The 71,700-nt window shown below is 41.7% G+C and overlaps 5 protein-coding genes across 5 annotated transcripts; 4 read left to right on the forward strand and 1 right to left on the reverse strand.

The window, feature by feature from the left end:
* Positions 1–15,520: 15,520 nt before the first annotated feature.
* LOC128715048 (uncharacterized) lies at positions 15,521–17,648 on the reverse strand. Its single transcript, XM_053809929.1, has 2 exons — positions 17,290–17,648; positions 15,521–17,219 (listed from the first exon to the last, which is right to left on the reverse strand). The coding sequence occupies exons 1-2, from the start codon at positions 17,646–17,648 to the stop codon at positions 15,521–15,523; spliced, it is 2,058 nt and encodes a 685-aa protein (XP_053665904.1).
* A 1,936-nt stretch (positions 17,649–19,584) lies between these two features.
* On the forward strand, positions 19,585–20,392 carry LOC128711084 (dynein axonemal light chain 1-like). Its single transcript, XM_053805947.1, has 3 exons — positions 19,585–19,739; positions 19,879–19,990; positions 20,093–20,392. Exons 1-3 carry the CDS (start codon positions 19,585–19,587, stop codon positions 20,390–20,392), a joined length of 567 nt encoding a protein of 188 aa, XP_053661922.1.
* Positions 20,393–41,070: 20,678 nt separating this feature from the next.
* LOC128711418 (CD63 antigen) lies at positions 41,071–50,323 on the forward strand. Its single transcript, XM_053806290.1, has 5 exons — positions 41,071–41,133; positions 48,623–48,695; positions 48,815–48,930; positions 49,019–49,405; positions 50,258–50,323. Exons 1-5 carry the CDS (start codon positions 41,071–41,073, stop codon positions 50,321–50,323), a joined length of 705 nt encoding a protein of 234 aa, XP_053662265.1.
* A 2,618-nt stretch (positions 50,324–52,941) lies between these two features.
* On the forward strand, positions 52,942–56,617 carry LOC128713920 (pre-mRNA-splicing factor ATP-dependent RNA helicase PRP16). Its single transcript, XM_053808792.1, has 4 exons — positions 52,942–53,516; positions 53,584–55,739; positions 55,814–55,955; positions 56,026–56,617. Exons 1-4 carry the CDS (start codon positions 52,942–52,944, stop codon positions 56,615–56,617), a joined length of 3,465 nt encoding a protein of 1,154 aa, XP_053664767.1.
* A 10,043-nt stretch (positions 56,618–66,660) lies between these two features.
* On the forward strand, positions 66,661–69,990 carry LOC128713787 (ubiquitin carboxyl-terminal hydrolase 7). The gene has a single exon (XM_053808655.1). It carries the CDS (start codon positions 66,661–66,663, stop codon positions 69,988–69,990), a length of 3,330 nt encoding a protein of 1,109 aa, XP_053664630.1.
* Positions 69,991–71,700: the final 1,710 nt, after the last annotated feature.

Here is a 71,700-nt window from a genome sequence, read left to right on the forward strand (position 1 = left end):
CAGACATATTAGCGCGATGTAATGCAGCTGATCGTATGGAATAATTGTTGAAAGAATGAGGTTATGCATGCAAATTGAGGTTTTTGTTTTAAATAATACAATGCTTGAAAAGTTGTGATTAAAGTTTTGTTGAGGTTGGGATTTTTCCCCAAAGAAAATAATTTAGAAGATTTTTTTTCGTTAAAAGAAGACGGGAGATCCAGATGGGAGATATCCAAGTTAGAAGATTATATGACTTCATTTATATCTGATCAACAAAATCTAGACAAATCCAACATTATTGAAGTTAATTTAATTAAAATAGTGAATAATTTTGATGCTGGTTTCTAAACTTTACCGATCGGGTTCTGAAGGATTCTCGTTCAAATTTTAGATCCTATCAGCGGAATATCCGATCATGACATTTTCTTGATTCTTCTTGACATTTTTTGATTCTTTTTTCGAATTCGAATTCATGTTTTCGATCCGAATCCTGCTTCCGGACTTGGGATCCAAACGGTCCCGAAATTTAAGATTCTACCCGAATTGCTTCGCTCGAAGTCGAATCCCAATCCAAACCTAATCAAGGCGAAGTCGCATCCAAAGTCCAAACTCGGGACTTTTGTTTTGGATCTCAATTCAGAATCTGAACTCGGATTTCTTGGATCCTTGGATTTAAGATAGAATCCGGAATACTCCGACCAAGAATTGATTCCCAAAATTTGATCAGGATCCCATTACCCATTACTCGACGTCCGTCAGTGGGGCAGATCATACTAAAAGTTAGAAAGCTTAAGCTTTTAGCATGTATATGCCAAATAATACAGGTACCGGGCTGTATCACTCTGTACAGATTCGTAAAGGACTTAGCATTTTGACATAAAGAATGACACAAAGGATTATTTTTGAAAAATTACAATTTGAGAAAAATGAACTAAAGTTTTGAAATTTAATTTTAATTTAAATTCATTTGAAACAAAATATAAGTCTGATTGTTAAAATAATCCTTTTTCAGTTATTTTCATAAAAAAAATTATTCGCATTTTTCGCACAAGGGAAACATGACCTAACCTGGCTCAGACCAGCTAGCAAAATTCTTTGGTTTGACATTTGTCGAGCTTCGGTTAGCTGCTTTCATTGGGAAACCAATCTAATCCTTCTTTCCTAGGCTTAACTTGGATTGTCATTTGTATGACAAGCTGTAAGCGGATAAGCCTGGAAACGTCAAAACGCATAAAAAAACTGGCTTAGAGTATGATTCCGGTTAGTATTAGACACTGGAGTAATAAAATGGAATAAATGCAGAGTAGTTAATATATGTAATATTAATTTAAACGAAATTTTAAAAAATACTAATGAAAACATAGACAAAAACGCTTTTCTCTTATTACATTCACTTAACGTTTTATGGTATCCATCTATAACTTACCTTAGGAATTGGATAGCATTTATAACAAACAAAAATGAACCCACTGCTACAACGTGTTTCGACTAATTTTAGCTATAAATTTATTTTCCATCTGATGCCAGATTGGCGATGAATGTAATATTTATTCTGCAACACCACTCTTCTCATTTCACTTAAATTCATCATAAATAAAGCATGAAATTTGAGCCTGGTTTGTGTAACCGGCCGGAAGTGAATGTTGCTTATTTATTTGGTTTGTTTTTTTTTTGTGTATTACAGTTACAGACTCTTTTCATCCCCGTGTTTGGCAGCACGACCAGTGCGCTTTCCGTTGTTTTACGCTCGAAAAAATGCAACCAACAACTGGGAGGCATATTTTCATCTAGTTTCGGCCTGTTGCAGGGTGCAATTGCACTACGCCCGGACAAAACTTTCCCAATTTCGTTCAGATGGAGTTTTTTTTTTAGTTTTGGTTTTGTTTTTACTGTGAGCACTCCCTGTCCATCCGGTTGTGAAGGATTTGGACGGAAGTTGGCTATTTTAGAAGCCGTACGAATGCTTCATCTGCTTGCTCTGTAGTCTGGCTTTCAATGCGAGTGCTTCGTGTAGGTAGTAAGTGGGGAAATTGCATGTTTTTTTTTCTTTTATCTGGTTGAAAGCCTAGCAGTGATTTTTGATGGGGTTTGGTGAGTTTTTGGCAGACTCCAGCTTTAACTTTAACCAGAAGAGAAGCGTTCGATAGTAGATAACTAATTTTAATTTTCGTGCCAATATGCTTTAAGTTATTTTTTCGCGGAATTTGTTTTCATGGTGTTTTAATTTAATTCCACAAATCTTAATCGAATTCTAAATTAATAAGCCAGTTTATTTTACGTTAGTTAACAGTTCTGATCATACCCTTTTAATACGACAACTGTGGAATTGTGTTATCATTTTCTACTTAGTCAAATCTTAACTTCTTTTTAATAATTTCACTTATTTGAAAGTAAAATTATTTTTTCATTTGTACGGCAATATCATTAATTTACAGCTTCAGAACAAAGCACATTACACGAAGGTTGTGTTTTCTTTTTGCAGTCGTTGGGGTTTGCCTTTCTTAAAATAAAAATCATTTTAAGAATGTAAGCGATAAAATAAAAAAGCGATGAGATCTCCCGGTCAACATCTGCTTTCCGTTGCTAATGTCACCATAATCTGTTATTAATTTTAAAGTTTGCCTGTCGTTAGTGTGCAAAGTAAAAATTCTCCCCCTCAACGGTTGAGGACACAGATGTGAAACATGGCCAAAATACACAGAGTGGTTCCGGAGTTAATTGAAATGAGTGTTGCTCATCGCGCACATGCAGGTGAATTGGTGTATGGGGTGTCTGTCATTTCCCGTTGTGTACTTTATCCACGTTTCCATTGTATTTCCACGTCCGGCAAATGGCTTCCGGGGGGTTTTATCCCGTTTTTATTTCGCTGGGTTCGTTGGGTTCGGGGGGTCAGTGTCGTGTGTGATCCATTAATTGCTGTGAGGGGTGTGTGTGTATGTGAGTGCGATGGCCATCGGGTAGCATTCAAACAAACCATTACCAACCATTTATAGTGACGCATTTAGGCACGAAGCGGAGGAATCGTTCCGAATTTTGTCAGACTAAAACACATTGCTCCACGTACCATCATGCAAAGTACGTTCGATGGTATGTTCATTTGCCTGGTGTAATGCCTTTGGCTGTAGGAAGTTTGCCAGGGGCAATTGTGTGGATCAAAGTATGGGACAATTTCCCAACAAAAAAAGAAAAACCACACGGTTACGCACCCGCACATTCGTTCGATGGTACGTGACATGTGTGTGGAAAATGGTTTTGAACACAGGTGCCATTAATGTTGGCCTGCTGCGCAGTCCTCTCCAATCACTGCGCTATTCGAAGCTATTTTTTGTGTTTACTGGCAAGTTGTGCAATGTGTGAAATGTTAAAAATGGTTGAGGATAGCATTCTTTACACTGTACACGGTATGTTTAAAGTATTAACTATCCAACTACTATTTATTGAAGGAATGTATCGAGCAGATATTAAGGTATTATTAGCTTGGACACAACTTAACTGAAGAGTTCCTCAGTTCTAGTTCTTATTCTTATTCTTATATGAGTTCTGTTAAACATTATTTTAGTTACTTTAAAAGGATATTCCAATAAGATTGGACAAGCTTCGTACTACAACAAAAAAATAAATAACACTGCTCTACATGTACCAATCGAATTGAAAGCTAGAATTATGGAAACAAAATGACCTCTCCCCTCCTCCCCCCCATCCCCCCACCCATTGGTCTTGTTTCCTTGGTCGGTGACATTCAAAGGAGATTTGCGTACGGTGCACTTTTGCCACTTTTGCAAAATGTCACGCAGAGTGTAACCATCTTCATCCTTTTTACATTGTTTCATGATTGAAAGTTATCGGAATGAGGGGGGACCTCTACATTGTGTCCACCGGGAAAATGTTTCGCACGGACTTTTTTTTTCCCACCGGAGAGTTTTAGGTTATTGAACCATGCAAGACAAGTTGACGGTTCCGTTTGGCTTTTTCCCCAGCCATGAAAAACAATTAATTCCCTTTCCCCTTGTGGCTTCCTTCACGCCCCCTCCGTCGAGCATATCCCTTTTTTATGTTACATCCTAAACGTTGCATTGTTTCGATCGATGTCGCCGTACAAAGTGTCTCGTCTTCGCGGCAGCGAGACGCGTTCGATTGTTGTTGTTTCCGCGTAATTTCTAACTTTAATGATGGTAATTTATTCCCGTGCCCGTGTTCCCTTTGACGGTACTTTGCGTGATTGGTTGGGTGGTTTGTAGTCTGGGGGTTTATTTTTTATTTCGTCACGCGCCACCACCAACTCGGGACATAACTTTGTACGCCAGCTTTTGTGCGGTAATGTAATGTTCGTTTGCTCGCCAAATCGAAGGAGTAATTGTGCCAGAATTTCCCACTTAAATTGACATCACACCCTCATACGGTGAAGGAGTTTTTTTTACAAGCTGATCTCTATTGTGTCAATTACACGTTATCAAATTACCCACGTTAAGCGATTCCTTAAACACCCAACGGAACTTCCCATCTTTGCGGTCACATAGTTAGATGAGCTTATTCAGAGTTACGCCACCCAACAATTGTCTGCGTAATTTGTTTATGCATATTTCATTCGGTTAATTTCCACCCCGTCCGCGCACCGCCAAACTCTCCGGAACATTATTTTGTCCATTGTTTAGATTATCCGATTTGCTCTTTTCCTCCTGAGACTATGCGCGCATTTTATGTATTTTTTTTTCCTTGCCTGTGCTGTGAGGGATCCTTTACCCAGCAAGCAACAGGCAAGGAATCTAATCACCAATGCAGCACAATCATCGTAACGTAATCAGTAACATCATAACCATCAAACCGAGAGAGTGAGGGATATCATTATTTACGTCGGTGACTGGCGCTCGGTATGCCGGCCCACCGTATAGCCGCCGTACGGATCGATTCGAATGAGTTTTTCTGCTGCCACACCGTAATTATGTCTCTTTGGGGAGACTTCACTGCGTCCGCATCAGTGTGCTTTCGGACATTAGTGTAATTTAGCCATAGCGTCCCCATAACCGACGAACGTCTGAGACAAAAGGTGGACAGCTTTAGATAAGAACGGTAAACATCACTAATCTGGGTAATGATTTTTGTTCTTCTGTCTAACATTGTCGCTGTGTTTGCCTTCATTGTTGCAAGATAATTACAGCTTTTAAACGCAAACTTTGGTGGGTTGGTTATGATAAATGGCAGTTTTTTTTTTGTAAATTTCTTCAGAACTTGTTTTCCTCACTTTCTTGTTACAACAACCCTTCCGGGGGAGGTAACTTATGCTTGGTGGTTCATCTTGATAACAAAAAAGTTTATTAATTAGAATAAATCGGGATTGTTGCAGACGGTGACGAGGTTTTAAAAACAAATGATGTCAAATGAGGTGACATGTCACGTCATTATTATTGCCCTTTTGGTGTTAGAACTTCCCCAAAAACGGTGCTCCATCACTTTCAGCTTGTTCCGGATGATTGAAAAGATTCGCCAAAAGTTTCCAAATTTCTTATGGCTGGAATGTTAACACCAGTGATGTCGGCTAAAGTAAATTCACATTTTCTTGGGAAATAATATTTTGCTGGTTTGAAAAGATGCTAATAAATTGCGTCACAAGAAACCCCTTATTCAAGCACTTGTCGCACAAAATGGGCAATGCAGCCACCCACTCGAGACAACTTTCTTAAGCGTCTGCAGTGGTTCGTTCCAGCATGCATTGCCGCATAAGAGTGTGCGAACGGAATGATAACGATCGTAGAGTAAGGAATTTTCCCCGTCAGCTAGGATATTTTTGGGAACCGAAAAGAATGCACACATCTTGGCGTCCTGTCCTCGTTATACCAATTTATTGTTCGTCTACACATTTTCTCGTTAAAAGTAGTCAAAAGCGAGCAGATAGGAAGGTGGCAACTGGAAAGCCGGTGCATAAAATGCGCGCGCTTGGCCCATAAATTTCGTCTCCCATTAGCGACAGTAACTGGGTTAAAATGGGTGTGTGCTTCCTGTTGTTTTTTTTGCTGTTTGCTATCAACAGCAAGATCCTCTGATTCTACCGTACCATTGTACATGTATGCACTTAAGAATTTGTAGGATTAATGGCACAAAATGTTTATCTACTTGTGGCATCTTTCATGCCTCCTCGTGAATTCTTATCCAGTTTGGACGGAATGGATTTCATCGATTACTTTCCTTTTTCGTGCAACCAGCTTGTTAATGACACTTTCGGAAGTCATTAAGTCGCCCTCTTGAAAATGATTTGTGAGAGAGCATTTAGTTGAAAGATTACGTTTCTATTAAATACTGCAGCGGTTTGCGTTATTGGGCAACTAAATTTAAAGTATTTCAATGCTATGGCTGTCATGGCTGTTAGACAAAAAAAAATATCACAAATTACCAGAAGTAAAAAAAAATCATTATTATAATATCTTACCAAAATGTTTGTTCTTCTTTAAGGATACTGATATTCATAAAAGGATCTCTTATTTATTTGTAAGTATTTTCAAACTCGGTAGAGTTTTGGTAGTGGTGCGGGTCTTCCGGTCATCCGGACCAATCCTCCGTAGCAAGGAGTATCGTACCAACTCCCGTGTATGACTAGCCAGGCAGGCATGACCTAGTAGATCGTTAGGTCAAAAGGAGGAAGAATATTCAAACTATAACAAACTCATGATAGGCGAATCGTGATTCATTATGTTTTTCGTGTTTTCTGCAAAGCTTTTGTATGAAGTTGTCGGATAATTTACTATCTCTAAGCTACTTCAAACATTAACATCTGTTTTCTCGCTCCCAATGTGGCGAGCACTGTAAAGCGATGAAATTCCATAGAATTAATTTCAATTTCCGTTGTCATCTTCTTGTCAGAAGAGGATCCGACTAGCTTTGAACGTGTCACCGGTAGAACAGCTATTTTAACCATTTCGTTTTAGAAACCTACGACAACAGCTGTGTTTCCCGTCAGTTTTGGCAAAAAGGAGGAACGTAATTTTAATTTGTTCAACCAAATCTTCATTGGCGTTTCCGGATGCTGGGGAACTTTCTGTTGAACATCCGTTGAGCATTTGGAAGAAATTGGAGTTAAACTACTTAGCGAAGGATGGTGTAAGGTATTAGGAATGCAACGCCACAAGATACAACTTTTCTTTGCAAAAAGGTCATCGGTGGCGCGTATTTGGCAGAAAATGGAAAGCTTTAAAGAGAGTGTTAGAGTTCCTTGAAATGCTCTTAACAATTTATTTTTCTCTAAGATCATGCTTTACAACCGTATCATTGCCGTTTCAAAAATTGTGAAAATGGAAATTCTTTTCCAGATGAGTTTTCATAGGATTTCGTTCACGTTCGTTAAAGATAATACCAGTGACAAAAAGCCCACTAAACGCCTAAGGCTTTACAATAATACGCGCGAAAAAAAAAACGATTCTATCGCTATGCTGATTGTGTTGGAGCTTTGTATTCCGTAGCAAATTACCATGTCGGATGACGACAACGGAAGAAAATAAATGTTTTGACAATTTTCCCATCAAGCCGCGGACAGTTCAGGGAGGAGTCGAAAAAAAAAAGTTTCAGCATGTACAGAGTTAGATAAACCACGTCTCGGCCCTTTATTCGGTTGCATCCACGTCGTGTGGTTTGGTAGATGGCAGCTATATAGCGTACAATGTGGAAAATGGTGCGGGAAACATAATTTAAGAATTACAACGTCTATTAAAACAGCCGCAAGTAACTGTGCCAGCTCCGGATCGCTATGCGACGTCTTCGAATCGTGTGTAACAATGTTCGCGTCACTTCGGGTGTATGTTAGAATTGAATTTCCCGGACGGCCCGCAGTGAACCTCAGAACTTCCGTGTCGTTAAAAGTTTTTTTTTGCACCTTTTTGTTTGGTTGTTTTCGAAATATTTTCGGTACAAAGGCCCAAGATAAACTTGTCAATATCATAACCATTCAGTGACAAAAAAAAACCATTGGGTTGAAATCGAGTTAGATGAGGCTTATTATTTATGTCGCTGGAAAAGAATAAGTACCGTGCAGGGTGACTTATCCGAAAATCCCTAAATCATGACGGAACGCTCATATATGTGTCTCGCAAACTTGACAAACGTGTAGTAGACCCCCCACCCACGTCAGCGTACGGTGGATGGAATACAAAAATTTATGGCAAAGTTTATGGGTAATTTGATAGTAGCAATGATTGTCAGTACATAATGTTTGCTAAATGAGCGCTCGTGTAGCTATTTATTGCAATTTTATAGACCATTTTGCCTGTTGACAGCTTCCTCATTTGGCGTTATTCGCATAACTTTGTTACAGCCATTAACAACGCCGCCAGTTCCATTTGGCAGAATGTATTTGTAATAACCCTGCTCTTGTTAATGTTTATTACACGTAAGCAATGGGCAATGGGGAATTGATTAAATATGAAACTAAAACAACTAAACAAGCGTAGTAATATTCTTTTAGAGTATAAAGTGGAAAAAAGAGTATGATAATTTATAGAACTACTCCAACTGACTAAGCACTTGCATAATTTTTTCAATGTCTTTTCATTGTCGTCTATAACAAACTGATAGTAAAAACAAACAATATTTTTTTATTAAACGATAATTATTTTCGAGTTTTGCTATAGTTGTCGAAGAAGGTCCACTTGGCAGATTCATTATAACGAAACCTTAATCAGATTATTGGTTGAAATTTGACGACAATTATTTTCGTAATTATAAAACTCATCAAAGCGATTCCTGCCAGAAGCGAACAGGAACAGTGGCGTTATACAAGCTCGTTGCTTCGTTACAATAAATTATCTTTAATTAGATAATGGCAACACTTTCCTCGCTATGTTTCTGCGTCCAGCCTCCAGAGCGTTACGATCATTTTCGCCCGGTGGGTAGTGCTGTTTTGTGCACACGGGGTAAAGTCTTGTGCGATAAGTTTCATTCTCGGAATGAAAAATACAGTTTCCTTTCTGTCCGCTTCCGAGTGGTTGGCAGCAAAATTTCGGAATTTGATGACAGCCCGAGAACACGCAAGTGGCCGTGCCGTTTCAACCGAAAACCGATACTCGGGACAGGCGGAGTGACACACTGACACAAAGTGCTGATCCAGCTGTTTGGTTCGTCGAAACTTGGCATGTCTAAGTGGCGGGTGGTTGAGCGTGATAAAGACGCACAAAGGAAAAGTATCGGTGTGCTCTTCTTATTCGGTAGTCTTTATTGAAATACTATCATGTTTCATTGCTGGTAGTATTTGGTCAGTTCTCCGCACGTGTATCCTTTCAGTCTGTGCTTTACTTTGTAATGTGACGAAAATGCTGTTTTTTCGGTATCAAATAAAAGCATGACAATATATTTTTTTGTTATTTTCTATTTTATTTAATGTTATTATTGATTAATTGTTAGGGTTATGGTTTGTTTCATGGACGTGTTGTTGATCTATTTTAATTTTTTTTTTACTTTCTAACCACAGTTTTGGTCAACAAACACAACCATCATCAAGCGAACGTTTGTTTGTTCCGGTAACCGGATGTTTCAGCGGCGCAAATGGTCGTAGCGGTTATTTAATTTTTCGCAAATTATTACAGAAATTTCAGTTTTCATTCAGGATATTTGAACGGAAGTTTTTCCCTTCCGCTCGATTAACGCAACAAAATTGAACATTTTTTTTAACTCCGTTAAGTTGAATTGCTTCTAAGTGAATCTCGACTGAAGGACGATGGAGGATGAAGTAGCCGGATAGTGAAGTCCTTGATACGGTGGATTGGTTCGGATGGGATTTTGGTTCGATCCGTTCGTGTGAAGATCCGCTCCGCTACCATCATGCCACCAGGCCGCCCCAATTAACATTTTCTTATTTCTGAATCATTTCGTGAAAAGGAATAAACCGAACTACACTTTGTTCACGCTTGACTTCAAGAATGAAGCAAAATTTTCGTTGGGTATGCAATTGTTGTAAGCGTGTGCGTGTCGTTTGCATTATGCATTTCATTTTAACACTTTTTTTCGTTCCAACCGTAGTGTTAAGAAAACATGAAGAAATGCAGAACGTCTTGAAATATGCCTTTTTCCCGTACCAGTTACCTTGTTTTTGTTCCTTAAACATTCTTTCTCGCATTACGGCAAAGTGCTCAGCTGTACATGCCTGGTAGTAGTGTGGCTGTTTTTTTTGTGCATCATCAAACGTGAGCATTTTGAAACATCATCTGTCGCTTAATGTACGTTTATTCCTTTTTGCTTCTTTTTGCGAGTGTTTGCCGTGCTGCAGATAAGAACCTTCCGGACACGGATTTGGTGAGGTGACGCTCATCTGTGTCATGTTGACAGACGGGTTACTTCCTCTATGTTGTCAAACAATGTTCGTCATCCTGCCCTGTTGGTGCACTTGGTTGGCACGGTTTCGAACGTGTTGATGAGTAGTGTGCGTTGGGTTCCAGTGTGCATATTTTATTTCATTTGCATTGCGATAAAAGCAACTTAAAGGGGACTTTTTCCGAAAGGGTACCTCCCGTAGAATCTTGTGGAAAGCTGCGTATTGCTACTTTCGTTTTGTTTGGGAATGTTGTAGTGGAGTATATTTAGTTTGATTTAAAGCTTTCTATAGGATCTAAAACTTCGATTTATTTCATATTAAAACAAAACAAATATTTTTTTTTCCAAGTTTGCAACTTATAAACACAAAATACATAAATTTCACAGTTTTGTTTGCTTCAAAGGCCTTTATTTATCTCCACAAAAAAAAAAATCTCAATTCAATCACAATCAATGTGCGATCGATCGTACTTGAAAACCTATGTCTATTTTACAAATCAAACAAGTCTATGTACCACTTCCACAGGGACCGTTTTATTCCAATTCCCAGTGAATCACAAAATTTGTTGCGTCTATTGTGATCTTTTGTGGTATTTGCTTTCATACCACGAACGTGAAAAGGCTACAAGATGTTAGCAAACCTTAACCGTTTGGTCGTTAGTCATAGTACGGGAGAATGTCAATCGAAATCGGTATCACACCAGCAAACGACGCATCGTTACATGAGGCAGTTAAAAGGATTCCTTACACATATACTGTTGCCATCAACAACTTATTCGCGGTTCGCTGCTGTAAAGCGGAACACATTTCTAAGAAGATTTCCGTTTTGCTTACGCAGATTTTGTGCCATTGTCCTTCGTTTACATTGTAGTACATAGTACAGTAAGCGTGTACGGTAAGCTAAGTTGTACAATGTAGAACGGTTAGGTTTGATATTCGGTCAGCTCACGTATCAGCTAAGGTTTTGTAAAAAGTATCTTCCCCAAACAAGATAAAAGTATTCCGCATGCGAAGGATCTACCTTCCAGTGATATCCCTCCGATTCGGGCAAATCTTTATGTCGGATAAACACAACACTCGAAAAGTAATATCGTTTATACCTAGTGGGCTTCAATTTCGTTTGGTCCCCGGTCTCTGAAAATGACGATACTTAGGTAGAAAGGGCTACCCCTTAACGATGCGTTTCTTTAGGAAGTTTCTTATCGTGGCTCAAGTGAATCGGAAAGTTATATTGCAAGAAATTTAACCGTTTTGTCTGGCTCGTAAATCCTTCCGAGACTTGCAGTGATGAGGGTCATTAAGAAGAGCTCGTTTTAACTTTAGAACTTAAGGTTTTGCTTATCACAAACATCATACAGAATGCTGCACCATGTTTTGTACAAATATCAAGATAAAGCGTGGTCCCTGTTGTCCCTGTGTCCTAAAATGTTTGTTGTAGTTGGTTAAAATATAACAGCTTCGACGTACGACTGCTTGTGAAATGTAAAATTTATTGTTCGAAACACAAATGTTTGCCTTGGAGGGTAACCGGTGCTTTGCCTACCCTGTCAATTTTCATTTTCCATCATCGAAACTTTCGCTCAATTTGTGTCTCCTGGCGGAACATTAAAGTAGATTGATACACAGTGCGAACGAAGATTGCCGAAATTTATGACTGACAGCGGAACAATATTGAATTACGAAAGTAATGTAGATATAATGCCGTTTTCCGCTTTAGAGTTTCAAAACGTGATAAATTTACGTATCTGCTAGTTTTCTGGTACTATATTTAAACTTTTGGAACAAAATAGGAAAAAAATCGGATGTGTCCCTGTTGATAGCATTAGCTTATTTGCACAATACAAACACACATTAACATTCAAATTAATGTCGTTCAATTGCCTATTTTCGATCGATCGATTCGTTCAAAAGAAACGAAATGAATGCCGTGCAAAGCAGAAGTCGCTCTGCCTCGAGGGAAATTGGAATGCAAATTTATCGATGATGAAAATTAATTTCTATTTGAGTGAACCAAACACATTGCTTAATTAGTTTTTATCGGTTCACTCGAGTGTATGGACACTTCGACGAGCAAGGAATTTCTATGCATGAAATGTATTGGTTGATTGATCTTCAAATGGAATCCTATCCTAGAAGGAATATAGTTCAATAAATTAACACAATCGTATCTTTTTCCGTGGTACATTATCTGGCTACATTTTAGATACGTTTTTATTAAAAAATATAATTGTTAGATGGTGTCAATTAGTGTATCATGTGCTTTTAAATTGCTTTGACACCAGTTTCTAGCAGAGACAAACGGTATTATTTAAAGCTTCACTATTTCATTTAACACCAGAGCACCGATTCATCTATCTATTTAAGGACATTTTTGGACCTTACACGAGGGGTAAGCTTTGCTGGAAGATCACACACTTTATCTCCATCGCTCGATGTGGATTTGTTGGTGGAGTGTTTTATTAGCATGTTTACACAAGTGGTCGTTCAATCTGGTTTGATGGCCAGAGTTCTTAGAAAATGGATTTAAGTCAGTGGTTTGTTCAAAGCAACACTTCTTCTCCTATCGAATGTGAGGCCTTAAGTAATGCTATCAAAATTAAAGTACGCCTCTGTGGTCACTGCAGTGGCAGCAGATGAATATGGTAAGGTTTAGGCAAGTATACCATCACAAATCCCGGCAAGAGTGCTCATAAACGTAAAGTGTTTTGTTTAAGTATTTTTTGTTTTGTAGTTTGCTTTGGTTTACTCGGGGGCTCTCGGTTCGGTTGGGTGAAGATTATTTAATCCGGAACATAATCTGGGTTTATTGGTCAAATATGTGGTGGGATCCTCCGTCACTTGAAGGTATTGAAGTGTAACGTCAGCCCTGTAAAGCATGGTTAGTAATTTCAGGCTAAAAATAAACTGTCTCTGAAAATCATTTAAACAACGTACAAGACATTCTTCACGAAAAAAATATTTAAATGTTGAAAACGTGTATTTTTAGTGAATGTTGTTTTATAAAAAAGGTTTTATCTTCAAAATTCGATATAATATAATTAATTAATCAAAATCACTTCGCAATGTAGGGCTTTCCATTAAAATGAGCTACCTGTCCAAATGAAACGTTCGGTTAATTTGGATTACCATGGGAATATTTTTTGAGCCTCATCAATTAATTCAGAGAAACTCGCACATCGCTACCGACAACTTCAAATCACTACGAGAGGGCATACGCATAGCAGAAAAGTTTTATCCTGCAGAAGAAAAAAAAAACCTCAAACACAAGCCGTGTATTTTGTTTTTCTATAGTACCATCTGTTCAGTTCAGACTTCATCCTGATTTAATTAATAGCTCACCCCGGCGTACGCCTCAGTCGACAGTAAAATTGAAAAAAGTTGAACATCATCTCACACAGATGCGTTCCTAGTGTTGCGATGAATCTTTTTTATGCGAACTGTCGTTCCAACTGGCCAGATGATGATTATGATGGACACGAGGATGCTGATGGTATCCCTCAAAATGTCCCCCCAATACCACCGAAAATGTGTTGCCGTGCTGGTGTAGTTCGTCCGTCCGGGTCGGACGTTAAAATTTGTACCGCCACATTGGTTTTGACACTACTTCGTCTGGAACAGTTACGAATTTTTATTATGAATAACCCTTAAAGGGTTTGGGATAATATAGTCAATTTGTTTTAGATTATGGTTAAAATGAGTTTCCCAATTTCATAACTTTTTTATGGAGTATTTAACTTAGATAAGCTCAACCTTATCGGAGTTAATGCTTTGCAATTTTATGTAAGTGAAATATTTCCTTTGTTCTCCTGAAAGGTTTTCCTTCCTGTTGCTGCGTTTTTTTTATCAACTGTGTCCTTTCGTATTGCCAGAAGCTAGAAAATCACCGCTGAATTGGAAGACGGACGAATTGATACACGATGTTCATTTATTTTATCAACCGAATCCAGCTGGGATAGGCAAGCGAATGACTGGCACCGAAAAGAAGAAGGAATGATGGAGCAGATGAAACGCCAGCGCTTTTCCAAAACCACGAACACTATAAATGTGGTTAGGCTCGTTTACTTTATTTTTTGTTGTTGTGTGGTGTCTGAAAATTTCGTTTTGATATCCTGATCAAGCCAACTCTATCACTGTAGGTTCTTAGAATTCCATTATGCATTGTGAGGAAATTTTTCCAAGCATACGAAACAAATGAAGGAACGTAAAACATTAGACTTTCTCAAACTTGGAGGGAAATCGATTGGTCCCTGTACACAACCTTCATCACCCTACCGTGAGAATGGCGTGAAATAGATCACGATAAAATATCGCTGTGATTATTGCAGCAATGAAGCATCCTAGCATTTTCTGTCCGTGATCTTTGCAAATTCCATCTATCGGGACGATCGAATCTGGAATGACTTTGTTGTTGCCTGTCGGTTTGCGTTAGCTTCCATTTTTGGACAAGAAAATCCATTTATTTCGTTATGTTTTTCTCTCGGCTCGGTACATTATTTGTATAACCCCCCAAGGCTTGTGTCAGCAGGCTAAAGATCAATAAACTTTTATTTATTGAAGAATTTATTACAACTCCCGCTTCAACTGGACTTTACTCCAAAAAGAACATAAAATGTTTCCAGCTAGGAAAGATTATCACATTGTTTCGGCCACATATTCATCAAAGAGACAACGCAAAATTAATGTAACATTTAGCGTTTGTTTTTATTGAGAATATTGAGCTTCGAAATGTCATAAAAGAAAAATGGATGGGCATAAAACGCACAGCATAAAAGCAAACATTATTAATTTATCAATATGTACTCCGAACACTGTTGTACCACATGAGGTAACCATTTTGGTGTTGAAATGTAAACATTATTTGCATTTTCATTGTGCTTACACACCCCAAAGAGACCATACAGCATGAAGACAATATACCATTTTATGTTTTTCAATGACATGCCGGTACATAATGAGGGTGTTTCCTGTTATTTTCGCTATTGTGAACCATCATCATCGTCTTTATCAACTTTTTACCGAAAACTTAAAGCGGTAGTGTACCACGAATACAAAATTGGACGTAATAAATTGATTCCATAGCATCGTACGGAGCACATTAGTAAGGTGAATTTAATGAACTAAATAATTTAAATCCCACGGAAAATTTAAAAAAATATCCTCCGAGTAGCACAATAATAGGATAGCAATGCAATGCGTTTTCCTCAACAGGCGTTATTTTCAATCAAGCAAATACGTTTCGTATTGAACATGTTTATATCCGGCTTTCCGCGCTTTCAGCTAAACGAAGTCGTTCGAGCAGCTGCTGTCGGCGCTTTGTTTCCAACGCGTTCTTTTGCAATAGCGCCAAGTAATCCGCCAGATAACCGATTGGATCTGCCGGTTTGGTTCGGGTTAGCGCTGCCAATCCTTTCCGTAGTGCAACTCCTACGCTTTCCTCGATGTAGGCCACATCGTTAGCAACTCGTGCCCGCAATTCCTGCATTGATTCCGACTCCTCAAGAAATTCCCGATCTGCCATGGATGACTGCGAACTGGGACTGGTAGGTTGAGGTTGTTGGGTTCGCTGGAATGGAGAGGATGGGAATTCACTCGATGCACTCAGCATTGGCTTAGTTGGTGTTTCAATGTACACCCGTGTGGCATTTTCATCCGGATAGTATTCACCATGCGCGTCGGCGGAATTTTTTTGTTGGTAAATTTTTTGTCCGAATTTATCTACAAAGTAAACACCGTTTTCGTCTGTGGAAAGGCTGAGCGCGGGAGAAATTTTAATCCATTCACCATCCGGACCTAGACGATATTCGGAAGCACGCGAATCCCGTTTGTATATTCGTTCGCCCGCCTCATTGAGAAAGTATCGTCCATGTTCGCCGTGAAAGTATTCTGTGCGAGCCTGAGCACGGCTCAACATGGTGAGATTTTCGTCAAATTCTTCCTGCTGCTGCAGTATTTGTGCCTCGATCAGGGCTAACTGAGAGGGATTCGTCGCTAGTAGCTTCTGACGTTCTAGCTCGGCCAGCTGGTCACGGTGCTTCTGCGCTACTTCGTCACGAAACATGCCGACATCAGTGGCCAGACTTTTGGACAGACGTTTCAGCTCATCACAACGAGCTTCAAGTAAATTAATGTCGCTAGTGTGTGTTTTACGCTGTTCAACCATTTCTGCATCACATTCAGCCAACAACCTTGATCGTTCTTCAGAACTGAGGGTATCATCGTTGCGGACATCCAGCCGTCGTTGTTCGAGCTTTTGAGTTTCCTCTTGGAACCTGACAGTACGCTCCGATATTTCTCGCTCGATCTGCTCTATGAGATTCTCCAAGCGGACAATCTCGTGCATACCATCTTGGAGTAGACGTCGTCGTTCATCCAGCTGCTTCTGGATTAGCTCCCTTTCTTCGATTAAAAGGGTAACCCGACCCTCAATTTCTTGCCGATTCAGTTCGAGCAGGTCGATGGTGCGCAAGTGCTCCTGTAGATCAAGTCCGTGTTTCTCCCGCTCCTCAATTGCAATGGCGCGCTGCGCTGTGAGACTGTCCGTTGAGGAGAACAGTTTCTGACGTAGAGATACCAGTTCTTCCTCATTCACGTGGATATCATTCAAGGAACGTCGTATCTCGTCCTGCAGTTTAGCATGCATCGTATGAATACTCTCCTCGCTTTCCATCGTGTTGAGTAGCTCACGGAAATCGATCAGAGCGAAAACTAGAAGCGAATTAGCGGCAAACTGTAACCGAACACAGCTGAGCTCAATAGTGTGGTCAAGATTGGTGGCTGGCAGAACGTGCAGGCAGTTTCGATGATTCTTGCAAACGATACCGTGCAAAAAATCTGTCTTTTTCAGCAACGATTCAATTTTTTCCAGCTGGTGAATATCCCCAACAGCCCAAATGATGTCTAAAACACTCCGTCGAAAGTGTTTGTGTGTTCTGTTCAGCTGTTTAAGTGCTCTGAAATGAAGGTGGTAGCGAATGTAACAAATTTACCCCGTTTTTGCTTCACAGCGATATGCTTACTAACGTCTGTAACCGCTCCTGGAAGTGTTTTTCCTGCAGTTCTGGTGGGTCTTCCTTCCGCGCGTCGTTGTATCGGCTTATCCGTTCCAACAAGCCTCTCCTTAAACGCTGCAGTATTTTCACCTTCAGTTCCAGTAATGAAATAATATCCTCCGTTTCACTATCGACGGATAATCGATCTATCTGCTGGCAATATGCCTGCTCGAGTGTACGCTTCACTTCGTCGAATTTGTCCCAAAGGCGCAGAAACTCGGAATCCACTAGCAGGACACCAGTGAGTCGGCGTAGCTGTAGGTTCTTGAGCGCTATATCACGCAGCACCTGGTCAACTTCCTGTGCTGGCGAGTGTGCTTCTGCAGTCATTACGCTGCGTTGTTGCTACCACCGTTACCATGCATGCTGGGTGGTTGTGGTTACTGCGATGCGACGGACCGAAGCGTGAACGATGCGCCTTACTATGCGTATACGACACATCATAAATCTGTCGCTTTTGGGACAGGCTTTCACCGGTAATTAATGGCGAACGCTACTGTGTGGGGTACGGTATCTGACATTGTGACGAAGAGAAACTGTGCGAGAATGTCGAAATTTTCATTTGCTGTAAGATACATGGTTCTACAGTGAAACTGTATGCCTACAATGATCAACTGTAAGCGGAGGAATGTAATATGACGACAAAAATGGACATCTGCCACACGCTTTTTGCGAAAATATTTAAAATTTCTCGCAAGATTAATAGGTTATTAGTGTTACAAGCATAAACATATAGAACGATGTTGCAAAGAGTTGATTAAAAATTATATTAAATATGATTTGTTAACTGTCTTTTAGGTTATTTCATCTCTGAAAAATCCTTGTTTCTTGAAAATTGTGACAAAAGATCCTTTAAATTTGCCAATTAGAACTAAGCCGACTGATTTCCGATGCCTCGGGCGCATAAATACTTCTTGCTACGGAAAGTCAGTTGAGACTCTTACCTCCGATTTGTCGTACGCAAAAGCGTGGTATTTGTCCTTCCAAGAATTGATGATGAATGAACTTTATTTTTAATTTATTGCACCGGATAACGAGTTGTACAGTATTTTAGAAAAAATGATTTCCTATCCTCACAATTGGAGGAGCGGAGAGAGCATTGTAGATAGAAATATACGGCATCATCCAGCTTGTGGCATTCGAATAAATGCCATTTGTCCATATTGATTGGGAGTTTGTAGCAAGTTATATATTTCCCAATAGTTGTTAACATTAAGACGAATCAAGAGTGCAAAAGTATGCTTTTTACATCAATGAACTTTCCCTGCTTCGCATTCTGAGCAAAAGCAAAAGATGACAACCACACTACATTTTTGTCCTGTGTGCAGAATGTGCGAAAAGATTCTTCACTGAACGCGTCGTAAAAAAACTATTTCACAGAAGCGACATTGTCACAACGGGTTTGCTACATGGTACTGCTTCTTTTTATCCCCTCTCACTAGCGTACGCCGAAGTCTTCGTAACCAAACTTATGTATCTTCCTTCATTTGAGTTATGGGCGAAATGATGTTATTAAATTTTCGCACGAAAGGCAATAAAGTTGTAAGTTACAGCCACCTTGCCAACGCAAGGCATACCCCGCTACACGGGAGTGGTACGGAGAAACCTCACCTCTATCGCATAAAGTCCTGCAAGTTGACATCAGTAGCAGTTTGTATCTCAATTTGTTTTGCACTTTGGATGTTCTGGAAAAAAAATCATCATTCACCATCAAGTTATACACGGTTGTACATAGGGGACGTCGTCAGTATAGTGTGACTGCTTCACTGGCTCGTTACCATGCAGTTGGTTTTGCACACAACTGCTGCTGCACTTGACGTTTCTATCTGCTGGCAGCTATTGAACGATACTCAAGCACACAGGCTCGTTAATTTCTGTCTTAATTGTCTTTTTTTGGTGAGGACCAACCGGAGAAGAGCAATGAAATTCTATGAAGGGAGATAAACTCGGAAATAGTTTTGCACTTGATTGCCGTCAGGATGTCATGCATGTCGCCACCGGAGGCATGTCCCTTGCGATGGACGTTCAACGAACAATTAATTAATCGCTTCCCACATCAGTGATTTCTCGTGAAAAACGAAATCCCCGGATAGTAGGCGACGACGATTGTTTGTGTAGGTACGCGTTGGACAGTTGGTTGGTATCTCTCGCACCCCGGATGTTAATGTAGCGTAACCTTTCGCCCGCGTGAAACAGCTGCTTAGTAGGCTTGGAAAGATTTGAAGATTTGATGCGATGAGCAGTTGCTGCTGATGCTGTCAGCAAGATGGCCCGTTCCACCACGATTAAGGACGCACTGAAGCGTTGGCAGGAAGAACACGATGGGCAGGATCCGGTCGAAGCAGTCGACGTACAGTTACAGTTCCGTTGGCCACCGATCGAGAAGATGGATGGTACCCTCGGGACGTTGGCGAACTGTCAGTAAGTGTCGTTTTTTTTTCACTTTCGTTTCCTAGAAGCGAGTTGTGGTGGGATTTTGAAGTGTCATTAATTTGTAATGCATTATTTGTATCGTTTCCTACGTCTGAATTGCTTCACGTACCGAAAATGAACGTCACAGAAAGTTAAGCCTGTCGTCAAATATGATTGAAAAAATTGCCGGCTTGAACGGGATGAAAAACTTGCGAATACTTGCGCTTGGTCGTAACTACATCAAATCACTTAGTGGCATCGTATGTGCCCGCTGTCGCCCGAAGGGCACGAACCTCACCTATTAATCTTTAATTTCTCGTTTAATTTGTGGAAATGAATCGGGGTACACCCATGAACGCCAGGAAGTGGTAGGCGAAACGCTGGAAGAACTGTGGATCAGCTACAACCTGATCGATAAACTGAAAGGGGTGGAAAGTCTGCGTAAACTAAAGGTTCTCTACATGGCGAACAATTCGGTACGTGATTGGGGCGAGCTAGCGAAACTGCAGGCCATTTCCGGCACGCTCGAAGATTTGGTGTTTGCCGGTAACCCGCTGGTGGAAAATCTGGACGAGGCGGTGTATGTGCGGGAGGTGACGAAGCGGTTACCCACGCTGAAGAAGCTTGACGGTGTGCCAATGCTAACGGAGGATGAGGACTAGCGTTTTGTGGTGTCTTTTGCGGTACAGCCAGCGAGGTGTTTATAATCCCTTTGCTGTGTGCACAAAGCGCTCAATTTAGAAAGGCGCCCGTAGGACAGCATACTATTTGAATTCATAAAAGAGCCGAGCATGTGAAGCAGCAGCAGTAGGTTTATATTTCTCCTCTAACACACTTGTGTTGTCATTTTTCGGCTACGATACTTTTGAGCGTTCTATGTAGATGGAGATGAAATGGAATTCTACGGAATGTACGTGGTACCAGCGTGCAGAACACACAGCGCACACTGAGTGTAAACAACTTTCAAGCGTTGGAACTACAGTTTCACACCGTTGAGTAGCACTTTGTCTCTTGACTTCACTTTTGCGCGTGGAGTGTGTTGTGCACTTTCCGATGTTGTCAGGTTTTTTTTTATGTATTTTTCTAGACTATAGAATGGAAGAGTCGTGTATACATTCACTAGCTGGCAAACACTATCTAGATGATAGTACGTGGAAAGCTGGCTAAAGATAAGGGCGACAGAAAACTAACTTTTCACTCAATTGCGAATTTTCCACAACGTTGCTTTTAAGATTGATGTGTCGGTTTGTGAGTAAAAATAATCGATATCTACGGTTCCAGCTATCAGATGTCTATAAATCCTGTAAGAAGTACTTTACTTATTTATTTATGATTTAGTATTGCACTAAATCTATTTCTCAATTAAGTATCTATTTGGTCATCAAACCAATACGGATTAAAATCTTGATATTCAAATATTTAGACACCCAGTTTTGTAATCTTAAAGTTTTTTTTTTTTATTCGTTAAGATATAAAATACAGCATATAAAATAACACATATGCAAGGGGCATAAACTAGTATTACCTAATGAAAAAAATCTAAGGTCAGAATCGTAAAATATTTTATAATTTACGTTTACTGAATTAAGTAGTTTTATAATGATATTTTGTTCTTAGAGACTTAAAAGAGACTTAAGCTTAAAAATTGAAGTTAAGTAAAAGATATTCGAAATGTTACTTCTATCTTTTTTACATCAACATTCAATAACACTGTGCGAATAATTCTGTAATGGTTTTTTTTTCACAGATTCTTCTTTTCGTGTGATCTGAAGAGTTGCAAAATATATTTCAAGTGGTAAGTATTCTTACATTTATAACGCTAGACAAGTGAATTTCTTTTGTGACATATTCCAGAACAGTATAAACCCGTAGTTTCTACGTGTATCATAGACGTCTGTATTCCACCCAGTCTACGAGCTTTACCGAGTGGGCCTTTAATTACTCTGTCCGATCATAGATTCGCGTGCAATGTCATTGCAAATGTCCATAGAGCTTTATTAATGAGCGTCGAATTGAAGATCACCAGCGACGTAAAATTGCATCGCTCGAGGACGTAAGCCTTGAAGATGGGCAAGAGTAATAATTGGAAAGCATTTAATCAGCAGAAATGCTACGGCGCTGTACCGGCTTCAAGGAGCTTCATTGTCTTCATTAGCGTCGACGTAAGGGAAAGTTTATCTGCTTTCATGTTTCCTTTGCTTCGGGTTCGGTGCCATTGCGCTACTAGTCGTGCGGGTCAGCGTAGTAGGTTAGTGTGATAAAGGATTAATCAGAAGTGTAGCATATCTCGATCCTTGACATTGTGCGATGAGGAACAGAGGGATTTTTTTTAGCTATCACATCAAATAGCTAACCACGGACATCTCGCGCAAAGGATAAGAGCACTGGAAAATTGAATCCATCCCCGAGCTCTTGGCACAGAAAAAACGTGGCTGTCGCTCAAAAACACTCAATTTCATCCGAGCAAAAGAAAGCTTTCACATCCGGGTCTCTCATCCGATCCGTTCGTTTCAGTTCCTATGCGTTTTCGCTGAAGACGAACCACCTTACTCTGTGCCACAAACATATTTTTTTTTTATGAAAAAGCTTATCATTCGACCGCCATTCCGTAATGAGCTTTAAAGGATACGTGGTGCGTAAAAACGAACCGTATAATTGTTTTTCTACTGCTTTTATGATTTATCCTAGCAAACACTGTTTTGTGCAGGCTGCTTTTCAGTTGCACCTTTTTGTGCTACTTTTGAACGTGTATCCCTTGTGTGTATCTCATGACTCCTGCTAACCGCACTGGCTGTCGTTCATCTTGTTCGTTTACACAGTCGTGTATGATAACGACGATGCTGAAGTGAAAGAATTGCGAAATAAATCAGCAAAAGAGCGAAACTATAAAAGCACCTGCTCTATCTCACCTTCCTTCCTGTTTATTATCGTAAAACATTTCTATAGAAATCGCGCAATCCAGCCACATTGCACTGCGCAGGAGTTACGCTGGCTGGCAACGGAGAAGTAAAGATTGTTCTCAACTGCATCCTCAATCAGGTTTCTAATGGTTCCTTTTGCTTTCTTGCACACAGTTGTGACAGTTTCAAACAAAGAAGGCTAAAGTTAAATATATGCGTTTGAATTCCACATGGACATTACAAAGCTTGTCGTCTGTAGAATTCAATATTTATGCTACGTATCTCACACAATATGTTGTTATATCAAAATGACAGAACTTTCTTATTTGTGTGACTTTAGATTTTTTAGAGTACAAAGTTTGTTCAAACATCCCTTTAGAGAAAGCCTTCGCTTCATTCCGAATGAAGTTTGGAAAATTTTTTAAACCAGTGGCTTTAAAATCGATTACGACATTGCTCCTTCAAATTCATTGTTTTAGATAGCTTGTAAAAACCAATTCCCGTAAAAATCCCACCGTGGCTTTTCCAATCCCAACTGTGCATGCCAGACATAAAGCAAACATGCGTCTAGCTGGTATTCGCTTCACCTAAATGCAAGCTTAAAAAAAAAACAACACACCCGCCCAAAGCAACGTGTCGACCAGACGAGTCCGAGAAATTCCTTCGCATAGTTGCGCGCCCGTCCACATCCGTTAGTGCAGGCGATGGTTTCTGCCATGCTCTCGAATGTTGCTACAGTTCGTCTGCAAAGTTTCCATTTCTTTGTTGTCTGCCAAAGGTGCACGGGGCCGAAGTATAATTCGCATCGCCAAGGTATGCTGACCCGCACTCCTTCAGATAGAGTGGCGAAGGCGATTTTAAGCCGGACGGAGAAGTGGCTCCGTGAACGATTTTCAGTTCGGTGTTTTTGCATGTAGACCGAAAAGGCGAAATTCGCTGAACCATTATGCTATCGCTATGCTACGATCCACAAGTTCATTTTGTTTGCATTTCTCTTTCGTTTGAACAGCGGTCAATGATGAAAGGTCAGGCTTTAGAAGATGCATCTATTCATGATAATCATTTCCGATGCGTATCATTTCTCAATCTAATTGGATTTTTTGTGATGGTCTTCGATACTTACGTGTACTCAATGTACACAGAATGTACCTCAATGTATGTATATGAAGCATGACAATGCTAGTCAACGTTGAATCGAACGCCCAATGCAAATATGCTCTATTCAATGTATCATATGGAGCTTTTCGTTGACAGAGGTATTAGCCGAAGAGGCGTTCTATTATTTCATGATTCCGATACTGCACGATGCTGTCAAAGGCTGACAAAAACATTTCCATCCGTATATGATATTGGAAAAGCGTATAACTACCACCGTGGGCCGGTTGCTTTTCTTTCATCTAGCTCAACCAACACCGTACCCGTAGCAGGGCCCTTTTTATGTCCTCCCAAAAAACAACACATCGTGAAGAGAGACTGAAAGACAAGCGTGTAACCGTCATCCAACACCTGGTTGTATCGTGCTTTGCAGCATCGTGAACACATTCTGTGCAGCTGATGTCGCAAGTATTATTGTAGCATTAGCTATATGATTGCAAAAATTGTCATTCTTACCAACCTGTGGTCTTGAGAATATTTGCTGCAGGTTAATAGTAACATCGAGTGTTACATATTCGGAACGATAGCAAACTCGCTTTAATCTCGCGACCTCCAGACCCCATTCTTATATGATTATCTTGTGCTCGTTACAATTATTCGTACATTATTATCGTGATTTTGCTAAGAATTTTTTTGGACGATTGCAAGTTAGATACGTTTGAAGTATCATTTTTAGGACACAACGATTGACAACATTGAACCGCTCGAACATTTAAGTTACTGACATGTGTTTTAACGTGAAAGTTTGAATTGTTTGTTTTAAAAAGTTTAGAAAACCTCCACAAGATGCATCCATCCTCAGGAAATGTTGGTACTCCACAGCCCAATCATTGCCCAATGATTGCTTCCGTTTCTCGATGGAAATGCACCACATAAACAGCTGCATCAAAAATTCACACCGTGTTTAAATCACGCCCAGAGATACCTGTGCCAAGGTCAATCTGGAGAAAAAACTCCCGGATGGCATGCTAAACGTGATTTAATGTCACGATTGTGCATCCATCCGATATTGAGTCTTGCAAACACGATCGATCTTGGTTGCTTGCAGCAGCGATTCCCGATTCCTCGCCCGAAATCGAATCGTTGGCAATGAAAGTTAATGTTACTTTTTTGCGTTATTGGAGTCTTGATATGGGGCCCACCTCAATATGCGAGAAATCGTTGGACTCAGTCCATGCAGAAGGATGGTTTCGCATTTGCTGCGCCCGTACGACGATACGCCAACGATATGCCGAGCAATCATTGGATCGGGCGAAGGTAGTGGATGTAGATTCCTGATTTATCGCCCTCAGATCGAGCATTTTCCATTACATGGAGCTGTTGGATGCAGGAGCTTTTTTTTGCGTTTCTTCCCCATCTACCCCAGTTGAACGCCAAACGGGAAAGCCACCATTGTCGAGCTGCGAAATATAGAATCCTCAGCATCATCAGAGCCATCTGCTAACATTCGAAAGCGCGAAATCCTTGACTTCAAGGTAACGTCTATTATGCTCCCGGTATACATTCTCATTTCCATCGTTTCCCTTCGAGTGGCACTTGGGAAATGGATGGAAAATGGTGTTATCGTGTGGGCCGAACACAAAACAAAGGCAATGCAACAAAGCAGCGGTACCCCTGCGATGCAGTTCTCTCCAGCCTTTGCATGCACGTGATATACCGGCTGGTATGTAAGTATATTATAATCATTTAGTCCTTGGACCGGTTCGGCGTGCTTTCTTTTCGCTGCGAATAATTGTGCCGGACGGAAAAGGAGATATTAATTTTTCACTGACGCTATTGTATCGTGCCTTTACGATGCATTTGAATGCGTCTTTGTCTGAATGGTAACAATGCAACAAAGTTCTATGCTGCACCGCACCTTTCCAAACACCGGTTTGTTAATCTAGGTTGAGGATGTTTTGTATTTTAGTGCAATAATGGTCATTGAGTCGTACCGATAGGATTCTCTAGATCAAATGGAGCAAAAAATTGTAAAATGTATCGTTATAATTTCTACCCGGAAAAACGAATTATTTTGTCCATCATATTTGGGAGCGCTTTTATTTCATACCATTAAAAACATTGAAATGAGTTTTATTCGTGGACTCACGGTCATATTTTCCTGTTAAGCGCTCCGTACGAAATTAATATTCTGGACGGGACTGGTAGAATTAAACGCTCATCAAGTGTATTTTTCACTGCCGGCGAGTATTTTGTTGACCCTAGAACTATACGGAGAGCTTAGGCACCCACAAAACTCGGTAATCTTCATAATCCTCGTGGGAATGTGATGTTGGATGTGTTAAAAGTATGGTTTAATTATAATGGAATAATATCCAAAGATAATGAGTTTAAACATTTTTTTATAAACACGTTTATGCTTCTTAAATAGTTGGAAGTATGTTTTTATTTACGAAATACTTCAATAACAATGTCGAGCGAAAGAAGCGAGAAGACCATCTTAGAAATGAATTTATTATGCCAACCTTATCAAAACTGGGAAAGCCAACCGCATCGAGGATTAGCTTTGCTGGAAGTCATCGTCCGGTTTGCGATCCTTTTCCTTTTGGCATATCGGTTTGCAGGGCTTAAATCGTTTCACTTTTGCGAGGCTTCTCATCCACTTCTAATAGCCAAGAAAATCTCACTCAGAGAACAAACGGAGCTGAAAATTGTGTCGAGCATTTTCCCTCCAATTTCCCACCGGTCGTTGTAACGTATTTCGTAGAAAACGAGATTCAACGGACGGCAGACGTAACGATTCCGATGTACAAATCATGCTTGACTACTTGACTGGGTTTGGGAAAGCCGAAAGTCCCTCGGGCATGGAAAGGATGATACAACTGTCCACCCTAAACCCTGCGGAGCAGTCGGTGCTGTCGGAGCGCGCTACATGCCCGGACATGCTGCGTCGATTGTAATACATCAAAAGCAATCACTTTACGGATTCTTCTTATGCCAGAGTACGAAAGCGAAAGCAGTAATGCAATAACAATGTTGCGACGTTTTGATACGGTCGACATTCCACCCTTCCCGATGCGTATGGTATATGGTGGAAAATGATTTCATGAATTGTTGAAATATAATTATTGAAGAGTTTATATTTTTAATAAGGATATCCTGTTCTCATCTTTTACAGATACAGTTTTCCCTTTTCGAGTGTTCTTGAAATTTGAATGATCCTGTCATATGCAGCATGTCTGCCTCGTGCATCAAACTTTTATGCTCCGTACAATATGGGACGATGAAATAATTCTCTTACGAGGGTCGTTTTTTGTGGCGCATTGGATATTTATTGAATTGTTGTTCAGTTTTTCATGCATTTTTGCAGATTTATCCTTTTATTGGCTATTTGTGATGTGTGTTAAAACAGCTTGTCTATTCGGAGGTTACTTTATTGGCACTAAGACTCAACGACTTTCAAATCTCATAATTTTCTTGATAATATTTTGAAAGCTTCGGTGATCTCCAGGCATCTCCGAATCTGAACAGTGCATTACCGATGTCACAGCATATGTGTACTTCATTGAAGTCTTAATTAACTCTGTTACTTACGGGTTTGGACAGGAAAAAAGGTTAAGCTTTTTCATCCTCTTTCCATCCCTTATCCTGCAAAAAGCCTGCAAACAATGCACACAATTAAGCAGCGAATAAACAGCTCCAAGCTCGCCAAACATTTAACCACAGTTCAACAAGTGTCAGCAACAGCCATTAATCATTTCGATAAAAGCTTCTACCACGATTGAGAAATACAAAAAAAAAACAACTCTCTCATCCTATCCGAATCCTAACCCCCATCGTTCAACACTTCAGATCAGCACGACGAATCTCGACAAACTTGAGTCTGCGGTTCTTGTCCATCAGCGACGCACTGGCGATGGGTTTTGCGGTTACCATTCTGGCACACGTTGGTTTTTGCCATGTTTGTGCTGGAGTTTTCGTGGAAGTTTGTGTTTCTGTTGGTGCTGCAAAAAAAAAAAAATGTTTTTTGAACCCGAATTTGTAACAAAGTTGAGCAACAGTTGTGCCACCTTCCGGTTTAAAAATTAGAGCATGTGAACTGGAAGTGACTTTTCAACTGAATAGCGTTTAATTGAAAGCGCCGATAGGTGTGCAAGGTGTGTATTTGAAATCAACTTTTAAATTGCGGATTGTACACATTATTTAATCTGGAGGGGGTTAATTCTTAGCTTGTAAAATGTTTTTAGTAAAAGTTTGAAGTAAAATGTAATATTATATTTGTTGCAACGTCGCAACTAAATAGCTTTTATGCGCGAATTTATTTTAAAGACTTTTATTTAGCAATAATAACGTTTATAACCACTGTAGGGCTGTAGGTGGTGTAGGCTTTAAAAAACGTCTTCTTTCGCGGCGATTACTTTTGCTACTACCTCAGTAATATTTCGTCAACCAGCTGATCGGGCGCCGGTTGTCCCTGAACCTTATGACCTGGGTTGCCCTTTTCTCTGATTCGTTCGCCCCGCGTCCATTTGTTGCTTCGCTCCCACGCAGTTGTTATCTCTTTCCACTCAGGAGTGGCCAGCGCCATCTAGCGATCGGTAGCACGACTCTTTGCATATCGATCGCACATCAAGATCGAATCGACCACCAGATGACAGCTGGTAAACAACAACCGAAGCTTTCTGAATTGTGCCAACATTCCCCACCCCGTGAACACATCTGCTTGCACGAAACTGTTGTTCACAATCGATTTCGCGCACTATTCTGTACTGGTGTTAAACGTTTGTTGCTGGTCATCTAGTTCCGCGTTTATCACGGCCAATTTCACCGTCGGGCGTCTCAATATTTTTCCCGTAGCAGTACGTACTGCTGCTTGTCTAACTGTACCATCGCTTCCCGGGAACGTTTCCTGCACTATCGCCCGTGGCCACTCTTTCCTGGGGCCTTCTGTAATGAAAACTAAATCGCCTGGTTCTAACTGTTTGCTTCGAGCTAGCCATTTCGTACGTCGGTTAAGCGTCGGGACGTATTCTTTCAACCAACGGTCCCACATTGTTTCAGCAAGAACCACTGCTCGTTGGTAGCTACTACGAAGGGCTACAGCTAATTCCGGTAACGCTCGCAACTTTTCTTTTCTACCAGCTGAGTCGCCTAAAAGAAAATGATTCGGAGTTAATGCTTCCTTATCTGCGGACGTTTGGGGCATATATGTTAGTGGGCGAGAGTTTATCAAACTTTCTACTTCAATCAGCACCGTTGTCAAAATCTCATCGTTCAACCTTCTTCCATCATCTAACGCTTTCAATCCTTCTTTGACACTCCGTACCAAACGTTCCCATACTCCACCCATATGCGGCGCCGATGGGGGGTTGAAAGACCACGTAGTGTAAGTGTTTGTAAATGTAGCGGCACAGGTGAGATTAACATCTGCCATCTGTTTTTTCAGCTCGTTGCAGGCCCCTTGAAAATTCGTTCCAATGTCTGAAAATATTTCGGCCGGTGGTCCTCTTCTACAAACGAATCTTTTGATGGCCATTATGCACGATTCCGTAGACAGGCTATGTGCAATCTCCAGATGAACCGCTCGTGTCACCAAGCAGGTGAAGACAGCCACATACCGTTTTTCATTTCGTCGTGCATTAGTGACATCTATTGGGCCGAGGTAATCCACTCCTACGTTGCTGAATGGACGTATAAACGGTGTAAGTCGTTGCGTTGGTAGTTGAGCCATTCGAGGACTTTGTGATTTACACTTTCGTATTTTGCAGCGTTGGTAGGATCTCATAACTTTGTCGATAGCTGTTCGCAAACATGGTATATAAAAACGCTGACGAACTTCGTTTACTACAGTCTCTCGATTAGCATGCGCGTAGCGTTCGTGGTAGTGACGTAGTATTAGTGTCGTGATATGGTGTTGAGCGGGAAGGATTATTGGGAACCTTGCATCGAAGGGTATGTTAATAGCGTTAGCGGTGCGTCCGTCCATTCTAAGTACCCCTTCTTCATCTATAAACGGGTCAAGGTTGTACAATAGGCTCGTTCGTTCCACAGTTGGTTTTGTGGCTAGCCTATCTTCGTCGCCATTCATAAGAGTTTTTAAATCTCTTTGGAAGGACTCCTTTTGTGCCATGCGAAATAGGATTATTTCTGACCGCCGAAATTCTTCTGACTCTATTGGGACAATCTTTGCTTGCACCTGCCCCTTGATGATAAGCTTCGATTGCTTATCGGTAGCTATGAGGGTTCGTATAGATTCTCCTTTCCTCTTCAGTCGACAGTTAGATGGGAATCTTTGGACTACTGCAACTGTCCTCAGAAGTATTGTCCATTTTGAAAAGCGGGATGTGTCTATGTAAGGTACGTCGGGGGGATAGACTGCATGAGCGAGAAGATGAACTTTGCTTTCCCTTTTTTCCTCCACTGTGGGTTTCACGGGTTTTTGTTCTGGCCAGAACTCTTTCGGATGGTAGAGAAACGACGGGCCATTTAACCATTTTCCTTGTGCGTTGATTTCCGAGTCTCTATTCCATTTAGTCAGGCAGTCAGCTGGATTTTCTTGTGTAGGTACATGTCTCCAGTTACACGAATCCGTAAGTGTTCGAATTTCTCCGACCCTATGAGCCACGTATTGTTTGAATTCGCGCGGGGGAGATCGAATCCAGGAAAGTACAACTTCGGAATCCGTATGGATATACTTTTCCGTTACTTTGATGTCATGATTTTCACAGACGGTGTGCATCAGTCTTGCGCCGAGTACGGCTGCTTGCAGTTCCAGCCTTGGTACTGATAAATGTTGCAAGGGAGCCACCTTGGTTCGTGACATTACTAACGCGCAACGAACTTTGTCTCCCATCTCTAGTCGGAAATACGCCACACACCCATATCCTTGCTCACTAGCATCTGTGAAGACGTGTAATTGAACAGCTTCTGGTGGTATGGGTGAGGCACCTTTGAAGTACCATCGTGGTATCTTAAGTTGGAAAATGATTGGTAACATAGCAATCCATTTTTTCCATTTGGCGTATTCATTATCACCTATTTGTTCATCCCAGTCAATGCACGTCCTCCAGAGGTCTTGCATCAGTAAGCGTCCGTGGATCAAAATCGGAGACAATAATCCCAACGGGTCGAAAAGACTCATGATCACTCTCAATGAAATCCGTTTTGTGGGGCGTTTATCTTCCATAACGTGGGGTTTTAGGTCTCGGTGCCAAGATGACGTGAACCGAAAAACGTCCTTATTTGGATCCCAAACCATTCCAAGCACTGTGGTTTGGTTTTCGTTTAGTTTAAAGGTTACTGGGTTTTGTTTGTTGTTAGACTCTTCCATGCATTCTAGCAGGGTTGGATCGTTGCTCACCCAGTTACGCATATTAAAACCAGCTTGGGAATGGATGAACTTAACTTGTTTTGCTCGCTCGATCGCTTCTTCCCTGGTATTGCAGCTGTCGAAATAGTCATCCATATAGGTGGAACGTTTTATAGCAGCTGCGGCAATCGGGTATTTAGTCGCGTGTTCGTCTGCGTTACGATGCATAATGTATTGCGCAGAGCATGGCGAGCAAGTGGCACCAAATGTAGCAACATCCATAAGGTACACATCTGGATCTTTATCATCCTCGAACCGGAACATAAATCGTTGGCTGTGGGTGTCCTCGCTTCGAATCCGGATTTGGTGAAACATCTTTTCTATGTCTCCACCAAATGCAACCCGTCTTTGTCTGAATACACATAATACTCCCGGCAACATCGTGAGTAAGTCGGGTCCCTTTAGAAGCTGCGAATTTAAGGACACTCCATTGACCTTTGCTGCTGCATCCCACACAAGACGCCTTTTCGTTGGTTTTTTTGGGTGAGTCACGACGTTTAATGGGAGGTACCACACTCTCTTTTGATCCACTGAGTTAAGCTCATCTGGCGATGCTTTATGCGCGTACCCTTTTTTGACGTAAACTTTAATTTGCTCATGTACTTCTCTTTTTAAATCAGGATCTTTGCTTAACTTCTTTTCTAGAGCGAATAACCGTTTCATTGCCATTGGTTTGCTATCAGGGAAACATATGTTATCGTCTTTCCAGAGAAGACCTGTTGTGAACCTGTCGTCTATTTTAACTGACGAATTCTTCAGTATTGATTTGGCTCTGGCTATATCGGTGGGTTCTGCAACGGAGCCAATGTACGTTCCAACGTCTTCAACTAAGAATTGTTGCCGTAGTATCTCATTTAATTCACGGTTGGAGTCGTCTTTGCCGGTTCCCTCTTCGCGAGATTCGTCGCGGGAACAATCTCTTACTGTTTCTAAGTGGTGGTTGACTGGCAAAGCTGATATACTAAGATGCTTGTTCGTCGAGTGTTGTTGGGATACTTCATCCTTTTCCGCGTCCACGTTCACTCCCCCATCGCGTTTGGTTTCGCGGGAGTATTCAACTGGCGTCTTAGGGAGAAGACCGCTGTTTGTTCCCTCTTCGCGGTTATTGTCGCGGGAACATTGCACTACAAGAACGTCTACTTCAGCTTTACCGGCACTCACTTGATTCGGGCCATAGATAGCCCAACCTAGAGCACTCCTCACTGCAATCGGCTCGTTGGGTTGGCCAAAACGAGTCTCCAACGGCTTGATGAGGTCCACATCTTGAAGTCCAATTAGCAGGGCTGGCCTTGCGTCTCCCAGTGTAGTTGACGGCAAATCCTGCAAGTGTGTAAAAGAACTTATCAATGTATTGTAATAACGTCCGTTATTGCACGGAAGACTTAGCTCGTTAACAGTGTGAGCGGCCGCTATATAATAGCGCCGCTCCTCCCCTCTCGCTGATATCTCGAAGCTCACACGTCGCGATGTGTCTTCCTTTCGCGTCACATTGGCTGTCCAGCGTAGCTCCAGTGGCTCCACCTCCCCGTTCAGGTTCAGTTGAGAAGCCAGTCCGGCTTCCACGAGAGTGATGGAGGATCCTTCGTCGAGGAACGCGAAGGTGTCGATGCTGAGTCCGTTTTGATGAACCGTAACTGGCACGATACGGAAGAACACTTGTTGTCTCTCGTGGTGATGTGCGTGGTGTTGAACGGCTTCACTTGTCGGCTTCCGCTCACCGTGTAGCAGCGTATGATGTCGCTCCTTGCAGCCTTGAATTCGACATGTAAATCGTGAACGACATGGTTTAGATCCATGCCGGTTGAGACACGTTGAACAAAGTTGCAGTTTCGCCACAATTTCCAGTCGTTCCTTCAGGTTCATTCTCTTGAACTTCTCACAAAACTTGACTCCATGTCCTTGGGTGGCGCAAACTAAACATTCCACGACGGATATTTGCGAACTGCACGTTACCTCCTTTGACGGTTCCGCTTCGGCAGCATGCACGTGAAGAGATGAAAACTTTCTTCGATCGACTTTTGGTGGAACGTATACCGACACTTTACACACTTCGTTTATTAACGTTTCCATAAAGGCTCCGAATTCCTTTAAGGTGGGTTCTTCGAACTGCTCCTGGTATCGAGACCATTCTAAAAGTCGGGAAGCGGGCAGTTTTTCCTCCAAATCCTCCAATAATACTGGATTGTTGAAGTGGCTATGCATGTTGTTCATCCGCAAATGATTGCATAGGTTTTGCACTTCTAATCCGAACGTGACCAGATCATTTAATTTTTCCGCTTTCGGTGCCTCCATTTTCTTCACCTTCTCTATTAGCTGTCTCACTAAGACCGATGGTTTTCCGAAAAGTTTTTCCAGTGTCTTTATAATGAGTGGCGCGGCGTTTGGTAGCATTAGCTTGGACTCTACTGCATCTCGAGCTGCACCCCTTAAACACTCCACCAAACGTATGGTGTTTTCCCCGTCAGTAAATCCACAGGCAGTGGTTGCTTCTCGGTAACAATTCAAAAAAATCGGCCATTCCTTCGGGCTTCCTGAGAAGTATGGCAGCTTTTTCGGCCATAGCTTGCGCGCTTCTTTGTGTGCTGCGTTCGGTACATGCATTTCGACTGGCGTCGATGTTCTTTGCTGTGGTGAGCATTGCGGAATGGGACGTTTCACGCTTGAATCCACTTGACGACACATCACTGGGTCATTTTGTTGCTCCTGCTGTTTCACCCACTCCGTTGTTCTGTCACCATTACTAGCCGCCGAATACACCGACAGGCTTTCCAATTCATCTTGTAATGCATTGCGCATCGTTTCATGCTGTAATTCCATTTCCGCCATTTTCGCGCTAGTTTCCGCCAGCAAGATCTGCTTCTTAAGCGCTTGCTCCTTTTCCAAACGTTTTAACGCTACTTGCGCCGATAAGCGAGAGGTAGAGCTTAGACCGGACTTAGAAAGTGGTTTCGGTGGGAACTCGCTCCTTGCACTGGTTTCCCGTAGAGGCTTAGTTGGCGCTTCTTGCTTCTTACCAAACGCTGCCAAGGATCCTGTCTCCTTTTTTGCAGGATCGCGGCGCTGGCTGGAGCTTTCACCGATCGCCATCGCTTTTTCACTCTTCGGACGTCGCGTCTTTATCGCGGTTCCCACACCCTTTTCCTTGCACGTGTCGCACAACCAGAAAGCTTCGGTAATGCTTTCTTCTACCCCGGCACAGCTAAAGTGACACCACTTATTGCATTCTTGGCACTGCACCATATCGTCCGTGTCGTTTGGTAAATCGCACTTCACGCAATCGCACTTGACCGTCGGCATTTTCTTTACACGTATTACTTTACGATTGATCACTTTTAAGCGAACGTTTTTTAAAGAATGTTGCAACGTCGCAACTAAATAGCTTTTATGCGCGAATTTATTTTAAAGACTTTTATTTAGCAATAATAACGTTTATAACCACTGTAGGGCTGTAGGTGGTGTAGGCTTTAAAAAACGTCTTCTTTCGCGGCGATTACTTTTGCTACTACCTCAGTAATATTTCGTCAACCAGCTGATCGGGCGCCGGTTGTCCCTGAACCTTATGACCTGGGTTGCCCTTTTCTCTGATTCGTTCGCCCCGCGTCCATTTGTTGCTTCGCTCCCACGCAGTTGTTATCTCTTTCCACTCAGGAGTGGCCAGCGCCATCTAGCGATCGGTAGCACGACTCTTTGCATATCGATCGCACATCAAGATCGAATCGACCACCAGATGACAGCTGGTAAACAACAACCGAAGCTTTCTGAATTGTGCCAACAATATTTCAACATATTGTTTTATCAAGATAATATTATATCGATAAAATATATCTCTCTTCAGTTGCCATTGCGCTACCGCGCAATGTTCTGCTGCTGTTTAAATGTCCATTAATATTAATAAGACTTCGCGAAGGGCAGCAAATTACAAACAGATTAATAATCATTGCGATGGAAGGCATTGTAATCCCATCATAAATTATTAAGTATCACTCGCATTTCATCATAATTAAAAAATAAATTTTCTACAATCGTTTAAAAGTGTAACGTGCGTTGAAATTAAATTGTATTTTAGACGTCAAATCAATAAAAAGCATCAAAAAAAAACTTTGACCAGATTAGTGTCGGTGATGTGAAGAACTTAACTATCTAGCTGGGTGTTTGCTAACTTATTATTGCTTGAGACCGTCATTTTCACGGAGAAAAGTTGTACAAACTTGTACATTTTATGTGTTTTTACCTACACTCAATATCCACATTCTCCTCAGTATTGATAAGATTGATATTTTTAGATAAGTGTGGGTAGACAGTTGTCTTTTTATTGCGCTCTTGCAAATAGTGACAATAAAACTGATCATATCATGTGGTGGCCACATGAAAGAGTGTCCAATTTTCACCCTTTGATCGTTGTATTGATAACGTGTGATAGACACTGCGACACATCATCAATGCCATCGAGACTCGGCAGTGCTTAAAACATATATTTCATAAATCATGCAAAACATCAAAAAAGAAACAACCTCGAGTGTCTCACAACACATAAATCATGCTTGCTGACACGTTTATTTATTATCTTCCCACCCATAACATGTTTGGTCATCAACTTTATAATAAAAATGGTGCAAAAATATGTTTAAAAAATCAAAGTATATGTGCACCAGCATTAAGCGTAATGGCCGCTGGAACTGATATTGTAGAGTATGAACAGCAATTCATATACCATACTTTACCGGCACATCGTTTGTCAAATGAAGAAGTGCTACATTTTAAAATGAAAAAGCTACCATTTTCTCATGAAACGGAAAGAGTATTGGATTTATCGATTGAAGAACAACGCTTCAGTGGACATCGGTTTGCAGTCATACTTTTTCCCTGTTGCGGACAAATATCACACACTCTCAATATAGGGGCATAGTCTTTTTTTTCTTTTCGCTGTCAATGCTGAAACACCAATATTTGGACAAATCACATGCGAACCGATATTCGGTGTCGTTCCGTTTTGGAATTCCTTTTTCCCTAAGACATGAAACTTTCTGTGAGCTGTTTGAGTTTTCGTTTGCGTGTGTGCTTTTAACTCTTTCCTTTTTTGGATCCGTGTGATATGTTCACCTCAAATTGTCGATCAGATTGCCGTGATATAGATACCGATGCCAATGCTAAGCTGCTTTCAGATCATATCTGTTTGATGATGATGATGATGATGATGCCCTCGGTAATGAGATGACTTTATGTTTTTTTTTTACATCAGTAAAGCTCGTTTGTGATCCACTTTGATGTATGAAAGCATTTTTGGAAACGACAGAGTTTCTCGTTGGATTTGTTGAAGAAACTTTGGTGACGTGTTTAGAAAATATGATAAATTGGAAAATATATCGCAATCTTACAGTTTGTATATTAAAAAAAATAAATAAATTGATAAATATTCATCGATAAGAATAAATTTATACTGCAATTTAGAAAAGTTATAGGAAGTCTTGAACTACTCTTCACTTATGATTTTCTTCCTCATTAGCTAACCTTAATACCTTCACATACCTTTTAAGGTAATGTCAATCATTTCAAAGTTATATATATACCATCCAAACACGTCAAACTGAAATCCCATCCTTTGGGAAGATTTGTACAACAAAAAACAACATCTCCAATATCGATATTCAGCAGATTTTCGAACGGTTCAGCATGGTTTAGCTATTGTGTTAACGATCAAAACGAAGCTTCAGATTCGCTCTGGATAGCACGAATATTGCTTGATTGAATCCAGTTTTAAGTGTGTTTCGTGAGTTTTGCAAGCAAAATATCCCGCCCTTCGTCACCCTGCGGACCATTCTTCCCCATGCTGAAGTTAGAATGATCCCTCGATTGGTTACCGTTTATTTTACTTTTTTTCGAAACCGGGGTTGGATTTGCTCCTCTTACAAGCAATATCCGGGGGACGCATGGGTTGTTTCTAGCAGAGCACAGATGGGTCCCGCTGCTTTCCTCTCTTTCCATTGGACGGCGCCCTCGAATGTCGTAAAATCCCACCGGAAGTCGTGTGCCCGTCGCGCTCTGATGGGAGATTTCGCATTTGGACATTCAGAAGAAGCTGTCCTGTGTTGGTGGAATCCAACAGCACGGCACATGTGCACGGTGTTACTGTCAGTGCCCCGGTTACGGTGCCATTCCATTCCGGGCAGTCCATTTTGTAAGTGACAGTGCAAACCGTACGGACGCGCATACTGGACGCCAATTTCTAGCCTCTGGGAGGGATTTAAATTAGAAAACGATTTTTCCGATCGATGGATTGGTTTCGGTTCTGGTACCTGTAGCGTATCGTACAGTTTTAGCCTGTCCCGTCATGTGTCGAGTGTTGCGTGACTGGGCGATGTTTGGAACGTCAGCATTCAAACGAGTGCCTGTGTCGTTAGACCGAGGCAATTGAGGTTCGATCGGGGTTAATGGAATATTCATAAGGTGTAGCACTCGTTTTGAATTATTTACCGATTTTACTTGGGTTGACTCTGTCGATAGCATTCAATCGCGGGTGGAATAGGAATGATTAGAAAGAAACGTTTGTATGGATATACCGTTTTGCCATCGAATGATACGTTAGCCAATTATACAAAAACGTGCTTTGATTTATGGTACAAAGGTCCCAGGACAGCATGAAAAATTATCCATCCCATGTAAATTTAATTTAATCAAATAGTTTGTTTGTGTTTGTTTGTATATGAACAGTTATATTTATTTTCTTTTTTAAAGTTCATTCGTGAAATAATATACTGCTGTAATTGGCATAATATTACCTAGTTTGTGCATGTCATCACTAATATGCATATCCATTTCTTTTTCGCATCTTAACACGGGAACGGTTTGATAATTACTCCAGATATCATCCAAGCAGTATTTATTTATGACGCAAAATATCTTGTTGGTAATTTTTATTTTCTTTACTCAACTTCTAGATCAACTTCCTTTTGTTTTAGAAGAACTTCTAGGCCGTTCTTGCTTGTAACTAAAGGTAGCTTAATCTAAGATACAATTCACATTCGCAAAGGTCACCTTATCCCGGGAGTACTCGGCATTCTTGGTCAATTATATGTAGAAAAAATAAAAATTTAGCTAATTTATAACGCTTACTTCTACTTTCCATTTTTTAAATAAGTATTCATCCTTTACTTTGCTGTGTTTCCCGAATTAAAATATCACTTTACGCTTCTGGTGAAATAAATGGAGGCGCATGGTGGTTTACCATTGTTTGGGTTTATGCATTCCAGGAATGTTTTAATTGATTGAAAAATAATAAAATCAATTTACGAACAATTTCAATACGTTCGCAATATAATGCAGATGAAAGGGCTGCACATCTCTGATACTTATACAACCGCAATCATAGCAGTATGTAAGCTTGAAACAATTCCTATTAGTACAATTGCAGCACGTATGTCCGCTGTGACACAGCCGAACAAGCGTTCGTTACAAAGATGAACGAAAGCAGAGCAGAACCTCGTCACTTCAACAGGTTCTCGGGAACTCATGCTTTCGCCGAAAAAATAGAGCACCTTAAAGCTGTGTGGTTCATCACTTCCAGATGAAAGATGATATCCACGTTCTGGTCGTTCATTCGTTTTTCGTACAGAACGATTGATCAATATTGAGTATGTATGTATTGTCAGGCCACTATCCACCGGAGTAGAAGTTTATCAAGGAAGCTTCCTTTTTTTTCTACCCGTTAAAGCTTATGAATTCATTCAACTTTGCCACTTCGTTCAGTTAGTTAGACAGCCTAAATTGCGGAAGTGAAACCAGCGTGCCAGGATAAAATGGCAAGTTTATTCGGCTGCTGCGCCTCTGGATGGGTTGTTTTCGTTCGCGAGCTAGCAGAACTACGCTCGCAGGACACGATAAAGAACCTGACTTTTTCCTTTTCTTTATGACTCTCGGTCCCTTTTGCCACGTTTTCTCAAACCAAATTTGGCATCGCTTTTTTTTCCTGGCATTTTCAATTACTTTGCCTTAGACTGCTGAAGATTAAATTCTTCTCATCATGTTTGTTTGTTTATTCAGGGTAGATTTCGGCCCGTGGCGTTCGTCCGTTTGGAAGGGAGGAAAATCTTGTGGCGAAGTGGAATGACATACGACAGTCAACTGGGAACACGAAACTTGCTAGTAAAAGATCTCGACCGCGGGAAGGAAAGAAAGTTACTTCATTTTGGTTTCCTTTTGGTTTTGTTTTTGTTTCGCATTCTAACCTGAAAGAAATCAGCGAAACTGTTCTAGTGCGGGGATCTGTCAGCTGAATGAAAACAGGCGAATAAAAGCTGTTTCGTCCCAAAAACAAAATCTGTGCATAAGAAATATAATCCGTATCCTTATTACACTCGCGTCGAACCAACCGGCAGTGAAACAAAACGGAACAACACTAAAGATGTTATAAGTATTTTGGGCTGTTGTTTTTAGTATAACTCGTCGGTTAGGTAATGCAAACAAGTTGGGGAGAATAAAGGCACGGTAAAAAAGCACTGTGGCCGGAAGGTTTGTTCTTCTTTCGGTGACCAATCTTAACTCTTTGATCAACATTCCGAATAGTTCGGAAAAAATATGTTTGCTATTTGGGGTTTGCATTATTCATGGAGATTATCTAGAAAAGAAAAATAAAAATAAGCCTTTTTATCTACGGGAGCGCTTGTTGTGCATATATGTGCCACAAGTATGCTTTTTTTCGGCAAAGTTCGATAGAGGCGTATTTGTTTGATTTAAAATGTCTTTTAAAATGTCATTTTTTTTTGGTTGAAAACATAATTTGGTGTGTTCGAACAAAATTTGAACAAATGCAATGAATAAATAATAATAATTAATTAGCCTCCTTAAAGCAACCGGAACAGCGGCAATTTTACCCATTTATCTGGAAGTGGAGAGCATTTAGCCGCATACCACATGTGACTAATGGTAACGACATCAAAGACTGGCTAATTAACAATTTCAAGAACGCTTAAAGCTTCGCAGCACATTTAACTGCCAATCCATTTTAATTCATCGCCGTTTATACTGCTAGCTGGAAAATGTGGAAAGGATTAATTTAATTAACAAAGTAACGAGAAGGTATCGTGTCAGAATGTAACGTTTCACTGTGTGACAAATCCTCTTTATCATCCCCTCCGATACATGTGGCTCGGAACAAACAGAGAGTACCAAGAACTTGGTATGCGCTCGGTTGTTACAGTACATGGCTTCCAATGGAATAAAAAAAAGTGATCCTTTTCCTGTCCAACCGATGATTAAAAGGCTTGAAATGCAATACCTGGGTGTGTATTTGATGTGCAAATTACACCTCCAAATGGAGGCTCTCCGCCTTCCGGTGGGAAGTGTACCGTTTGAAAACACATCCGCACATCAAAACGTTCTCGCTTTTGTATGTTTTCCCGTGCAGAGTTTCATGGTTTTTATGCTCTTAAATAATACAGCGGTAATCTTTGTTTTTTTATTTTACTATCGTGAAAATTATACCCAAGACAAAACCCCCCCATTACATTTATTTGATTAGTAACCATGCATTTCTCTTTGTCATTTTATCATCTAATGGTTATGTGAGTTAGTGGACCCGAGTGAAAATTTTCCAGTACATTGTTACTGGCTCAGTGTCCTGGCTTAATGTTTCACGTATAAAAAACAAACTTTTTCAATTCTATTCGACTCACAGGAGGGCTGCTAATGGTAAATATATTCATGCCATAACTTGAAGGGAAAACTTTGCCAAGCCAATAACTCTCTTTGTTCGCGAAGAACGTCTCCGGTTTTGTTGTTGCTTTTTTTCCGTTTGGAAAGGCTCCCGCTGGTTATCAAACGAGGTGTAAAGTTCCTATCAGCTAAGTTACATAACATAACTTAAAAAATGTATTTATTATTACTTATTTCCTTCCGTTATCAACACGTTTTAAAATTAACTCTACTTCTTTTCTTCTATTGTTACAGCAGAAGTGAGAGCCTTCGGGAAAAGGAACCAAACATGCCTTCGTTAGGAATATCGTGCGTGCGCTATTTGGTGTTTTTCTTCAATTTCCTGTTCGCGGTAAGTTTTCCTATGAGGACAACGAAACATGAAATAGACAGCGTTCATTCAACGCAACGGTTCAAACTGATAGGACTTCACCCAATTTCCCACTGTGCTATGATTTGAAGGGTGAAGTAAATTATTACTGATTCGATTTGAAAGTACTCCGGGAGTCGCGTAACTTTCTAGTTCTGAAACCACGAAACCGTTGCATTTGAGGTTTGGGAAAATGCCTCACGAAACCTGTTCCATTCCTTGCTGTTGCTAACTTTTGCCATCAAAGTTATACATGGAGCAGCAGCTTAGCGAGTTGGTGCAGTATACGAATGGTTGCCTATGGCGCAACCACTCACCACGAGTCATTAAAATACGCGACAGCTAAGCAACTTCGACTGTGCACACCTCACTGAGACAGAGAGAAGATTCATTATGTACGACGACTGGTTGGTACAGAACCGTGCCATCGTCACGGTCTGCTGTAGTGGGTTGCACCGCATCCGGGTATATGATTAAAATCAATTACCCTAATGGAAGGTAAACGAGAAGTGCAACCAAATCAGCTTCTCAATATTCGATGGTGATATTCGGTTCCTCCCCACCGTGGCTCGAGGCTTGAACACCAGTGTAGGCAACCTCGTACAGCAGGAAGCAAAGTTTTGGGCAATAACCGTTTGTTTGATGCAGTGGTGTAGGTTGTGTTTTCAATTCGCATTTGGTTTTTATGGACTTTGAATTTGCTTAATTAAATTAATTATATGTATCCATCGTAAACTTACTGAACACCATGTAGTACGGTTATTTTATCCAATTACCAAAAATTGAGAGTTACTTATAGACAAATAATTCTTTAGGTTCAGTAATATCTATGCTTTTTTTTCGTGAAAATCTCAGTATTTTTTTAAAAAATTTTAACATAAAAGTATAATTTGGTTAAATATTGTTGAAAACTAAGTTACTTTATCCATAATATGAGTATTCAGCAATGCTGAAGGAACTCATTTTTGTGTGTTCCAACAAGAAAATTCCTCATGAAAATTCTACTTTCTTCACGTTGATTAAAAATTTTCCTGCTTCCGTTCAATTTGGTGCAGCTGCTGTGCATGACCTTCAGGGAAAACAGGTACTTCATGTAATGTTTTGGTTTTTCTGTAACGAAAAAATAAATGAGGCTAAACCATTGGATCAGAACGGTTCCAATATACCTTTTCGTTATCAGACTTCTTTCGATTGAAGCAACAACAAAAAAACCTGAAGCCTTGACCTTACCGAAAGATGGTGCAAAGTGGTGAACGTATCTGTAAAACGATTTGCCTAATTCTAAATTCCATTTCGGAAGGCGGTGATGGTGGTGTATACCCGACCCAAAACCGGGTTGGGATAAAAAGGAATTGTAAAGTAGGAAATTATTCGCCATATTTCCCATGGAGAATGTGTTGGCTTTCCTGGACCGAGTATTAGCTTGCTAGGCTACCCGGTAATAGCCGGTGCTTAAATGAAATGGACCATGGAACCTATGGGATCGACCAGGGTAGCTTTTCTACTGAATTTTTCTTGTGTATGTGTGTATTTTTTTGCAGTTCAAATCTATACCCAAGAAATGAACGCTGACACGCGGAAAAAAATGTTTCAATTTAGGTTAACATGCTGTTCGCATTGAAGAACGGAACAATGTATTGTCATTTTTAGCTTGATTGGCGTTCGTTCGATTTGATTTCCCTGGAGATTATTTAAAAAATGAAAGTTGAAATGTAAATAAAGATTATCTTTCTTTCCCTTTCCTGCACGGAAAACTCTACTCCAGAACAGTGAAAATAAAGCCTGCTTAAAAGAGTTTCCCATTGTGCGGAACTTTACTCCATCCGTTGGTCTATTAATTTAAATTATTTACATCTATTCATCCCATAAATCATCCGAATGCCCTCCGCGACGCATATCGGCCACGTTTAATGCCCACGAAAGGTCACATCAGCTCAGCAAAAAAAAAAGTGTCTTAAATCATATGTTTCGGGGGTAAAACATTTGTGTAAACGTTTACCGATGGTTTGTTCTTCGAAGCCCTCTCCCCCAGAACCTACACATGCATGTTCATGAGTTTTTGATTTATGGCTGTGCAAAATTTGCATTACACCCAGTAATAATTTCCCTCCATTCCTGTACACCGACAACTTACTCGGCGTACCACGTCCCTATGTTTATCCCAATCGCGGTACGCAAAGCATAAATCTCCCATCCGGTGGAACAGCCCCCAAAAACGCTGTGGAGACACATATACGAGCTCTGGTGGTCGAAAGTATTCGGAAGTGTGGGTGAAAGTAATTTAATTAAAATGTTAATATAGCCGGAATAAGTTCGTGTGTATGTGGCGTTGGTTTCTGACGTGTCTAACAGACAGAGCGTTGAATTTCGTACAGTTAGCGTGAGCGAGTGTATGAGATGGGTTCTCTATCGAGTGGATATATCAAGCGATCCCAGCGGCAATTGAGCTGGGCGGTAATATCTATCGATAGCAGATCTTGTTTCCGTTTCACTGTCATATATTTGTTATTCAATCAGCTTTGTTTATCATGACATGAAGAGGATAAATGTGAAGTTTCAGGAATGTGTGTAGCGTGTTTTAGATCTATTTATTAAATTATGCTGGTTTGTGTGAACAATGTGCTGCCATTTTATTTACTTTAATGGAATTTTGTTTTGTAATTTAGATGTATATAAGATGATTGTTGTGTAGCTTATTATGGGCGTTGGGAATTGAAATAAGAGACGTTTGCGTATTAAGTTTTAAATTACCTTGCAGCTGCAGTATGGAATACAGAAGAAAACATAAAATATGTACAGCATGTCCTCACATACTTTCTCGTACTGAAATGGAATTATGACATGAGTGACACTTCCCACACCGAAACTAGATCGAACTTGTTTTAAATCTCTACTCCACCTTCTCCTAGCTCAGCTCCTCGTTCAAAACACATCCATTTGTACCACGCCAAGTTACAACGAATGGTCAATTTAATAACAAAAAAGAAAACGGGGAACATACATTCGTATGCAAATGCTAGCTTCGCTCCGGTGCAGATGGATCAGGGGAGGGGCGCTTGTGACAAGTGCAAAATTAGATTACTCAAATCAGTCAATCTATTTGCCGTCAGTGTGCGGCCACCGATATGCTAATGCTATGCACTCGAATCCGGGGGCTGAACCCGTTGTTGGGCGGACAAAGAATTTGCCACAGCTACCCGTTGTGACACACCGGAGTTTGACGTCGGAGTCGTCCGAGATGAAGATCGGGGCTCTCGTAGACGGAGAGCTCCAGGGAGTTAATTGAGCGTTACCTTTCCTGGTGTGGAATGTAAAGGAAGAGGAACCGTGAAGTGGGCGGACAGTGCATCGTTGCAGCCACATGAAGACTGCATGAGTGTTACACTAAATTGCTGGTGATGAGACCTAATGATGAGCTAAAGTGAGAAGAACAATTATGCAGTATGGTAGATGGGAAGTTTAAAATAGTTTAAACGGTTGGTATTATATCAGATTAGAGGCCTGCATTGCTTAAAGTTTTTTTTTATGTTGTAGTTCACCAAGAGCAGTCGGACATATTTTTGAATGTAACACCATAACTACCAAGCGTTTTTCGTTGATGGTAACTTTACAAACAATTTTAAAGACCTGGATTATGCAGTAATACGTTTTTGAGTTCATACTACAGAAAAGATTGTAAAAGTAATGCATTAGCTATGGTGGAATGGGAAATTAAAAAATTATGCAAAGGAAATGAAGCGTTTCAGTCAAAATTACTGGTCCGGTAGTTCTAGTGTTAATACGCAGAATAAAATGATTAAACTATGCTCAGATCATCTTGCTTGGTAGTAATATTTAATGTTTGAAACTCGTGTAATTTATTTAACTAAATTACTATCACTGCTTGAAACTGTCTTCTTTATTTCTTCTTTTTTTTAACATATTTGTTTTGTTAATATGTTAATACGTTTACTACACGATCCAATTAGCGAGATCAGACTCCAGATCAGATCCAGAATACAATTTGTTTTAAGGTTTAGTAGCCAGGAATATTTGGTCAAAAGTTCAAATCAATTCAACACTGGTATCCATTAATCCAATTTTTTATATCAAATATCCGTTTGCAGTCTGTGATAAATGAGAATAAACCAGATGCGACACTCTACGTTCAGTGTTTTAAGTTCACGAGTTCCATCCTTGAATGCTATCTTTAACTTCGAAATAAGCTCTGGACAGATGGCTCTACTAGACAACGACGAACCACTAGTACATAAAAAAATATCACAACATCATAAAAATTCCACAGCACAACCCTTGTTGTTTTCTTACACATTCAATAGACGCTCCCTGCGATACACAGTGCTATTGGTAAGAACGAACACGGTGCATTCAGAACTGTTACCAAAGCTTCCAAAAAACCAGAAACTCATGACGGTTATCTTACTTTGACATTATCTATGCTTCAATCGTGTAATGCTTGTTCAACTTTGTGCCTATTTTTTTTGTTGTTGGCCATAGATAGACATCGTCTGTTGCCGTCACAATTGTTATCTACCGTTTGCTGCCTGTTTCGTGTTGACAGAACCAGTCCAATAACTTCATCAATTGCGCTGTTCGTCCGGACACGCGTACAGTAGCGGGCATTTGGGTGAACAATAGAAAGTGAACCGAAGAGATAATGATGTGGAAAATTAGAACGATTGATCGATTAACACAACCAGTCTTTTTAGTTTATTAAATCATATTATTTACTCATCTTCACAATGTTATATTTAGTTTCAAAACCTCAGTTTTCTTTTTTAAAGTATTTTTTGTTCAGTGCATCGCATTCCTCCTGTTCCCTTTTTCAATAGCATTGCCATCAGCAGTTTTAGTATTGGCTGAAGAAAAGGTTGGAAAAATCTTCAGCGACACCCCCCGGTCGGGTAGATCGATTTCCATCCATCGCTACCATCCGTTGGCAGACAGCTGATCATTTTCTCATTATAAAGTATTGATTAATTGTGGCGAGTAAATTAGTTTTTCCCCGTCAGCCGATCAGCGGGTGGCTGTTCTCTCGAGAGTACTCGCTCTGGAATGGTTTCGATATTATTTGTTTCGTTTGCACTTTAGCGCGAGTTGTGTCGTACTTTGTCAGGTCCTCGGTGACAGATTGTTGTAAAAAGTATGAAATGTATTTCCTATTAAAGTACGAAACGCTTCAAACTCTTACAAAAGTGTGTAGTGCCGGTGGGATATCGTGTATCTCATTCAACCTGGAACAACCTCACATTACGACACCGTTTGAAAGGTCGTTGAGGTTAAGGGTACGGTGATATTTGCGAGCCTCCAGAGTACAATGAGTGCGACAACGCCATCCAGTAACGGAACACCTGGATGCTGCGACACCTTAGCTGTGACACATTGTGAACTTCACGCTAAAACATCCACTTTGCCCTCGGCCACATTTTAATCCTCCTGTACGAAGAACTGCAATAAGCCACACCAAATGGCTCCACTTCTTCCTCCCCAAACTCCACCTGGTGGTGTAGTAGACAATGATTTAATCCGGATGCATACAGGATAAAATCAGTTCCCTCAGCCATGGGCGAACATTGGAAAGGGCGAGGGAGAGAGAGAGAGAAAGTGTGGATGCCTAATGTGGTGTGCAGAATGTGATAGTTTTGCATCGGATCCAGCCACATGTGATGTGGACCGGTTGTTCCAGTCCATAAAACACCCATCCTTGGCTTCGTGTAGTACTTCCGGATTGAAAGTACTTAACCTTAATGCGCTGTCTTAGCTGCATTTACTTGGTGTTAGTTATGTGGAAGGTGCTGGATTTCTTTTTGAACACCCTCACATCGTTGAAGGTGATATGTAACAGTAATGTATAGATTAAAATGATGGTTCGTTGCAAATGATAGGAGATTCATTAATTTTCATCTATGGAATATTAACTTACTTGAAGTTTACCAACCATACAGAGAGTTTTTAATCTTTATATCTCATCATCTTTGTACTCTAAACAAATACAATAATCGGACCATGAAAAACTCAAAATGTGTAAGCTGATGGATAAATGCACGCATTTATAAATAAAAAGGATATAATACATAAATAAATTAAAACATAAAAACGGCACATCGGTAACAATGAAATGTAAATAAGAAAATGATGTTGAAAAACGCATAAGCAAATCGATAACTTCATAAGTAAACGAACAAATAACTAATTAAATGATACTTAAAATGAGATTACAATAGAGCATAAAAAACAACACCTGGAAAAGTACAAAAATATATCGGAAAAGGTAAAAAATAGCGTTCAGCCATAATAAATAAATCTAGAACACGAACAAAATGCAAAAAAATATTGTAAAAATGTAGTATTTTGTATTTAAAAAAAAACAATTTGATCAGAAATCTATTTACTATGTATTGCTAACTGCAATCTTTTTAATGAAGGTTTTTTGAATCTGCACTCAAATGATGCAACAAATTCTTCACATGGAAAACCTGTCGTCGGAAAACTCCCACAAGACTTGTAGCTTCCATTAACCTTACGCAGGGGATGAATTAAAGGTGGGGGCGTCGTATTTTCATGTTGATTAATGCATGTCTCGGAAGTGGCATAAAGATAACCTTGAAGCTAGAACTCCTTTGTGAACTTCTACGTTTGTAGTAACGCTTCTGCAGTTAACCTTGATACGTCTTCTAAGAGCATCATTACTTTCTTCCCTGGCCCAAACAACAGCGGAAGTCGTAACTTGCTACCCTTTTTGGTGAGTGGTGGTGGTTAAAAATTTGGTACTTTTTGTGCACGCCGTAATAAAATTTACTTTCGGTACATAAGAACCAGAACAGGTGTAAATGGAAATTTATGATGTTTTGTCGGAAGATTTACATAGGATGGGACGACCAAGGAGAGCACATGTTTGCTTTTATTAGAACCGGTCCGGAGAGAGACATTGAACCGGGTTGTGAGTGGTCTCTTGAGTTTCAATTTTTACTCCATCCCGGGAGGTTGTGTGTGTGCGCCATTTCCGTAATTATGATTTAATGCTTCATTTCGTAGCCATGTCTGCCAAACAAGGAATATATTTGTGCAATATGGTTGGGAGGAAGATTTTTTAGACCAATATTCTTGTTTGTTCGCGATGTGATGATCGTGCGTTTGCGGGATAGAGGGAATGATCATTGCAAACTATTACTCGGAGCGCAAACATCATTCATAGAGCTCATAGAGGCACGTTTCATTATGTGACTTTACGTTAGCGTTGTGGATGCACGATATTTCCACATATTTCCACGTACGAAGGATGTGTAACGAGTACAAATTCATTTGGTGGTCCAACAGCTCACTTATCGATTTGCAATTAATTTCACGGTCTCTGAGCCCTTTGCCATGATGTTTGTCCGGCCATATAACGCCCATCAGGTTGATTGATTTTTCCCCGTTTATGTACTCACCGAGCACCGTTTCTGATCCGTTTTCCAATTTTCTTCCGCAGATCACCGGCCTGGTCGTCATTATTACGGGAGCCATCATCCAATCGAATTATTACCATTACTCGAACTTTGTCGGTAAATATTTGCAATAATTGTTTCTCGCTTTGTGGCGCTTCTGTGCCCAGCGGCAACCAATTCCGTGACGGTATACCGGGTGATGTTGCATGTTTGCTTTTTTGTTGTGCTATTTTTAGGTGATAATTTCTGGACCGCCCCGATCGTACTTATCGTAATCGGGTCCATCATCTTCGTGGTGGCATGCTTCGGTTGTTGCGGTGCGGCCAAGGAAAGTCCTTGCATGATCATCACGGTAAGGTGAAACGTGCTTCGCAAAAAGCATGTCGTGTGTAAACGTGAAGTAGTTTATCATTGTTCGCTTTCCCTTTGTACGCTTTCAGTTTTCGATCTTTTTGGCGTTGGTGTTCCTGGCCGAAATCGGTATCGGCATTGCCGGGTACTACAAGCACGAAGAGCTCAGCGGTATACTGGAGAAGGGCTTCAACAAGACCCTCGATAGCTACGCCACCGACAAGGGTGCCCAGGAAGCGTGGAATCTCGTACAGTCGGAGATGGTTTGCTGCGGCATTAAGGGGCCGGAAGACTGGGAACCGATCTATAAGAACGATACTGTACCGAGGGCTTGCTGCCACCGGATGCCGATCGGGGTGAACAAGTGCACCAGGGAGTACGCCTCGACGGAAGGATGCTTCTCGAAGCTGTCGAACTATCTGGGCTCGAAATCGCTCATTCTCGCTGGCATTGGCATCGGATTGGCCATTGTACAGGTAAGTGATGCGTGTAGGGGGAGGGATAATCCCGCCATCGAGATGGAATGGAAAGTGGCAAACTAGTTGATTTAAATCAATTACTACTAAAAGACGCTCAATCAAAGAGCGTGTTTAAAATCCTTTCTCTCATGTTTAATTATTTGAATCGCATTAAATTCAATTCAAACTTCTACCAGGACTATGTTGATATTTCTACCATTCTCACTTCTGCCAATCCATCCATTCTCATCCTCTGTTTAAAGTTTGTTGGAAAGTTAAAATCAACACAGCAATGTTTGTTCAAAACCGAAGCTTCTTTGGCTATTGTATAACTTTACCCAAGTGGCTGGTAAATTTTTCAGATGATCCTAAAATCTAGGGAAATGGAATGATGAACCATACTATTATTGAATTTAAAACTTTTCCTATCGTAAATCTGTGATCGTCTTTACGCTCATGCAAAAACACCGAGCTGGAAATCAGCGTTGGAGGTTTGAAAGAATTTGTTGAAGCGAACATGGAGTCAGTTATACAATCTAAGCAATTCAGCCCGTCTTTTTTGTATGTGTTGTTTGCTATACTCTGAGGCTCTCTCAGTTGGTGGAATCTTTTGAGTGAAAATTCCCGGATTTTCCAGGAGAAAAAATGCTACCACGGGCATAAGGAAAGATTGATGCTCCATTCTTCACACATTCTCGAAAACCCGGGAAAATCAGGGACCGTGTGGATGCTAATGAATGAATTGCGCATATTCTGAAGCAGTAGAGAAGATTCCTGCATGAAACTGGAGGAAAAAGGAGACTAAATGTTAATATAACGAATAAATGGGTAGCTCTTGGTTCTAATTCAACCGTTTCATTGTTTTTATAGCTGATTGCTGTCTTGCTTGCCTGCTGCCTGTATGGGTCATTCCGCCGCCAGTACGAGACTGTCTAAATTGAAGAAAGAACACCTGCAATACATTACCCAACAACACCCATCTGGTCCGTTTTGAATACCGCAAGGAGATAAACGAAAGGCATGATGGTAAAAATTCCAACACCATCATCAACATCATCATATATTACTCTCACGCGATATGGGAGGAATCTGTTTATCTACCGATTGTGAGACCGAAATCAAAATAGAGGAAGAAATCATGTTCGCGCCTAGTACATATTGCAGCACCGGATTAATGATCAATCATTTTTAACTTCAAATATTCCTGCGAGTGATGGACTGACCATGCGCAACCGCAACTCGTACTGTAATGTTCTAGAAAACCCCAATTAGAGTTTACCGTAAAAGTTGTAGATCATGAAAGGCAGCGTTGTAGCATCTTAATACCTCCAATACACTATCACTTGTCGCTCGTCCCACCTCTCCCAACCAGCCAACAAATTTCGAATGGGAACAAATGGAAAAATCAATAATTTTGCTCTAAATAATATCGACACGGTGTAGTGTGCTGCGGTGCAGTTGTTTTTACAAAAGAAAACAAAACAATTAGAAAAACCTCAACCTTACGGGGAGGGCAATAGAGGAGATTAGGAATATTATCAAAATATTATGAAAATCCAAATCCCCTTTAAACTGTTACGTGCCATGCACGAAGAAAACTTGTCCATAGAAGCAACAGCCAGCAGTTCATCAAATGCTAACCGATATAATCATTACTAAGTAACGCATGAAGGGGGAATATTGCGAGGCATTAGAAAGAAGGATAGTTATAGCTCTTTGAAATGATACATTATCTGCACATCGTGATCGTATGCGAGACCAATAGCAAAGGAAAAAAGGTTAGGTCGAAGAACAGATTAATCGTACTGCGAAATTCGCAATTTACTTTTGCTTTAGATGGTCTAGAAATTCCGGAACAACATCCTGCTGCATGAATCTTATATTTGTGCCAATATACTGCTTATTGCCAAATATGGTCGTAGAACACCCTAACCCCAGTTAAAAATACGGTCGAGACACATCCAAACTTTGCAATCATAAGAGTGTTGGGTGGACCCAATTGAAATTGAAAACATTTCTTTTTTCGTAGCTTGTTTGTGTAGAATTTGAGCTACAGATTTCGGGAAATAGAAAATCGAAAAACATTCATAATATTATTCATTCATATGTTTACTTGTGCTGGCTTCTACCGCTGGCTAAGATGGATGGGTGGCGTATCGATGCAATTTAAAAGCTAAGCTAAATTTACAGCAAAGAATTGCACAGAATTGAAATGGAAGCGATGGAAACGCACGATTTGAAAGTAATTTACACATAGTAGAGAGTGTCGATTGTTGCTGGTGCGAATAAGAATAATACAATTTAGGTCCCACACTTACTGCACACGGACACACGTTTTGCATTCATTTGCACGATCTTATACCACACGAAGAATCTCACACGTTTGCTCATATACAGAGAGAAAAAGGAAAAGAAAGAAAAACAGATTATGTTTGTAATACTGGGTAATACAAAAAAAATCCGCCCATGCTAGGTGAAAGGATTACAGTAGCTGGATTTACAAATCAAACGTGTAATTATTTTATTTGTCCATTGAGAACGCGTATGCTCAAAAGATTGGCCACCAACACCGCAAACGAAGTGCAATGAGAGAAGGGTGTATGAAGAGATGATCACACACGTATAAATGAAACTATTTACAACGCTGCTCAAACCGTATTAAACATAATTAAACATAATGGTTTCCGTTACCGCCATTCGATTGCTTGGTATAGTATTCGTTTTTTAGTTTGCGAAACACATGATTCCATTTTATTTGAACAGTACACATCACGAGTGCGTTTTGCACTCTGAAAACAGGGGAAAACGTTTAAAAATTTAAAATGGTACACATAATCGTAGATTGGAATAAAAATGGTTCTTGTTTTACTACTTTATGCGCTGATCAATAATGCATTCCTTTTTCAGTGTGTTGCATCAATGTAAGCCAGTAGAGAGTACAGTACAGAGCAACTGTGTTGATATTTTTATAAATGTATTTTACTGATTAAATGCTAGAAATCACCTACAATAAAAAGGTATAGGCCCGTACATGGCGAAACGGAGATGTATATAGATTTGTTTTGCTTTGGAAAGAATGAGTGTAGTTTTGAACCATTTAAACGGTGAGTTTCGTTATTATTTAATTATCATGCCCCTTGTTCTAGGGATTGGCGTCGGCAAGATGGTTGGATGCAGATGCTTCGTTGGAAACTAAAATGGGTCGTTAATCAATAGTCATTATCAGTGTAACCATTGAATACTCTGAAAAAAGAGCACCAGAAAAGTCCATGAGTAGGAGATTTCATTTTTTGCTTGGCACATGCAAGTAACCGATTTTTTAAAATATTTAATTTACATCTACTGTCAAAGCGTTTGGTCATGAAATGTCCCTTAGTGCAAAGGTGTGAGTTTAGCTGTCAATTCGATTTGTAAACAAATGGAGTTTTATTTGGAATCGCATTGGTGAACTACATTGCAAAACGTTTTAATTGTGAAATGTGCAATATTTTTTAATCTGATTTATCTGAAATACTCAATACTGCCGTTTTGAAACCTTGGGAAAAGACACACAAATGGAAAACTTCACAGCGGTGGAAAAACTAGAGCCAGAGCAAGCAAAAGGTGTTCGTTCGGGTGGTTTAGTGGTACGTAGAGACAAAGGTGAGGATGATATCGTTTTCAAGCAACCCCAAGTATCCTTGCTGGGACTGGACAAGCTAGCAGCAGCTAGACGTGCACAGCAGAAAAAGGCCAGCAAACTCTCGTTCTATGGCCATGACGCAGACGATGGAGATGAAGGTGATGAAAGGGCATCGGAAAGCAGAAAAAAGGATCATTATTCGTCACGAAAGCATCGTGATAAGGAGGAAAGGCGCGATAGGGAAAGCAGCGAACAGCGTAAAAGAAGCAAACGGGAGGAAGATGACTACCATCGTTCACGAAAGTATCGTGAGCGAGCTGTTGAAACTCCTTCTTACAGCGGTGGAGTTAGTGACGTTGCTCGTCAGAAGTTGTCTAGCAAGGAAAAGGCCGAGTATGACGCGTACCGGAAGAAGGGTAGTCTGTACGCTACTTCGAAGGGTGACGATCGGAGACGCGAGAAATATCGCACACCGAGCGTACGATCCGGATCGGAATCAAGGAGAAGGTATGTTGTGTCTTTCCTTTCTATTATAACTTCTATTAACAAATAATTTTGCTTTTTATCCCAATAGCACTTTCTCGAGGTACGAACCGAGCACGCCAAGAAGTAGACATCGTTCAAAACAACCGTCCAGCTCCAACTGGACAGACGATGAGGATGAAGATGGAGCACCGCCCGGGCCACGCTCATCGTGGGACTTTCCCACACCGAAACCGTTCGCCGGATCCGAGTTTACTGAAGCCGATCGTGAACAGTGGAGAGAAGAACAGCTACGGCTCGATCGGGAATGGTACGGCAGTGATGACGAACGGCAGATGAACGAATTTTCCGAACTCAACTCACAGTACCTGCAGCAGCGTGAGCAGCAGCAACAATCGCGTAACAATCGGCGCATTTCCGCCCAACAGCGCCAGATAAACAAAGACAACGAACTGTGGGAAAAGAATCGACTGCTCACGTCCGGTGTGGTAATGTCGGTCAATGTAAACGAAGACTTCGACGAGGAAGCTTTGGAGCGGGTTCATTTGCTAGTACACCACACAGTGCCACCGTTTCTGGATGGGAGAATTGTATTCACGAAACAACCGGAACCGGTAGTCCCGGTGCGAGAACCGACGAGCGATATGGCAATTAATGCGCGTAAAGGAAGTGCGCTAGTGCGTACGTACCGTGAGTTGAAGGAACGCAAACGGGCACAAGCTAAACATTGGCAGCTGGGCGGTACTAAGCTTGGTAATATTATGGGCGTAGCGAAGGATAAGGACGAGCAAGATCCGGCTGAAGGTGATGATGAATCGTACGACTCGCGAAAGGATCAAAAGTACGCAGATCACATCGCTGGTGAGAAGAATGAGTTTGGACCGCGACGAAAGACTATTCAACTGCAGCGTAGATCGCTACCGGTGTTTGCCGTGCGGCAAGATCTGTTGAACATTATACGCGAGAATTCGATCATCATTATTGTGGGAGAAACGGGCAGTGGTAAGACGACCCAGTTGACGCAGTATCTTCACGAGGATGGTTATAGTAAGCACGGCATGATTGGATGTACCCAGCCGCGTCGTGTCGCGGCCATGTCCGTGGCCAAGCGTGTTTCGGACGAGATGGACTGTTCACTCGGGCAGGAGGTGGGCTATGCGATTCGATTCGAGGATTGCACATCGGAGAAAACGGTCATCAAGTACATGACGGATGGTATATTGCTGCGTGAAAGTTTGCGCGACAAGGAACTGGATGGGTACAGTGTGATAATCATGGATGAAGCGCACGAGCGTTCCCTGTCGACGGATGTGTTGTTTGGGTTGTTGCGCGAGATCGTTGCGAGGCGACGTGATCTGAAGCTAATCGTCACATCCGCCACTATGGATGCCGGAAAGTTTTCCAACTTTTTCGGCAACGTACCGACGTTCACCATACCGGGTCGTACGTTCCCGGTGGATGTGTTCTATGGGAAGAACGTTTGCGAGGACTATGTAGATGGGGCGGTAAAGCAGGTGCTACAGATTCATCTCCAACCGGCCGAAGGTGACATTCTGGTGTTTATGCCCGGTCAGGAAGATATCGAGGTGACGTGTGAGGTGCTGGCGGAACGTCTGGGTGAGATCGACAATGCTCCGGCACTGTCCATTCTGCCGATCTACTCACAGCTTCCGTCCGACCTGCAAGCAAAGATCTTTCACCGTTCGTCGGACGGTACGCGCAAGTGTGTCGTGGCAACTAACATCGCTGAGACGTCGCTTACCGTCGATGGTATATCGTACGTGATCGATTCGGGGTACTGTAAGCTGAAAGTGTACAATCCACGCATCGGTATGGATGCGCTGCAGATTTATCCCATTTCCCAAGCCAACGCTAACCAACGTTCGGGACGTGCTGGACGTACCGGGCCTGGCCAGGCGTTCCGATTGTACACCGAGCGACAGTACAAGGACGAGCTGTTGCATCTGACCGTACCGGAAATTCAGCGTACCAATTTGGCCAATACGGTACTGTTGCTAAAATCACTCGGTGTGAGCGATTTGCTGCAGTTCCACTTTATGGATCCACCTCCGCAGGATAACATTCTCAACTCGCTTTATCAGCTGTGGATTTTGGGCGCTCTGGATCACACAGGAGCACTCACACCCCTCGGACGTCAGATGGCGGAGTTCCCGCTCGATCCACCCCAGTGCCAGATGTTGATTGTGGCCAATGAGATGGGTTGTAGTGAGGAGATTTTAATCATTGGTGAGTTTTTTCCATTAGGGAGAATGATCTTTTCGTGGAGTATTATATTAATTTTATTTTTGTTCTGATTTCAGTATCCATGCTGTCGGTGCCATCAATTTTCTATCGGCCAAAGGGTCGTGAGGAGGAGGCGGACAGTGTTAGAGAGAAATTCCAGGTGCCCGAATCGGACCATCTCACGTACCTGAATGTATACCAGCAGTGGAAAATGAACAAGTAAGAGTCAATTCCGATCCCTAACTCGTCCAGAGTATTTTAATCGATATATCATCAAATTCCTTTTAAGATATTCTGGATCCTGGTGTAATGAACACTTCATTCACGTGAAGGCAATGCGGAAGGTGCGTGAAGTCCGTCAACAGCTGAAGGACATCTACAGTCAACAACAGCGCCTTACACTGAAATCTTGCGGCACCGATTGGGATGTGGTGCGCAAGTGCATCTGTTCCGCTTACTTCTACCAAGCCGCCCGTCTCAAGGGCATTGGAGAGTATGTAAACCTTCGTACGGGTATGCCCTGCCATCTGCACCCCACGTCCGCACTGTATGGGCTTGGCACTACGCCTGACTATGTCGTGTACCATGAGCTGATAATGACGGCGAAAGAGTACATGCAGTGTGCAACGGCCGTCGACGGTTACTGGCTGGCCGAGCTTGGACCAATGTTCTTCTCCGTTAAGGAAACGGGCAAGAGTGGCCGGGACAAGCGACGCCAGGCGGTCGAGCATCAGAACGCGATGGAGGTACAGATGCGGGAAGCTCAGCAGCAGATCGAGCAACGCAAGCAGGATGAGGAAAAGCACAAGTTTACCATCAAGCAGGAAATTGTGACTCCGGGAGCAACACCTCGTCGTACCCCGGCCAGAATAGGGTTATAGATAAAGCGAAGTTCAAAGTTTGTTTCATTAGAACAATTAGAATGGAGCTCGATCATTTGAAAGCATTAAAAAAATATTTCGTATAAGCTATTTTTTTTAGAGAAACTGTTTCCATTGAAGACATATTTAATGATATTTATTAAATAACAGCAAGCAATCGGATGCGTGTAACCGCTTACTAAAGTGGGTGTCCACGTATAGCAGGTATTATGCTATTTTATCACTTTTATTACAGAAATACTCAAAAATACGATATCCAACAGTCGCCATTTCCTGCGGTGTTTCAAAGGTGAGCGTTTCAAACACGGATGAAATATTTCAATATTATGCACAGTGGAGTGCCTTCGATGCTATTCTGCAAAATAATTCTTGCTGAGGTTTTCGTTACTTTTAAGTTGCACAACATGTTTTACCAGGTTTATGATGTCCATCGCGAAGATACGTAAAAATGGTTTATAATTTTATTTTTGTTCATATTTTTAAAAACAAATTAAATGCCATTGGCATGACCGAGAGACACGCATTAGTGCATCAATGTTATCAATTTGAGAAACGTCAAACGCCACAAACAAAGTGGATTTGTTGTTTTTCTGCGAATCTTCGTGTACGGAAAACGAGTTACAAGCAGATAAATTGACGAATATAAAATAAATTTTAAGTGGAATATTCTGTAAAATTCATGAAGTAGGGAGTACCGTTGTGCATCTGTAAGAATAAACGTTCCGTTCGGCCTATTTTGAAATAGCTTAAGCTATTATCGGTGACATATTGTGATTGTGATTAGTTTCGAAAACTTTACAGTTATTTACTGCAGTGCTTTCCTTGTGCAATAAGCTATAGCTATATTTGCTCAAGTTATATTATTCTTCCACAAAACCGGTGCGAAAGAAAGCGAGTGGTTCCTGGGCGATTAGCTGCTGCACCGCAGACACCAACGATGGACGATCTCGGTGAGTCATAGCTTTTAAGGAATTGCAACTTCAAAACGTGTTTGAATGCAAGTCATCATTCTTCCGGAAGCTGCAGCCACTATCACTGCCGCCCAGTGCGGATACGATTTTTTGCGTTTAATGCACCTCCTAACTGCGGAAGCTGTACCGTCATCAAGCGTAACAATTTCGTGCGCTGGTAAGGTCTTGCCTAATCGAGACCTTCTCTAGTTGTGTGAACCTTTAACATAAGGACAGTATAAACCATGTACCAGACAGCTGCCGCTCTGCAGGAGAGGCTCGTTCAAAACAAATGCCGCATGCCAAAAATGGAAGGCCAAGCGACGAAAAAACCGGACCGTATAGAGATGGAGCCGAACCGCCATATAAGGCATCTATCATGACCGCAGCGTGCTGGTGGCGGGCTCCAAATGCTGTGATTGCATGTCTTTCGAACAAAAGTTAGGAAGGGAACTGGACTCGGGTCTACACACGACATTGAGGCTCGTATTACGTTTGGCTCGAATGGGAACTGATTGATGAAAGCTCCCGCGCGATCTTTCGATCTTTGACCAAAGGCCGGAAGGATATACCATCCGTCCGAGGTATCTATTTGATTGGTAAACAAGTTTCTCGAGCGCGTTTGTGGTGCCATTTTTGGCGAAAGCTATCGTTGAACGGGTTTTGGTCAAGGCCCAAACGGGCATTTATGTTGTATTAAACAATATGCTCGACGATGTCATTAGCTAAGCTGATTCTTTTGTGCGATACACACACCTTTCCTTCCTTGCTACTTTCTTTTTAAATTAAACGAGCAGTATTGTAGTGTTATTTTTAACCCGTCGTCTTCTAGCCGTGCTAATCCTTCGCAACGGTCGCGCTTATCCTTGACATAGAACTTTGTGAATGACGGTCGTGGAAGGCTGCACGCGGCTGATTTAGGCAGCTCAGTCAATTGCCCCAACTGCATGATCGGAGAGCAAAAGTAACACCGTTCATTTCACTCTCCTTCGCGATCGCGATGTCGGTGTGACGATCGATTAATGGTGTGAAGCGCAAGAAGGACGCTGTGTGTATTGTGATGGGTCAACTTAATCGTCGTCGATGATCTATTGATTGGTTTTATTTGCAGAGTGAATTTGGTTGTCTCTTTTAACACAGTTTTCCTACATAATTATATTGTAACATATTATCACATTACATGCCGTCTCTTTTTAATGTTTTTCCTGTTCTATAGTGTACTAGAGCAGCCACAGTTTATCAACTTCCTCTGGCACATATGTGTCGAATTTAAGGCCATAAACATGCGAGTCACGAAGGTTACGAATGCACTTGAAATGCTTTTTAAGGGAAAAGATAAACAGAGGGTTTGCTGCTGTGTAGACCCACTAGGGTGTTTTATTAGCTCCCACACCACGCACTGCTTTAAGCACCTCACCCTCATATCTTCCAGCGTGATTGATTGACACGTGTGGTTTTAGTATGACCGATGGAATTCTGGTGTGAACTTTGGATATGTGGACTCTGCATAAAATATTGTTCTTCAGTTCATTATACGTTTATTTAGTAAGATAGTTTTGTTTTCTATTTGTTTACACTGCATACCACTCTGTTTCCGATAAACTTCGTCTGAATAATGCATTATCTTATGGTTCATATACTAACATTCATCATTATGTTACGAATAATTATTCACTATTTTTCCACTTAATCAGACACAGCGCTGGAAAAACACACCCCAAACCTAAATTCACATGTGGTGTCAGTGGTTGTCAAAGCCATTATACTTTCTTTTGATCGAACATTTTTTTTAATTTATTGAAACAATGAAATTAAAATTTAAGACATGAAATGGTAAACTTCTGTTTTAGAAAGAAAAGTATTCTAATAAACTCACGGGACTAATTAAGCTTTTATTCTTGAAAAGTATTGATAGCTATCATGTGGTTGGGCAATTGGCCAATAATTTCCAATTCCTAATCCCAAAGCTGATTGTTCTTAATGGACATCATCCCACTAACCAGCATCCCTCATGCCTATGTTGAGTTCTTTACTTTGACAATGAAATATTCAAATAATTTTGGAGTTTCTTGAAACTATTCTAAAATCTGGTCACAACTTTAACCTTATTTTGTTTGTAAAATTATGTTATTGCTAAAATATATTAATGGGCATAATTGCATAATGAGATGATGAACAATTCTCTAATATCACCAAGAATATTTGGACTGATTTGGGTTTTTTGCTTTAACGAAATATGAATTGGTTGTAAAATTCATGTACTATCATGAAGACCAACTAAATTTTAAAAGCACTTAAAATATATTAAATATGTTTTGGTTATTATAAAAGACACATAATATGACCTTATATTAAAATCAGACAAATTAAACCATTTACAACAAAACAAATGTTTCTGTGTTTTATCAAATTGTGTTGCGTTCGTTAGTGGGTTTTAATTTAATAACCGTGACACTGTATACCCACCAGTTTTAGTTCTATCACTCACTAAATGTTGTGACATGGCATGTAAAATATAATTCCCTCAATATTGCGTTTGAGAAGCATGTGGTAACGCAATGGTCCAGTTAGCTTTAGAAGCAACAGCTATAAAAACGTTAAATTGTATGATCTATTAGCTTACTATGTGTCCAATATTTGTGTTTATTTAAAACTAAACACAACCTCTTCACCAAATGAATATTTGACAAATTTCCTACGCCGGCAATGTCAAGCATCAGCTAACCATCCCTGGACTGTGCCTCCCATTGGACCAATTAGCCCATTCGAAACGCCGGGCAAACGGCCAAAAAACGACCATCCATCCCATCGTCGCCCATATGTTTTCCAATCGATCGAGAGGATTCCTACGCACTCTTACGGCCCTGATCCAATGATGATTTAGACGCCAGCTTGCCGACGGCGGTCTCTGTTTCGGTGGCGGCCTAAAAATACTTACTGTCCCGGTAGATACTACTCGGACATGTTGCATTTCCACTTGCATCCATCCATCGCGATAGTGCATCCGAGTGAGTGAAAGCATTGTTTTCTTTTTATTGTTATTTTGTTCCATCTCTCTCTTTTTTTTCTCTCTCTCTCTCCCTCTCTCTTTCTCTCTCTCTCTCTCTTACTTTTAAAAAGAATAAAAACCAGCATAGCATAAAACTGGGTGATGTTAGAACTCCCTTAGAACCAAACACCAATAAAGACGATCCATTGTTATGCTCAACCGCTTTTTCTCTCCTTCGGTCCGTTACTGCGTCCAATTTTCATCCGGTTGGTAGCGGGGACAAGTTCACTTCCGTAAGGTTGTGCTGCTGTTGGCTGATGGTGTTTGTTCGGTTGTACATTTTCACGACGTCACGACACACGATCGCTGTGAGCTGCAGCGAAGGGTTTTGACTTTACTGTACTTTTTTCGCGCGATTAGTTTGTGTTTCGTGCGCGATCGGGACAGATCTATAGCGGTGTGTTGCGTTTTCGGGCAAGCCAAGACACACACACGTGTTTAAAATTGATTTCCGTTGCGAAAGATCCGTTCAGTTCAGTCAGTGAGTTAGGCAGTGATAATATATGAGTGTAGCGATCATGTTTATCTAAATGATATGTCTCTTCGCCGGGCACGAACCAACGAGGCAACGAATGTTTACAAGTGACGTGTACGTTGTTCGACACCTTTTGATGATCTTTTCCCAATTTTGTGACGATCGCGAAAGTGAATTGAAACGATCGGGAAAGATATGCATATTATGTTTGCGCTAACGTGCGTGAGAGTTTTGTGTAAAAACATTACTATTTATCTGTCAACGCGAACCGCTTTTTCGAACGGTGTTTGAACGATGTTTACACTACGATTGTCCCTGTCCTACGCCCCTGTTCGACGGTCGATTTGATGGGTGCGCGTGTGTTTGTGTGCAGTGAAACTGAAAGCACAATTGTTCAAGTGAATGTCGCGTGATTTGTGATGCTACGACAATCGATCGTGCACGTTTTGGCGTTAGGTCATCCCACTAGGCATGTTACCCAACCATGCGTCCTCAACAAGTGTTTATTTACCGTGGGCTGTTGCGGGTGTTTGTTGTGGCGGTGTTTTAATAAGTTGTTTAATTAGCGCCAAATCATGTTGCCTTTTTGTGAGTTTACTGCCGTCGTTAAATCGTCGACAACTGTTTAATTTCTTGCTCGTCTGAAATGCGAGGTTAAAGAGTTACGATCAGCAATTCGCACCTGAACTGCGATAGATAAGGTGGAAAGTGTAAAATGATAGTAAGGTTATGTGTTTAGGGATCATATTTCTAATTTGAATGAAATTAACTATTTACTGTAGTAAATATTGTAATTGAAGAATTGTGAAATTGAAACGACAAAACATAGGTGAATTCCTTTAAGACATCTTCATCTGTTTGTCTTTATAATTCCTGGAGGTTTTGGTGAGTTCCTTGATTTCCGTATTTCCCGATATCTGAGAATCTTTGATATTTGGAAGTAATGGTTCCTTGGAATTCAAACAATTTAATATCGGAGCCTTCCAACCCTTTTACAACATTTGGAGTGTTTTTAGTTATTTTTATAGTTTGTTTTGCAATCCCTGGAAGCAGAGTTATGTGAAGTACATGAAGTTCATACTATAAACGAGTAATTAGTGTTGGGTTAATCTGGTTCAAAATGAATTTGAATGAATCTCTGAACTAAATGGATTAAATCAAAAATTCTATTTGCTGCATGCAGGAATCCTCTAAGATTCTTCTAAGATTCTAAGAGATCTCAGATTTATGACCTTCGTCTGTGAGGTTGTCCGTCATATACTCTTTTCCAGGTCTTAAAGGTCAGTAGCTAAAGATGGGTTCAACCATCTTTAAGAGGCAAGGAGCAAGATCACAATGATGAATCTTTTGAGAGTTGATTTGAATGACTCCTATCTAAAAATTCATATGACAGACTCTTCTCAAAAGATTCTTAAGCACTACGGCAAACTCTCTCAATTAAAGTTCCTAGTCGAGAGGTGCTCGTACATCATATAATAATTATTTTCAGATGCAGAACAGACAACACTTTGAACTATTTTTTGTACACATTTGGGCGTTCAAAAAAGATCTAAGATATGATAGGATAGGCGTACTGCAGTTGTGAAACTCCGTTTGTTAAGCCCCCAGACCGGAAAATAGGCCAACCATATGGTGCGTTTGGAGACGTCGTCTAGAATTTATCATCGGTTGCACAATGCAAGCAGTATATGCAGTGTAACGCTCCCCATTTCCATACTCCGCAGCACCGACTGGGGTTTATAGCGCCCTAGTTTTGAATTATTTCATTCCATTCCCATGGTTTTATGACGCTGTGGAGCTGCGATGACTCTCTTCCTCACGAAACGAGGATCAATTACGATGCCACATGTTCCTGTCGGTGGAATCAAAAGAAGGTCACAACGTGCCGCAAAGAAAAAAAAGAAAGTGTTCCGGTACTGATCGCAATTCGCGATACACTGACCAGAGGGCAAAACATTTACGTAACATAATTGGGATAATGCTCAGCGCCGAAGGTCACCCGTGAGGCGCCAGCGAAAAATAACTCCGCATTGTGAAAGGTCATGGTACCGGGAGGCCACCTCTCGATGCCAGTAGTCGATGGTGCAAGGTGCATGTGGCGGTTTGACAATCAAGTGCTACAGAAGGAGGTCGATGAAGATGTCCTTGCTGTTCGTAACGACAAATTGTAACGTGTTCGGGGCTCGCTTTGCGTACAGATCGTAACCCATTAGCTTGCCCGGTGGGCTCGTGCATGATCACGATCGCATGGTGCGGGTTAGCACCGAATGTGGTAAGATGCTGCTGGAGCCGCCTCCTCGTAAATCGTAGGCCATATATGGTCGCTACGGTCTTCGGGAGTGTTTACGAAAGTACGAAGTGCCGAAGGGATTTCATGACAGGCCACATGCATGGTAAAGTGCAGGAGGTTCTTAAATACCAAACCACTGCAGCCCATTGATGCAAAAAGCATGAAACATGTTCAGGAAGTGAGCATTAACGTTCGCACTGTACCGTCGGAATATGAGTTTCTCGTGACTGTATTATTTCGTGTGACACAATTTCAACTCTGCGCTCTGTTCTTTTTCCCTCTTCGTAATAGTACGTTAATAATTAATTGGCGTGTAGAATGGATAAAATAAAATTCAGTGTCAGTGTCAAGGACTAATTAGTCGCATTCGAATAAAATGTGAAACTACGACATTCGATATATTGGTAATCAGCGACATAAAATCTGTACTGTACAGAAAAAAACCTCGATTATGAAGGATACGGAATGATACGATGGAGTGAGATTAACGATATTACACCTGGGTGAATTCCACCATGGTGAAACACCAAATTATGCGAAAACTCGAGATACGCGTATTTCAACGGTGCACTAAAATAGCATATTTTGGGAACCATCTGTAATAATATTCTGGTATTGAAAAACCTTCTATCGAAAACACAATTACGCATTTTCGTAACTGAGATATTGTTTAAAATTTTAATTTCCGACATTATATAAAAATCGTATAAACTTCCGTGTTCAGACAGACAGTTTGTTACTTGGGCGTATTTTGTCGGAAAAGTTTCATTCCGCTACTTGGGTCGATTAACTTTGATCCAACCTTGTAGCGCTTAAGTTGTTGCAATCAAGTTTAATTCGTTGTGGTAATTTTTGTTCAAGGGTTTCAAAGGAAACAAACATGCATCTGTTTATTAAAAAAAACATCTTTCCGAATTTCTTCCTGATGTCGGTTTTTTGCTACCGCGGTTCTACCAAAATGTTGCTCCCATCTGTCAAACGTGATTTTCTTCTACCCGCTTGCTGTCAAATTGGTCCGTCATGATCTAACCTTCGCTAGTAGTGAAAGAATGGTGTAAGCGTCGTTGGCAGCGCAAAATTGTGCTCGTGAGCTGCAACTTCTCATTTTACTGTGTGTTTGCTGTTAATAGTGAAAAGTGCAGAACTAGTAAATCGGTACGATGGAGTCCACTTATTAACCATTCGCATACACGTGTTTGTGTGTGCGTTCCATCGACCCTCGGTCACATCACCGATTCACCTTCTTTTTCTAGACAGAACCCTACAACAGCACTTACACACTGCAGAATCGTTGACGTTTAGCTATTACGCCTGCTCATTTTCTTGGTAATTTTCTACTTTTTCTGTGCTCTCGGATGCATCCCCAGTGTTTTTCTCCACCTGCCACTGGCTCGAAAAGAGCGAAACGTGAATTGCTAAATTAGCAGTGGGAAATCATTATCGGTAAATATTGGCCAAAACCGATCGAGCGACACTGCGGAAGTGGCGAAAGAAAGGGTCCTCCCAGGGATCGGTGGCAGAACAGAAACAAACGCAACAGCAACAGCACCAGCCACCGCAAAAGTGGATTGGACGCAGGGTTGGCTTTCGCTGGGGTAAGCCACACAGAACTGCACCGAACGAACCGGATCGTCCGGAAGACGGGCCACCAACGAGAGAGTCAGCTACACCGGAGCGTACGGAGTCGCCTGCAACCGGTGACGAAGCAAAGGAAGAAGAACAAGAAGACCGGCCGGTGGTTGCGGAACAGCTAAAAGGAACTACCGCTGCATCTCCCCGGAAGGCGCAGTCGAACAGATCTTTTTTCAGTTCGCTTGTATCAGCAGCGCCCAAGCGTCGCAAGGCAAACAACATCCCTACCGGTGGCACTGGTGGTGGTGTTGTTAAGGAACGCGGCGTCGGCATCGGAGAAGAAGAGCAGGGCACTGAACGACGACGTGGTGGAGGAGGCGGAGGCGTAGGCTTCCATCTGTTGACCCGCTTTCTAACAGTTCTCGGTGGAAAACGTGCGCACCGGACAGCTGCAAAAACGGGGAAGGAATTTCTTCCGACAGAGGGCTTAAAGTACGTATCCAGGCTTAGTCAGCCGAATGAAAACAAAGAACACCCCGTACCTAGTATCCTTTTCCCACACTTTCTCGTACAAGCACGGTAGCACCTTCTTTATCCTAATCCTTCAATCCCCACGCACAATCACATACTCGAGAACGGAACGGTGGTCCTATGAAGAGACGGTTTTAGTTCCATCTATCCATCGTTCGGTTCTCTCGGTACCATACAGGATTGCGGATAGTTCGATTGGCTTGGATGTTGTGGTGCTGTTATTAGCAAAAAAGTGCGTAAAACACTGTTGTGTGTGATGAATCCGGTGTGTAAGAAAAAAGTTTGTTCCTTCTATCGGTGAGGGAAAATATTTTAATTGGCACCAGTCGTTGATTGCATCATCGGGTGACCTCCGGACGAGAGATGCTTCCCATTCGAAGTTTAATTAGATTAATCGGTTCGAAATCGCTTGACGATAAATTACGCACACCGTAAACGTTTGATGCAATGAACGATGCATGATAACATAAATACAATGTGCCGTAACAGATGAGAGATGAGATGCGACACTATGACAAAGAACTGACTGTGATGAAGTTCTGTGACCAATGGGATCGATCACTGATGTATCAATATTTTGATATATCACTGAGAAATAGTGATTTGTTCCAGATTTGCCACTACATAGCAATATTAATTGTTTTGCCTGTTTTAAATCGATTACGCTAGTCTTCAAATTGCTACACTGCCACTGTGATAATCGCATAACACAACATTATATCTTGGAAAAAAACGCCACCACTGCTGAATCATTCGGAAGCACCTAACTTGGAACCGACATCCCCAAACCTTCCTTACTCCTTACCGCTCTCCTCTTAGACAGAATGTTCATCCGATTGTTCTGAAAGTTTGTTTTTATTTCTCTCTTTCTCTGTTTCTATCCCGGTTCCCAAAATACTAATCGCGGCGCTTGTTTGCTCTCGACAACATCGCGGCTTCTTGCATTTTAATACCCGATGTCCCGCTCTCTTGATACACGCGCCAATTCAATATATTGCAACACTATCTTCATCGCTCACCGCTTCCCAAACTCGGCTGCTGTGCGATCCTTCTCCATTACCGTGTGCGAATCCACCATCCTGCCTATCCGACCCGTGTGAACACCGTGACATGACGTCGCCGGAACCGGACCCGGAACCGAAACCAAAACGTTGTAAAATCTCTTATTCTAGCGTTATGGACTACGACAAAACGGTTGAAGCAATGGACACCCAGGACGACAATGAAATCGATCCGCCCAACATTCAGAACCTGGCGAACGCGGTCGCACCACCAACGGCCGCCGCCAACGGTGGTGGAGCAAACGCGGACGGTGGCGGTGAAGCGATGGCGTTAGATGATCAGGATTTCATGAACGACGAGGTGCGTTCGGAAGCAACGTTCAGCTTTCGGATACCGAAGTTCAGCAGGTTGACGGAATCCATCCTCTCACCACCGTACTACGTGCGGAACCTGCCCTGGAAGATTCTGGCGATGCCGCGCAATAACGATAATGCAGTCACGCCCGGCAAAGGGCTCGGCTTTTTTCTGCAGTGCAATGGTGAAAGTACGAGCAACAACTGGAACTGTTCGGCGTCAGCCGAGCTGCGACTGATGAAGGCGGGTGATCCTCACGCGGATCCGTTCATCCGCAAGATTCGTCACACGTTCTGCATGCAGGAGAACGATTGGGGGTTCTCGTCGTTCATGAACTGGGCGGAAATTCTGGACCCGCTTAATGGGTTCATCGAAAACGATACGATCACGCTTGAGGTGTACGTGAATGCCGAACCGCCCCGTGGTATCTTCTGGGACTCAAAAAAACACACCGGCTTCGTGGGGTTAAAGAATCAGGGCGCGACGTGCTACATGAACTCGCTGCTGCAGACGCTCTATTTTACCAACCAGCTAAGAAAGGCGGTGTACAAGATGCCGACCGAGGCAGACGACGACTGTAAATCGGTAGCGTTAGCGCTGCAACGCGTATTCCACGATCTACAGACGCAAAATAAACCAGTCGGCACGAAAAAGCTCACCAAGAGCTTCGGTTGGGATGCGCTCGATTCCTTCATGCAGCACGACGTGCAGGAATTTTTGCGCGTGCTGCTGGATAAACTGGAAAACAAGATGAAGGGCACCAGTCTGGAGGGTACGATCCCGAAGCTGTTCGAAGGCAAAATGATATCGTACATCAAGTGCCAGAACATTGACTACACGAGCAGGCGCACGGAGACGTTTTACGACATTCAGCTGAACATTAAGGGCAAGAAAAACATTCAGGAGTCGTTTAAGGACTATATCGCAACCGAGATTCTGGATGATGATAATAAGTACGATGCGGGAGAACACGGACTGCAGAAGGCGGAGAAGGGCATTCTGTTCCGGAAGTTCCCACCCGTGCTGCACCTGCATTTGATGCGCTTCCAGTATGATCCCATTTCGGACAACTCGGTAAAGTTTAACGATCGGTTCGAGTTCGACGAAATGATCAATTTGGATCCGTTCCTGGAGTCGGAGGAGGATACACCGGCCACGTATATCCTGCACGCAGTGCTCGTGCACTCCGGTGACAACCATGGTGGCCATTACGTGGTGTACATCAATCCGAAAAACGATGGCAAATGGTGTAAGTTCGATGATGATGTGGTGTGCCGGTGCAGTAGAAATGAAGCGATCGAACAGAATTACGGTGGGCATGATAATGAGCTGAACCTGCGTCACAGTAGCAACGCATACATGTTGGTGTACGTTCGTGAATCCGTCGTCCACCAGGTGCTGGAAGAAGTGAAAGAAAGCGACATCCCGGAAGAGTTGCTCGAGCGTTTGAATGAACAGCGTCGCATCCAGCAGGCGAGACGTACCGAGCGTACCGAGGCCTCAAACTTTGTCAACCTCAACATTTTGCTAGCGGACTATATGGAGGTGCACCAGAAGTCGGATCTGTTCGATGCGACGACCGCCGCCTATCGTTCGCTCAAGGTGCGCAAAACGACGGACCTCGCGTCAGTGGTGGTGCAAGTCGGGCGAGCGTTCAAGGTTGAGCCGGGCCAATTTCGTTTGTGGGAGGTGAAGAAGCCCGCCAACCAGAAGCCTCACAAGTTCGAGTACATCGATCCGGCGTCAACGGAAACGTGCAGCAAGTATGCGTCGCCGGAAACAAAGCACTCGTGCACGATCTTCCTGGAGCTTCCGCTCCCGGGACGAACCGAACTCGAACCGGCCAAGATTACGTTCGAGGACGTGCTGCTATTCTTCAAGTTCTACGATCCGGTGGAGAAACGGTTGAACTATTGCGGGCATGGGTTGTACAAGCCATCGACAACGGTGGCTGAGCTGGTGCGTGATTTGAACAAGCGTGCCTACTTCGAACCGGACACCGAGCTACAGTTGTATGAAGTTGTGGACATCAACAAGGCGCAGAAGATCACGGACCAGTTCCAGACGCTGCAGACCTCGATGTCGTTCCTGTGCCACGGTACAATCATTGTGTTTGAGAAGCTGCACCCACCGCAAGAGAACTTGGAGTTCCCGACGTGTGAGGCGTACTTTAAGGACCTGTTTTGTCGCATGGAGGTCATCTTTCTCGACACGCTCATCCCGAACGATACCGGCTTTACGCTGGACCTTTCGTCCGAGTCAACGTACGACCAGATCGCGAAAGCCGTCGGTCGCCGCATCAACGTCAACCCGTACGAGATACAGTTCTTTAAAAGCAAAAACTACAGCGATCTACCCGGGCAGCCGTTGTCGCACAGCTTCGGTGGATCGCTCCGAGAGGTGTTGCAGTACAGCAAAACCAAGACGATACGCAAGCTGTTCTACCAGAAGCTTTCGATCAACATCAACGAGCTGGACAACAAGAAGCAGTTCCGCTGCCTCTACCTGATGCCGAACCTGAAGGAGGAGAAAGAACTGATTCTGTACCCGAACAAAAACGGCACAGTGCGCGACCTGCTCGAGGAGGCCCGAAAGGTGATTGAGTTTGCAGAGGCGAGCACGAAGCAGCTGCGAATTTCGGAACTCTCGAAGAACCGACTGTCACCCGGACCATCGGACGATACGCCACTGGACCAGCTGCACGACTACACGGAAAATCCGTTCGTGCAGAAGTCGAGCATCGGCAACCAGACGATGTACCGCATCGAGGAGGTGGCCGAGGACGAGGTGCAGTTGGGCGAGCACGAGATGCTGGTACCGGTGCTGCATTTCACCAAGGACATTTCTAGCGTGTTCGGCATCCCGTTCTTTATCCGCACCGTGCAGGATGAAACGTTCGCCTCGCTGAAGGAGCGCATGAAGAAAAAGCTGGGCGTATCGGATAAGGAGTGGGAAAAGTATCGGCTAGCGATCATAACCGAGCACATCGACTACATCGACGACGAGATGATACAGATCAAGCTGGAAACGTTCCGGGGCGATCCGAGCGATCCACATTCGCGGACCTTCCTCGGTTTGGAGCACATCAACAAAAACACCAAACGCAGCAGGTTCAACTACATGGAAAAGGCGATCAAGATTTATAATTAGACAAGACAAGATCACAAAATCACAGAGCTCAGTGAATGGCCTTTCCCACCATCACCCCTCCCCTTTGCCCGCTATCATCACCACCGTTTAGCTCTCCTGCCTTTTCTATTGGGCAGTTGGTAGTTGTTGAATGTTTTTGGGAAAGGATGTGTGTGTGCTCTAACGAAATTTCGTTCGTTCGTTCGATTGTGCTTGAATTCTACCGTACGTTTCGTTCGGGTTTTTTTTATTATCGTTGCGAATATTCACAAGTCGGAAACTCCAAGATCCTAACTAACGCGAGGATATGTTTCATTAGGATGGACCAAAAATGCTTCGGCTGATTGTCCGGTGTACAGAGAGAATATGGGCAGGATAATTAGTTGTTTTGATGCACAGTCTTAGGACAGATGAGGGCAGTTATATTTGCGCGTGCTTTAATGATTCAATTTAGTCATAAAATCGGAATTCAGCAAGCTTCGGGGACATTCACTGGATCCCAGGTTGTCCGTTGCAGGTATGATTTGATACAGGATCAAATTAGATCTGTGATATTGTGTGTAGCTTTTGGAGCGGATAGGAAATGGGCGGGAGCGGTATCATTCTTTCAGTACCGATCCTTGCGTGCATTAACTTGATAAATTTATCGTTGTATGCAGTAGCCAAATTATGGAACATTCTTAGTGAGAATCAAACAGAATTATCCGTAACTTGTCAGCCGTTGGAAGAGCGTTTCAAGTCACTTTTTAAATTCATGAATTTGCATTCGGGAAAGCTTTATGTATGTCTCGTTGTATGTTGGATAGAGGCGATATTATATTTTTCTCTGTATACAATTAATATAATTCTTCTGAAATCGCGGTGTTATTCTTTCCCTCTGTTGCTCTTCGAGTTGTCTTGCTGCTTAGTCTGCCTAACGATCGTTTCTCGATTGCTATAAGGAACTTTACAGATTACAATACTCACCGTGATTGTAAACCGGAGTTCAAAAATTCAATTTACTACTCCGCAACAACAGGAGTGGGATCCCTTCGTATGGTACAGCAAAGCTTTGAGGCGAATATGTCGTTGAGGATTGGGCTCTCAAGCATAGCATCTGCATTGCATCTGCATTGATAGGAAAAAATGGTCTGTTACATGCAAAACCATGGTGATGTTTATTGCTAGTAGTAACATATGAAAAAGAATAGTGTGGTCACCTCGAACAAGTGCCACGGAGATTAAAAAAAAGCTGATCAGACTAGGAAACAAAACGAATTATTAAAAACAAATCCTTAAACATTATAGATAGAGGGGGAGCGAGAAAGTGGAATAATGGACAAGCGGCTAATGTTGAACAATGAACACTATAGGTAACAAACACACACGTGGTAGTGTTCCGGATCCTGATGTAGGGAAGCTAAAGATAAGTTAATGTACAGATTTACACATGGCCAACCGTATATAGGCGAAGACGTCGCTCAGCCTGGATTAGTCTTGGGAAGGGTGTTACCAGGTTTGAAACATGGTTTACAGGAGCCGCTGGATCTGCAAATCCGGTAAAGTAATTTCGCCACTTTTGTACGCAGCGTCAAGTGGAACGTCAAGTGAGAAAATATTTTTTTCTGTTACTAGCAGCTAAAGCAACTGCTTATACGGGAGCGGAATAAATCGAAGGATGAGAATATTCTGTTTCACCAGGTGAAGCAAAACCTGTCGGAAATCGGGAGTCTTCATGGATGGGAAGCCGCA

The sequence above is a fragment of the Anopheles marshallii genome, chromosome 3, assembly GCF_943734725.1.
Source record: "Anopheles marshallii chromosome 3, idAnoMarsDA_429_01, whole genome shotgun sequence".
Lineage (NCBI taxonomy): Eukaryota > Metazoa > Arthropoda > Insecta > Diptera > Culicidae > Anopheles > Anopheles marshallii.

What these genes read in the sequence shown, in the direction of transcription:
- LOC128711084 (XM_053805947.1), top strand. Translation starts at nt 19,585, where the DNA reads ATGGCCCGTTCCACCACGATTAAGGACGCACTGAAGCGTTGGCAGGAA. An exon ending in GGGACGTTGGCGAACTGTCA is followed by an intron (nt 19,740 to 19,878) that starts GTAAGTGTCGTT and finishes TGAACGTCACAG; the next exon opens with AAAGTTAAGCCTGTCGTCAA. An exon ending in TCAAATCACTTAGTGGCATC is followed by an intron (nt 19,991 to 20,092) that starts GTATGTGCCCGC and finishes CATGAACGCCAG; the next exon opens with GAAGTGGTAGGCGAAACGCT.
- LOC128715048 (XM_053809929.1), bottom strand. Translation starts at nt 17,648, where the DNA reads ATGACTGCAGAAGCACACTCGCCAGCACAGGAAGTTGACCAGGTGCTG. An exon ending in TTCCAGGAGCGGTTACAGAC is followed by an intron (nt 17,220 to 17,289) that starts GTTAGTAAGCAT and finishes CCTTCATTTCAG; the next exon opens with AGCACTTAAACAGCTGAACA.
- LOC128711418 (XM_053806290.1), top strand. Translation starts at nt 41,071, where the DNA reads ATGCCTTCGTTAGGAATATCGTGCGTGCGCTATTTGGTGTTTTTCTTC. An exon ending in TCTTCAATTTCCTGTTCGCG is followed by an intron (nt 41,134 to 48,622) that starts GTAAGTTTTCCT and finishes TTTCTTCCGCAG; the next exon opens with ATCACCGGCCTGGTCGTCAT. An exon ending in GTCCTTGCATGATCATCACG is followed by an intron (nt 48,931 to 49,018) that starts GTAAGGTGAAAC and finishes GTACGCTTTCAG; the next exon opens with TTTTCGATCTTTTTGGCGTT.
- LOC128713920 (XM_053808792.1), top strand. Translation starts at nt 52,942, where the DNA reads ATGGAAAACTTCACAGCGGTGGAAAAACTAGAGCCAGAGCAAGCAAAA. An exon ending in GGATCGGAATCAAGGAGAAG is followed by an intron (nt 53,517 to 53,583) that starts GTATGTTGTGTC and finishes TTATCCCAATAG; the next exon opens with CACTTTCTCGAGGTACGAAC. An exon ending in TGAGGAGATTTTAATCATTG is followed by an intron (nt 55,740 to 55,813) that starts GTGAGTTTTTTC and finishes TTCTGATTTCAG; the next exon opens with TATCCATGCTGTCGGTGCCA.
- LOC128713787 (XM_053808655.1), top strand. Translation starts at nt 66,661, where the DNA reads ATGGACTACGACAAAACGGTTGAAGCAATGGACACCCAGGACGACAAT.